This window comes from Bubalus bubalis, chromosome 3 (genome assembly GCF_019923935.1).
Source record: "Bubalus bubalis isolate 160015118507 breed Murrah chromosome 3, NDDB_SH_1, whole genome shotgun sequence".
NCBI classification, from domain to species: domain Eukaryota; kingdom Metazoa; phylum Chordata; class Mammalia; order Artiodactyla; family Bovidae; genus Bubalus; species Bubalus bubalis.
The window spans coordinates 135067577-135139665 of NC_059159.1; the positions used below are offsets into that span (position 1 = coordinate 135067577).

The 72089-nt window shown below is 43.5% G+C and overlaps 2 long non-coding RNA genes across 2 annotated transcripts; one reads left to right on the forward strand and one right to left on the reverse strand.

Annotated features, from left to right (window-relative positions):
• Window positions 1–13891: 13891 nt before the first annotated feature.
• Window positions 13892–18149, reverse strand: LOC102391423. Its single transcript, XR_003108252.3, has 2 exons — window positions 17653–18149; window positions 13892–14164 (listed from the first exon to the last, which is right to left on the reverse strand). It is a non-coding gene; the product is annotated as an uncharacterized LOC102391423 (long non-coding RNA).
• A 6870-nt stretch (window positions 18150–25019) lies between these two features.
• Window positions 25020–30786, forward strand: LOC123332899. Its single transcript, XR_006550066.2, has 3 exons — window positions 25020–25646; window positions 28996–29156; window positions 29236–30786. It is a non-coding gene; the product is annotated as an uncharacterized LOC123332899 (long non-coding RNA).
• The last annotated feature ends 41303 nt before the right edge of the window (window positions 30787–72089 follow it).

The following is a 72089-nucleotide window of genomic DNA, read 5'->3' on the forward strand; positions in this document are numbered from 1 at the left end:
TCAATTTGGGAGTTAGGCTCCAGGTGGACGGAATTCAGTGTTCTCAGGATCCAAGCCAGCTTGGCTCCCCATCCTGCTATTCAGGTCTTGTTGTGTCAAAATAGAGGGACAAGACCACCAGCTTCATCCCTCAGAGCAATGTACCTAGCTGGGAGAAAGGTTACAATGAATCATGAGTCCACAGGGGCAGGTAGGCAAAAAAACCCAGAATGAAGGCCAACCAAAGGGGAAGCAGAGTCAATTCTTCATGGGGTAAGGCCTTGATAACCAGCCCTGTGGGTCAGTAGTTTTAGTCGCTGACAGATTGGAGCACGACACACTACAAATAGCTGTGAGCACCCACAGAAGAGCTCTAATCTCTTGACAACCAGCCAGATTGCTCTTCTCTATTAGACCCCCTCCAGTTGCAGTCAGAGGACCTTTTTTTAATATTTATTTATTTGACTGTGTCTGGTCTTTCTTGTGTCATGTGACATTTTTGTTGCTCTTGGGCTTAGTTGCTCAGAAATTGAACCAGGGTCCCCTGCATTGGCTATTTCCCTGGTGGTTCGGTTGGTAAAGGGTCTACCTGCAATGCGGGAAACCTGGGTTCAATCCCTGGATCCAATCCCTGGTTCGGGAAGAGAGGAGGAAGTTCTTCCCTAGAAGAGGAAATGGCAACCTGCTCCAGTATTCTTGCCTGGAGAATTCCATGGACAGAGGAGCCTGGTAGGCTACAGTCCATGGGTCACAAAGAGTCCCTTGCATTGGAAGGTGGATTCTTTAACCACTGGACCAGCAGGGAAGTCCCAGAAGACCCAGAGGATTGTGAGGAAGGCAACTATCAGAATGTTCATGTTCTGATTGGTCTCTAGTGTTTCCTCTTGAAATGTTATTATTGTTCCTCCTGAAGTCATGGGATTACACGTTGCCAGTATAGATAAGAAAGTTTTTCAGACAGCTTCTAGAATTTCAAGCAGAAAATGCCCCCGGGGAGGAGATTGGTAAAGTTGAGCTACTCTTCTGAAGCCTATATGAAAATTGAGGTATGTACAAAGCATATCTCAAAGTGGGATCCAGCATTGTATTCATTTTTTCTAATAACTTATCTTTTTAGGCTGCACCTTGAGGCATATGGGATCTTAGTTCCCCAACCAGGGACTGAACCCATGTCCTCTGCATTTCAAGCACAGAGTCTTAACCACTGGACCACCAGGGAAGTCCCCACAATGGTTATTCTTTATCAAATAAATGACATTAGTGATAAATTAATAGAACACTGAGTACAGAGAAAAAAAACGCACCTACACTATTAACACTCCAAGTTGAATTGATTTTCATTTGTTCAAATTTCTTTTCTATTCATTTCATGGGCATGTATCATTTTTATGGAGCTGAAATCATAGTAGTGGGTATTCTTTTTATCACTTAAAATTAAATCATAAGCACATTTTTTATGTTGTTACAGAGTCTTCATAATTGTTATTGGCTCTGTATAACTCACAAGAGGTTACACTCTATCACTTATCCAATTATCCCTCTACTACTGTTTTTTCAGATTACTTTCAGCTTTTCACTATTATGCCTAATATTGTGTGTGTGCTCAGTCGTGTCAGACTCTTTGCAACCCCATGACTGTAACACACCAGGCTCCTCTGTCCATGGGATTTTTTTAAGGCAAGAATACTGGAGTGGGTTGCCATTTCTTCCTCCAGGGGATCTTACGGACCCAGGGATGGAAGCCGTGTTTCCCACATGTCCTGCACTGGCAGCAGGATTCTTTACCACTAGTGCTGCCTGGAAAGCCCAATACCTAATATTACAATGAATATGTAAGTGTTTTACTCAGAGCCTAAGGGAAGATTGTGGGTGAGGTGCAGGCACTTTTCAGGCAACTGTTAGCAAGAGATGACATGCAATGCAGAGCAGGCCTGCATTGGCCTAGAGGGGAGAGATGGAGAGTCAAGAAAATGGAAAATGAGTGTTTATTTTCCTCTTTTGAAAAGAGGAGGTGAAGAGAAAACTGTCTTTTATTTATTTTTTAATGTTTATTTATTTAATTGGCTGCACTGGGCCTAAAGCAAAGGGCCACCCTCCGTGGTCTGCAGGCTGAGGACTTCCGCAACAGGCATGAGCAGAACAGAAGCACATCTGGTCCTTAGCATGCTCGAGCCCCTTGCAGGGGACTCTGAGACCTGATTCACCGGCTCTAAGCCAAAGACTTAAGGTCACCCAGTTCTGCATGTGGGCCAGGATGCCAAGGACCACAGACATCCCTATGAATGGATCCCTGTCTGTACCCACAGGCCTGAGAGGCTGGGAAAAGTCAAGGGGTTTAGATATTTTTTCTTTTGGATTATTTTCCTAGGAGAGCTTTCTAGAAGTAGGATGACTGGGTCAAAGGGCACCAAAGCTTTTTTCCCTGTGGGATTCCCAGAGCCAGTTCCCAGGCCCAGCTGCCATGTTCTTCTTTTCCAACCCGCCTCAGTCCCAGGGACTCAGGGACTCATTTTTGCTTCGTGCCCCCACTCCACTCTACCCCATGGAGCTGCTCCTCGTCCAAGACCTCCCCACACCCCCACACCCCCCACACACATCTTCCTCCTTTCTCATTGCCTCTGAAGACAAACTCCTGGGGCCATCTCATTTTCATCTAGGGACTTCCCTAGTGGTCCTGTAGTTGAGACTTTGCCTTCCAACCCAGGGGGTGCAGGTTTGATCCCTGGTCAAGGAGCTAAGATCCCATATGCCTCATGGCCAAAAATAAAATAAAGTAGAAACAATATTGTAACAAATTCAATAAAGACCTAAAAAAAAATGGTCCACATCAAAAAAATTTTTAGGGACTTCCTGTTGGCCCAGTGGCTAAGACGTCACCCTTCCAATGCAGAAGGCCCCAGTTTGATCCCTGATGGAGGAACAAGATCCCACATGCCACAGATAAGAGCTCTCATAGCACAACTAGGACCCAGCACAGCCAGATAAATAAATAAAAATAATTTTTAAAAAATCTTTAAAAAAGAAAAAGCATCTAATGGAAGAATATGGTAAGGGAACAACCAAGACATTCAAACAGCCGAAAGGGTATAAAAACTTGTTTGGATAGTCATAAATTCTCACTTATAATCCTTGATTTTTTGTTAATTACTAGATATCTATTTAAGACATCAGATACTCTCTTTTTTGGTTTTTATTGAAGTAGAGTTGATTTATGATGTGTTAATTTTTGCTATACAACAGTGATTCAGTTTTACACATATTTCCATTCTTTTTCATTTTCTTTTCCATTATGGTTAATCACAGAATATTGAATATAGTTCCCTGTGCTATTACAGAAGGACCTTGTTGTTTGCTAAACTCAAACTCCCACTCCCACCCTATCCCACACCGCATCCCCCTTGGCAACCACCAGTCTTTTCTCTGTTTCTGATTTTGTTTGTTTCATGCTATGCTGTGCTTAGTCACTCAGTCATATCCGACTCTCTGCAACACCGTGGACGGTAGCCCACCAGGCTCCTCTGTCCATGGGGATTCTCCAGGCAAGAATACTGGAGTAGGTTGCCATGCCCTCTTCCAGGGGATCTTTCTAACCCAGGGGTTGAACCCAAGTCTCCTGCATTGCAGGAGGATTCTTTACTGTCTGAGCCACCAGGGAAGCCCTTCTATTTCATAGATAGGCTATTCTGTGTCATATTTTAGATTCCACATGTAAGTTTGTTTCCACCTTTCTTTGTCTTGGATGTGATTCTTATTCCAACACAAGCATGAAGGAAGGGTGTGATAGCAGCAGCGCTTGGACCCCAGCCTTCTTGGGTATAATGAGTTGGAACCCACGACTGCTTCTTTCCTGGTCCTCCACTGATAATAAGGAGGCTTACCTTTCCCATCCTTCCAGGACTCAATATGGGTCCAGGCACATCCACAAAGGGCTTCTTACTCCGTCATGCCCTATGTTTAGCTTGAAGCTCTGCTGGTGCCATCTTAAAGTTCTAAACAATTTTGAGCAATGTTCTAAGTCGCTTCAGTCATATCCAACTCTGCAACCCTATGAACTGTAGCCTGCTGGGCTCCTCTGTCCATGAGATTCTCCAGGCAAGAATACTGGAGTGGGTTGTCATGACCTCCTCCAGGAGATCTTCCCAACCCCTGAATTGAACCCATGTCTCTTACATCTCCTTCACTGGCAGGCACATCCTTTACCACTAGTGCCACCTGGGAAGCCCTTTTGAGCAAGGGCTCTTCCAGTTTTACCTGGCACTAAGGCCCAGAAGTGGTGTGGCCAGTCCTGTTCCCAAGAAATGTGCAGGCTGGTCTCTAGAGTTCCAAACATTTAGGGAATGACAGAGACTGTACCTTCATTTCTTACATGAATTGATCATTCATTTCTGCTATTTAATAAAATCCAAGCCTCCTCTATTGGCTTCTCCCAATAGTTCAAATAACAGTTTATTTTTCTATCCAAGGAAAGAAGAAACAGATGAAGGAAGCAGACTTTTATGTATATTCAAATATCCCTGGTCTCTTGACATCTTAAAAGTGTTAGTCACAAACCAGTCAATCCTAAAGGAAATCAACCATGAATATTCATTAAAGTACTGATGCTGAAGACTAAGCTCCAATACTTTGGCCACCTGATATGAAGAGCTGACTCAATGGAAAAGATCATGATGCTGGGAAAGACTGAAGGCAAGAGGAGAAGTGGACAGCAGAGGATGAGATGGTTAGATAGTACCACTGATTCAATGGACATGAATTTGAGCAAACTCCGGAAGATAATGAAGGACAGGGAAGCCTGGAGTGCCACAGTCCATTGCTTGTAAAGAGACTGACATGATATAGTAACTGAATAACAACTTGACATCTTCTAAATGAGAAAATAGATAAAGCATTTTTAAAAAGTGATATTTGATATCAATCCCAAGTGTATGGCAGATCAGAAAATTAAGACTTCTCTACAACCCCTACGTTGTCTGGGATTTGCTTGGCTTATTTTTTTTTTTTTTTTTTTACTAATTTATTTATTTATTTGGCTGCTCCAGGCCTTTGTTAGAGCAAGTGGGATCTAGTTCCCTGACCAGGGATGGAACCCGGACCCCCTGAATTGGGAGCGCAGAGTCTTAGCCATTGGATCAACAGGGGAGTTTTTGCTTGGCTTTCATTACCTTGTTTTTTCTAACATTTCTGATTGGAGGTGCTATCAAAGTCCCAGAAGCATTCTGGGTATTTATGGTTCTGTCCCTGAGTATATGGTTTAAAGACCTCAAATGTGCACTGTCCTTGGAAAGACCAGCCCCCAAGCCTGCAGCAGCCCGGGAAACTGAGTCCTTCCTTCCTGCATCTGAACTTGGGTGAAAGGACAGTGGAGAGATACCCAGAGAGAATCTTTAAAGCTTTAAAAAAAACAAACAGCCTTTGTATCAGTTCACTGGTTACTTCCACACATAAATGGATTGCCAGCTAAGGGATCAAGTAGCCAAGCAGCAGTACTTTCCTCCTTGTGAATCAGAGACTGGTTACCTAAAACTCATCACCGACTCAACAGCCATGAATTTGAGCAAACTCTGGGAGACAGTGAAGGACAGGGAAGCCTGGCGGGCTGCAGTCCATGGGGTCTCAAAGAGTCACTGAACGGATGAACAACAACAACCTATAACGCAGTTGTCAGACTTGGAGGTTGGGTAGAGTCATCCAGGAAATTCACGGGGCACTGAGGATTCCTCGGGCTGGACTCTGATGCTGTGAGTTTGTTTTTTTTTTTTTTCCTAACTTCCTGGACTTGTAGGCTCCTCACCTAATCACTCAAAATCAGATTTGGGGGAGCATGCTGGTGGCTAGAGGGTAAAGAAAGGTTTTCTCTAGTTGTGCTAAGTAGGGGCTTCTCATTGTGCTGGCTTCTCTTGTTGCAGAGCATGGGCTATAGGGCATCCAGGCTTTAGTAGTTGCAGCCCATGGCTCTAGATGCTCCTTGGCATGTGGGATCTTCTTGGACCAGGGATAGAACCTGTGTCCCTTGCATTGGCAGGATGATTTTTATCCACTGTGTCACCAGGGATATCAGTCCTTGTGTTTTGGGGTGTTCTAAATATTTCTCTGCTGGACCATGATCAATAAAGTTAGATAAACCCCACTGACCCTGGTGGATTAATTTCAAATGTGTTTAGTGTTCTTTATGTGAGACAGCCTGGAAGATTAGAAATGACATGGGCTTTGGAGTTGAACAGACCTGATTTGGAATCTTTTTTTTTTTTGGAATCTTTTTTTTTAAGGGCTTTATTTATTTATTCTAACTTACCGTGAAGGAAGATCCAGTGCAGCCAAAAATAAATTAATTATTTTAAAACAGAACACACATACACACACAAGAAATCCCACAGTACTAAGAGACTGGAAGTCCAAGGTCAAGGTGTCAGCAGGGTTATTTTCTTCTGAGGACCATGAAGGAAGGATCTGCTCCAGACCTCTTTCCCTGGTTGGTACCTGGTCATCTTCTTCCTGTGTCTTCTCATCACCTTCCCTATGTACCATGTCTCTGTCCAAATGTCCTCCTCCTCTGAAGACACCAGTCACACTGCTGCTGCTAAGTCACTTCAGTCGTGTCCGACTCTGTGTGACCCCATAGACCGCAGCCCACCAGGCTCCCCCGTCCGTGGGATTCTCCAGGCAAGAACACTGGAGTGGGCTGCCATTTCCTTCTCCAATGCATGAAAGTGAAAAGTGAAAGTGAAGTCGCTCAAGTCGTGTCCAACCCTCAGCGACCCCATGGACTGCAGCCCACCAGCCTCCTCCATCCATGGGATTTTTCCAGGCAGGAGTACTGGAATGGGGTGTGTTTTAACCTAATTGCCTCCTTAAAGATCCTATTTCCAAATGCAGTCCCATCATGAATCCCAGGAATTAGGATTTCAACATATGAATTTTGGGAGGACACGATTTGGCCTGGAACGAGTATCGGGGGAATGATGGGGCATTACATGAGCAATGTACTCTCAGATGGTTCAAGGAAAACAACTTCTCTGTATTTCCGACTCTTCTGTAAACTTGTTTTTGTTTAAAATAAAGGGGAAAGAAATGTACCTAAAGGCTGTTCTTATATTCGTTCTATAATATTTTATATGACAACATATTTTTAGCAGAACCCAGGATGTGGGTGTGCTCAGCTTCTCAGTCATGTCTGACTCTTTACAACCCTATGGACTGTAGCCCACCAGGTTTCTCTGCCCAAGGAATTTTCCAGTCAAGAAGACTGGAGTGGGTTGCCATTTCCTCCTCCAGGAGATCTTCCCGACCCAGGGATCGAACCCATGTCTTCTGCACTGGCAGGTGGATTCTTTACCACTGCACCAACAGTCTAACACAAAATGAAGATAAGAGAGTGATCATGTTTTATAAAGATTCTAATAAAAGAAAAATGTTAATTTTATCCCTGATATGATAACCTTCAGTTATTTTGAAAATGTGCTTCACTGGAAAACTTCATGCCTTGGAGACACCGGATATGTGACATATGGTAAAAACAGATCTACATTAATGCCAAACAACATAGTCACAATGGACACGTCTGTTTCGGGTCTCTGCTGGATCTCTTTTACAGAGTTAAGCTCAGGCATTTTGCAGGATCAATGTGTTTATTTCTGGAGTGGCTTCTTACATCATTTTATGGCTCCTTCCACAGGCTACCAGCTGTGTGAGCCTCCCACAGAACCGCAAAGACTATTAACTGGGAACAGAAGGAAAGGGAAGAGATGGGGCAGGGTAAAGGAGAGTTTAATTTCATTTTAACTGGCTTTTGCCAAATTATAACATCATGCCATATGGTGTGTGTGTGATGGTACTGGATCTGGAAAAAGCAGGTGGACTTAAAGGAAGAAGATGGGAAAGGACACAAATAGAAGACTGGCACAAAAAGCAATCAGGGAGAAATGCAGCCCATGGGGGAAACCAGGATGGGATGTACAGTTGGGATTTCTCTGATGGTACAGTGGTTAAGACTTCACATTCCAATGCAGGGGGTGTGGGTTCAATTCCCTAGTCGGGGAGTTAATATTCCACAAGCCTTGTAGTTCCCAAACCCCAAAACAGAAAAAAACAGAAGCAGCAGTATAACAAATTCAATAAAGGCAAAAGAGAAAGATGTAGAGCCATCAATCGCTCCACAGGCCTTGGTCTGCAGCCTCTCATCCCTGCTCCCCAAACACACATCCCTAGACAGAAATCCTCTTCAGTGCTCACTTACCCACTGTGATTCTGTGCTCCAACAAGGTTCCTTGGTCAAAAGCATGTTCCTTATAAGCACCTTGCTCAGATAAACTGTAAAAAAGCAATCCCAATAAGTAAATCATTGGGTTTTTAAAGTTTTTCCTTTCAAGATGTAGCTACACATTCGGCCCTCCAGGTCTGTGGGCTCCACAACGCAGGTTCAAACAAACTCATTTTTTTTTGAAGTTATGTATTCATTTTTGGCCGCGCTGGGTCCTCGTTGCTGTGAGCAGGATTCTCTAGTCGCGGGGAGGGTCGGGGGGCAGGGCGCGGCAGCTACTCTTTGCTATGGTGCGAGGGCTTCTCACTGCGGTGCCTTCTGTATTACAGAGCACAGGCGCTTCAATAGTTGTATTGCGTGGGCTCAGTAATTGCAGCGTGCAGGCAAGGGCTTAGCTGCTCCATGGCATGTGGAATCCTCCCGGCCCAGGGATTGAACCTGTGTCCCCTGTATTGGCAGGCAGATTCCTATCCCCTGGGAGAAGTCTCAGCCAAACTTACTTTGATCTGTGGTTGGTTGAATCCAAGGATGCAGAACCCAAGAATTCAGAAAGTTGGCTGTACCACACCCTTTACTACAAGAGAGTAGAGCATTCTCTGATTTTGGTATCCGAGGGAGGTCCTGGAACCAACTTCTCATGAACCGAGGGACCAGTGTATTTCAGGAAGAGCAGTGAATTAAGGCTTTCTCTTTCAAGTCTGCAGGGGAGTTGCCTGAAATCAATTAAGTCTAAGAGAAAATGGAAGGGAAGAGGAATCCCGTTTAATAAGAGCAGAGACTGGTTCAGGTGTCCATTCTTTCCCGTTCTCTCAGTGGCTATGGTCTCCCTCACACCAATGGTCAGGGAGGTGGGATTAGGCACCATTTCACCAGGATCCTCTGTGTTTTCCAAGTCTGAACTTATTCTCTTTTGTCCATCTGGATTTCCATCCTGCTCACAATCCCCAATTCAGCTAAGATTTTTATCTGCCCTTTAAAATCCAACTAAAATGTCATTTGATCTATGAAGTCCTCTGCCATCCTCCCAGGTTAACCTCCTTTCTTCTCTCCTCTGTCAGCACCTGATTCTGGCATTTATCTGTGTATTTGTCAGATTAGATAAGCAGATTGCAAACTCCTTTAGGGCAGACACCTCTTTCTCCTCTTCCATTTCTGACTCCTACTACACTGCCTGGATCACACCCCTTTAACAAACATTTGCTGGATTAAATAGACACAGAGTTAATGAGACTTTTGATTTTCCAGGGGCCTATTTACACATTCTCTTCACACTTCCATGTAGGAAGGCATCGAACCAAAAATGCATGGGAACAAACCTCTTCGTGCAGTAAAATAAGTCCCCAAAGTATGAATTAAAAAGCACTTCCCATTAAAAGGAAAGCACAGATTTAAGAGTAGTAGCTCCAGCCTCACATACCTAGTTAAAATGCCTCCGCCTTTGTGCCCTGGATTTGAAAGTCATGAACTTGAAAATCAGTTCCCCTTTGCTTTGTGAGCTCTGAATTGTGTTTCCTTCCCATTTGATTAACATCAGTGACACCCAGAACAAAGGCAGGAAGGGCTCTGGAGGTGCCCGTGATGTTATCAGTGGCAGCAGGGGGGCCAACTTGGGAGCCTGAGCTGGGGCCTGACCAGAAAAGAAAGCACAGTTCGGAGGACTGACTGTATCATTCTTATTTGTCATTTGAATCCAGCTCTGAAAGGTTTGTTTCTGTACTGAAGAGATTTTCAAATCCATACAGTAGAATTTACAAATCCAAATGAGCCCTCTCCCCCGCTATAGCACAGATAATTAGGAATATGCCCACAATGCAGAAGACCGGGGTTCGATCCCTGGGTTCGGAAGATTTCCTGAAGAAGCGAATGACTACCCACTCCAGTATTCTATTCTTGCCTGGAGAATTCCATGGACAGAGGAGACTGGTGGGCTACAGTCCATGGGGTCACAAAGAGTCAGACACAACTGAGTGACTACCACTCTGCTCCCTGAGATCCATAGGCTTATTTCCCTGACGTTGTCTTTGTTGATAATGTATTTGGAATTTCTCCCTGGGAATCACCTCTGATTTGAGCCGTTTAAGACTTGCTTTTGAATCTAAAATGGCATTCTCAAGTTGGGTCACTTACTTCCTTTTATCAGACTTCACTCCACATGATTTGGAGCTGGTTTCAAAAATGAAATCTGGGGATTCCCCTGGTGGTCCAGTGAAGAATCCACCCTGCGATGCAGAGGACTCGGGCTCAAGTCCTGTTCGGGGAACTAAGATCCCACAGGCCTCAAGGCCAGTGAGGCGGCGCACCACCACGGCTGAGCTTCCACGCCACAGCTAGAACGTCCATGAGCCTCAGCGACACAAGAAGATCCTGCGAGCCACAACTAAGACCGACACAGCCAAATAAATAATTTAAAAAAAACCTGAAATCTGCTCTAAAATGACAGTGTTATGACCACTGAGGATGTACAAGGAACGCACCTCTGACACTGACGCCCACAAACAGGCGCCTTTGGAACGAGCCTGGAGAGTGCCACGCTGATGCCGCAAGAGGATGCTCATTCAGACACATCAAATCCGGCAGGTTTATTTAAAGGGCAGGTTCCTCGCCTTTATCCGTGATGATGAGCCTATCTGTAGGAAAAAAAAACAATGATTTGCAGGGGGGAAACAGTAATTATGTGAGATGATGGAGGTGATAACTAATCTTATTGCAGTCATCATTTCACAATATATAGGTGTATCATATCATCAGGTGTACACCTTAAATTTATACACTGCTATGTACCAATTATATCTCAGTAAAGTTAGGGGAAAAGCAATGTAGGCTATTTTTAAAAAACAAAAGGAAGAATGGAAGAGAGAGAGGGAAATTTGGGTTCAAGTCATAAGAAAAATTTTAGCTATGAACGTATGACCAAAGAAAAAGAAAGATCTTTTTTTTTTAACAATATATGAATGGACCCAAGAGCAGGCAACTGAGCCACTCTTGCAACATTAGAAAGATATATTGATTATCAACGTTTCCTATGGAAAGATTTTCACTTAAGAGGGGAAAATGATGGAAGAAAATTTCACATACTGAGGTATGGGGAAGTCATTCTGGGTTATACAGGATTTAATTTGAAGTTTAGGGTAACCAAAACAATTTACAATTGCCAAGATGTGGAAAGAAACCTAAATGTTCATTAACAGGTGATTGGAATAAGAAGATGAGGTATTCATATACAATGGCATATTACTCAGCCATAAAAAGGAATGAAATTGGCCATTTGCAGCAACATGGATGGACTTATAGAGTATTATGCTAACTGAAATAAGTCAAACAGTGAAAGGCAAATGTTGTATGATATCACTTATACATGGAATCTAAAAACTACAACAAACTAGTGAATATAACAAAAAGAAGACTCACAGACAGAGAACAAACTAGTGGTTGCCAGTGGGGAGGGGGACACAGAGGTAGGGGATTAGGAGTTACAACCTGTTATATATAAAATAAACTACAAGTCTTTGTCATACAAAGCAGGGAATATAGCCAATATTATATGATAACTATAAACAGAATATAACCTTTAACATTGTAAACCACTATGTTGTATGCCTCTAACTTATATAATATTGTACACCAACTCTACTTCAATAAATTAAAAAAAAAAAACAGATGCTAAAAGATGACCAAGCATAGGCATAGGAAAGTTTATTGAAAGATTAAAAGTAAAATAAGATATGTTTTGGCACAAATATTTACTATTGAAATTCTGTTTACAGTCATCACTAAGACTTTTAATCACTTGTCCAATAGATATTTTTAAGTTTATAAGAAAGAAGTTGCATCATCATTATTCTTTAATTTCACAGCATTATAAGAAAAGTTCACAAAATACAATTCTGAAAATCAGATGTATAAGTAATCATTGCCTATTTTAAAAAAGCGGGGAAGCATGCACAGAGGAGCCATGGGAGCTCATAGGAAGGACGCTGACCCTGGAAGTGTCCTCTTATGTGTGGGGGATGGGCCAAGAGGAGCAGAATGAAGCATGTGGAGAAAGGAAAACTCATTTTGTAAATATGACAGGTAGCTTGCTTTAAGGCAGATCACACTGCAACATCCTCATCCAAGGTAAAATATATTCTAACACTCCAGAAAGACCATATAGCTTCCCAGGTGGCGCAGGTGGTAAAGAACCTGCCTGCCAATGCAGGAGACGTAAGAGATATGGGTTTGATCCCTGGGTCTGGAAGATCCCCTGGAAGAGGAAATGGCAACCCACTCCAGTATTCTGGCCTGGGAAATCCCATGAACAGAGGAGCCTCGAGGGCTATGGTCTGTGGGGTTGCAAAGAGTCAGACACGACTGCATGCACATGCACACACTAAGTCTATACATTTTTAAAGACCTTTCCGGAAAATGAATCCACGATGTTTCTTCGTGGCCTACACTGACACAGCAGAGAGAACCTGTAAAGCTAGTTAACTGAATCAATTTAGTCAGTACAAACTGAACTACCTTTGCATTTCCTCAGTGAGGACTAAGCAAAATCAAAGCCAGAGCTGCAAAGCGCTATTTGCACAGACCCTTCTTTTTCCCACATGGCTGTCATTGAGTTCACATCGCTGTTAATTCCTGGTCATTTATTTCTCCCTGAGCACTTCGACTTGGATTCATTTTCATAAACTTAAAGCTGCCATTTGGGGGACTTGCTTATGTTAATCCAAATGGATGCAGTTCGCAGTGGACTACACTTGGCTGCATCTTTCTAAAAGGAGAGTGCCCATTTATCTTGACTGAGCCTAAGTGCAGTACTCTCTGAGTGGAGGGGGTTGGGCTGCAGAGTTTAAGGAGGCTCTTCAAAGCCCAAATTCTGTGATTCCTTTCTCTAATTTTACATCCCATTCCTCATGTATTTCCAATGCGTTCAGAGACCTATGTGTTCAGTTGCTCAGTTGTGTCCGACTCTTTATGACCGCACGGACCATAGTCCACCAGGCTCCTCTGTCCATTGGATTTCCCAGGCAAGAATACTGGAGTGGGTTGCCATTTCATCCTCCAGGGGATCTCCTCCACCCAAGAACTGAACCTGAGTGTCCTGCGTGCGCCACCCGGAAAGCCCTCAAAGGCACAGAGAATAAATGTCTGTGCGCTTAGTCGCTCAGTCGTGTCTGACTCTCTGTAACCCTGTGGACTCTAGCCTGTCCATGGAATTCTCCAGGCAAGAATACTAAGAAAGAAAGAAAGAGAGGGAGGGAGAGAGGAAAAGGGAGGGAGGAAAAGGAAGAAAAAGGAAAAGAGAGTTTAAAAAAAAAAGAAAGAAACCTCTGATTTTTCTTCTATCTCATTCCTCACTACTTCCTATCCCTTATTCATTAAAAAAAAAAAAAAAAAAAGATGGAGGTGGGGAGATTGAAGTTGTGAGGCCAGGAGGTCCTGGCAGCAAAATGAGAATCCTGTTTTCAGGCTTATGAGGCTAGATTCTATTCAAATTTGCCCCTAATGGACAAGTCACAACAATTTGGTCTGTTCTCCCAGCTATAAAATGGGATAATAATGTCTGTAAACCTTTTCTTCCATTCTTAGATTGCCCCAAAGATGAATTTTAATCCTATAAAAATCTACTTTGAACACCAAAGTGGAAAGAGCTGCACAGACAAAATGACATAATTACAGAGCTGCTTGGTGAAACAGCTCTTGCCTTCTGACTACTGTGAACCCAGACGACAAATTTTATTGGATTTTCCCGCTTTGTTTCACCACCACTTAATATATGATGCATCCGGTTTCCCACTGAAAGGACCTCGAACTCCTTGGAGAAGTCTGATGTCCTATCTGGGGCTTCCCTGGTGGTCCAGCAGCTGAGACTCTGCGTTCCCAATGCAGGAGGCCTGGGTTCCATCCTTGGTTGGGGAACTAGATCCCACAGGCCAAAACTAAGACCTGGTAAAACCAAATAAGTGAATAAATAAAAATGTAAATATTCTTTTAAAAGACAGCAAAGAAATTAACAAAGACAATAAGGACATTTCAAAAGGACCACAGGAGCTTCAAATAAGCTCCCATTGTTAAAAAATGGGACCGTCTTAGCTTCAAAAAGAATATTAATGAAAACAGTCAAAAATATCAACATTTAAATTTATCAGCTTATAAAATACTTTAAAAGCCTGATTCATGAGTAATATGTTCATTTTCATAATTCTGACAGTTTCACAGGTATATACATTTGTGAAAACCCATCAAGGTAAACACTTTAATATATGTAGTTTATGTCAATTATTTTGTTTGTTGCTGTTATTTAGTCACCAAGTTGTGTCTGCTCTTTGGTGACCCCATGGACTGTAGCCCACCAGTCTCCTCTGTCCATGGGATTTCCCAGACAAGAATACTAGAGTGAGTTGCCATTTCCTTCTCCAGGGGATCTTCCTGATCCAGGTAGCAAACCCACATCTCCTGCATTGCATGTGGGCTCCTTACACCTCAATATTAATATATTAAATAATCAAATTGTGTACTGTTGGATGATGCTAAAAACCAACTCATTATTTTGAAAATTAGTAAACAAAGGGGGAAAATCAGCATTTTTCTTTCCAATGCAAACTGTACTGAGAATAACCAAATAGTGGATGAAGTTCCTCCCTATACATTCCCATTAATAAATAATGAAGGGATCCCTAATACACTAATGACTGTAGACATAAATCATCAACAACTGCTAACATCACAAAAGACAACCAGACATTATCTGTCTTTTGATGGGTGAAAACATCATCACCTTTAAACTTGTGAAGTCGAATCCAGTTCTGATGTAGGCCTCTAGGTCCAACTATCAATTTATAGGAAGGACAGAAGAAAAGAGAAGAGACAGTGGGAATTCCACAGGACAAAGCCTGATTTCTTTACACGTGTTTATAATCTTATCTATTTATCTTTTATATTTATTTTTGGCTGTGCTGGGTCTTCCTTGATGTGCAGGCTTCTCTCTAGTTGTGGTGAGCGGGGCTCCTCTGCAGTTGCAATGCACAGGCTTCTCACTGCAGTGAGCACTCTTGTGGAGCACAGGCTCTAGGGTTTGGGGGCTTCAGCAGTTGCGCTCCTGGGCTCTGGAGCACAGGCTCAATAGTTGTGGCTTATGGGCTCAGTTGCTTCGAGGCATATGGGGTCTTCCCAGATCAGTGATCAAACCCATATCTCCTGCATTGGCAGGTGGATTCTACACCATTGAGCCACCAGGGAAGCTCCAAAGTCTGATTTCTTTACCAAATAAATGACAAGAGAGAAGAACCTGTACATTTAAAAGAAATGTAAAAGACATACCAGGGACTTCTCTGGTCTTCCAGTGATTAAGTCTCTGTGCTTCCAGTGCAGTGGGTATGGGTTCAGTCCCTGGTGGGAGAACTAAGGTCCCACATGCCACATGTCAAGTGGTACGGCAAAAAGCAAATAAATTAACAACAAAATAGAGGCATATCACCCAACATAGTATGTGAGCCATTTTTAGATCTTAACTCAAAGTCACAAAATTTATGAAATTTATAGAACAATTGAAAATTAAAAATGGATTGGGAATTCCCTGGTGGTCCAGAGGTTAGGAGTCCGCACTTCCACTGCAGGGGGCGTGAGTTCAATCCCTGGTCAGGGAACTAAGATCCCACATGCCATGTGGTAAGGCCAAAAATATAATAAAAAATAAAAATTTTAAAAGTGGATTAAATACTTGGTAGTTGGAAATTATTGTTTATTGTCTATGGTGTAATACTGTTATCATGGTTATGGGTTTGTTTTTTTTGCACAATCCTTATCTTTTGGAGATGAAATATTTATGATGAAAATGTATGATACCTGAAGTTTGCATCAATATGACATGGGAAAGTAGAAATGGGTAAGGTTGGCCATCAATTCATGGTTAAATAGTATGTACATTGACATTCATTGTAGTATTCTCCTTATTTCTCTGTTCAAAATATTCTATAATAAAAATATTTTTGAAAAAAAGTAATCATCTCTACATCTTCTTGCCATGTTAGCTAACTCTCCATCATACCATCACCCAGCAGAGAAATGGACCTAGTAACATTAACCCCCTGGGGCAATTCACACCTGTTAATATTTAGAAAATACTTTGAAGCTTAAAGATGAAAGATACCACATAATTGTAAGGTATTATTACTGTATTAAAATTAAATAAAAGACTCTGTAAATTTGAAAACCCAAATATGATCACTACCTACCTTAAGGTTTGGCTCACATGGAGAATGAGCTTCCTGAGAAATGCCCATAAAAAGCCAATGATCAAAGGTTGCTTCTAAAAGCATTCTTTTCCAGAGGCAACACTCCCCCTAGGCAGAGCAAATCTGAAGCAAAATTACTAAGGAAATTGAGTTCCCCTCAGTGTTCCCCCATCTTCCTGTTCAACATACATCTTCTGCTACTCCTATTCCCTCCTCTCTGCCTCTAATGAACCCATGCTACATCTGAGCCCTCAAAAGTACCCTGCCAATCAAAACTTCATCCATGTTATTGAACAAACATTGATTGTCTATTCTGTGCTGGCAACACAGATATGAATTAAGTTCATATGGTATGGACAAAGTGCCAGCAGAAGAGAGGGAATAACTAACTCTCTATGGGAGGATCTGTAAGAGTGTCACCAGGCCAGTGACATTTATCCTGCCTTATGAAGGATACGGAGCCTTCAGGTGGAGTCAAAGGAGAAAGGTACTCACGGTGTATGAGCTAGGTTCTCCAGAATCTGAACCAGTAGGATGTAGAGAGATAGGTGTGTGCATGCTCAGTCATGTCTGACTCTTTATGACCCCATGACTGTAGCCCACCAGGCTCCTCTGTCCTTGGGATTTCCCAGGCAAGAATACTGGAGTAGGTTGCCATCTCCTCCTCCAGGGGATCTTCCCAATCTGGGGATTGAACCCACATCTCCTGCATCGACAGAAGGCTTCTTTACCGGTGAGCCACCTGGAAAGCCCATAGAGATACATGGAAAAGGAAACTGATTCTAGGAATTGGCTCATGTGGTTATGGAAGCCCAGAAGTCCCACCATCTGCCCTCTGCAAGCTGGAGGCCCAGGAGAGCCAGGGGTGTAACTCAGGCCAAGTCCTGAAGCTCCAGAACAGGTACAGGAGGATATGGAGGTCCCAGCTCATCAGGGAGAATGAATTTGCCTCATTTTGCTCTGTTTGAGCTCTCAGCAGATTAGAGGCTGCCACCCACCTTGGGGAGGGCACCTGCTTCACTTAGTCTCCTAATTCAGATACTAGTCTCTTCCAGAAACATCTCACAGACATGCCCAGAAATAATATTTTACCACCTTTCGAGGCATCCCTTAGCCTGGTCAAATTGGTACCTAAAATAAACCATCGCACAAAGCAAAGACAGTAACACAAAAACATCATAAGATGTGGAGACAGCTTACTTGCAGATGGAGGAGATGCTTTTGGAAAGCTGGGTGGATCAGGTCTTGAAAAACCGTACAGGGACTTCCCCGGCGGTCCATTGGTATGGACTCCAAGCTTCCACTGCAGGGTTTGATCCCTGGTCGGAGAACTAATATCCAATAAGCCATGTAGTGTAGCCAAACAAAGCAAAAGAAAAGAAAGAAAAAGAAAAGTTCCATACACTGTGCTGGAAACTTTATCCTGAGGGCCCCTGGAAGCTTTTTAAGGGAAAAAAAAATGCTTTGTTGGAATCTGTGTTAGGCTGAACATTTGGCTGAACATTTACTCGTCTTTGGTACCTGTGAGATTATAAATTTCTTGCCTGGGCTTGTTCTCTCTTGTAACCCCAGTTCCCAGGACAAAGTCTGACTCTTACAAGGGTCAGACTTAAAGTCAGTCATTTCCCTTTTTTTTTTTTAAAGACACAATAGCTACAAACAATGCTTTGGAAAGGAGCCTGAGGGAGAAAACAATAAAAGAGGCCTCTTTCCCTTAAAATAATTCTAACCTAGCAACAGGAGTTAGTGTGACATTCATTCCCACTTTAGGATGCTAGGATGTCTCTTCTCTAAAGTGTCCCTTAGAAGAAACTGAAAAGGGACTTAGAGGTCAGAGGTCACATCACCACACATAAGTATTAAGGTTCTTGTACAAAGGGGAAGAGAAAAATGTAGAGACTTTCCCAGTGATTCAGTGGTTAAGGCCCTCCCATTGCAGGGGACCCAGGTTCCATCCCTGGTCAGGGTACTAGACCCTACATACCAGCAGAGCCAAGTAAATGAAAACTCTTTAAAAGAAGAAGAACCTGCGTCCTCCCTGGGAAATTAGGTCAGAGGAGGTGCATCACTGGTGCAGCTCAGAGCAGTATTTTCCAAGGAAGTTAGTTTCAGTCTGTGGCAAACTGGGGTGGTTAGACATCTGAAAGGGCTTTCCTGGTGGCTCAGTGGTAAAGAATCTGCCTGCAGTGCAGGAGACACAGGAGACGAAGGTTCAATCCCTGGGTTGGAAAGATCCCCTGGAGGAGGGTATGGCAAGCCACTCCAGTATTCTTGTCTAGAAAATTCCATGGACAGAGGAGCCTGGTGGGCTACCATCCATGGGGTCACAGAGTCAGACATGACTGAAGCAACTGACCACAGCACACAGTGCACAAACATCTGAAACATCAAGAGTACCACTGGGAATTTGCAAAGAGTTGTTAACTCTCAGAGAGCTCAGGGGTTTCGACTGTCCATAGACCACAGGGAGGAAGTCTCGGTTGGAGGTCCCAAGTTTTGTTTCTCCAAGATAATCTACTTAGGTCCCTTGACGTAACTTGATTCCTATTTTCTGCATTTTTATCCTCCTTATTCACAGACATTTTGAGAACTTTTGTGATGTTATTAATTTATTAGAAATTACTAGCCATGGATAATTCTTTTTTTTTCCCTATTGTTCCACCATTGACAGCCTGTCATCTGCAGCAACTATAGTTTAGTGACTATGGTGTGTTTGACCAACTTGGACTTTTTCATTGGTTGAATCTGTTTGTGGTTCAGTTGATCTAAACATCGATCATGATGCACAATTGGCATGGTAATCTCTCATAAGTTACAGTCACGCTGCACAAAGCTTATAGCACCTTTACTAATTCTGTTGCAAATATACTGGAGTATCTATTGTATTTGTCTGTGCTTGTTTTTTAAATTTTTAATTTAGAAGTCCAGGACTTCCATGGTGGGCCAGTGGTTGAGAGTCTGCCTGCCAATGCAAGGGACGTGGATTTGATCCCTGGTCCGGGAAGATCCCATATGTCACAGGGCAACTAAGCCCACAGGCCACAACTACTGAGCCCACGCACCCTAGAGAGCCTGTGCTCTGCAACCAGAGAAGCCACCACAATGAGAAGCCCACACAACACAAGAAAGAGTTGCCCCCGCTCACTGCAACTAGAGAAAGCCTGCGTGCAGCAACAAAGACTCAGTGCAGCCAAAAATAAAATAAATAAATAACTTTAAAAAAATAATAAAATAAAAGTCAAAAGTACTGCTCAAATAGTAAAGCAATGGTTTGTTTTTCCTCCTCATTTGAGGAGGAGGAAAATGAAATAGGAGAAGCCTCCACTTGCCTGCCAGCATCCCCCCCAAACTTGCCCAGATATCAGCCTATATCAAGCTTTGGCCCCATGACATCTGATCCCCGCCTCTCAGCCAGTCAGGTTACTCTCCTGCCTTCCCTCCCCACACACCTCGTTTACCTCTGTTTCCACGCTGCTCCAGTCCCCAGCTCCAGGGCCACTACAGCTCCAGAGCCCATCCTGACAGAGCCAAAAGGGGCAAAGAAGACTTTAGTGGCTGCAGCAGCACAAAGAATACCTCCTATTGTGTGGGTTGGTAGTGTTTCAGGGCTAAGGAAAAGTGAAAGTGAAAATCGATCAGTTATGTTTGACTCTTTGCAACCCTGTGGACTACACAGTGCATGGAATTCTCCAGGCCAGAATATAAAGCCCCGGCTAAGGAAGATCCAAATCATACCTTCTGGTGATGGTTTTCATCCTGCATCTGAATTCTCATGATGCTGTGCTCCCCACTTCCACCCCTGGTTCCTACCTAAGCACCCTGACCTATTAGATCAAGCAACGCTTTGCTGCTCCAGGTCTCCAGCCAGGGCGTGGACTCTTGCTGAGCGTCCTGGAGGGAGACGTGCTAGACCCCCCTGTACTGCCCACCTGCTTAATTTTCAAGTGGAGTCTGCTTCCTGAATCCCCCAGGGCAGCTTAGAACAGCTTGCTTGGGACTTCCTATGTCCACTGCTGGGCCACACTGCCTACTGCTGTCCCTGGACAGACGTCCTCAGGTTCCTTATCTAACCCTCTGCCAAGCCTTCCAACATGGGCCCCCAAAGAATCACAGATGAAGACTGTTCCCTCCCCAGGACTTCCCTGGTGGTCCAGTGGTTAAGAATCTGCCTTGCAATGCAGAGGATGCGGGTTCAATCCTAGGTTGGGGAACTAAGATTCTGCATGCTGTGGGGCAAACCACAGCTGGAGTCTGGGCAGTTCACAACAGAAGATGCCAGGTGCCACAACTAAGACCCAAGGCAGTCAAGTAAATAACTATTAAAAAAATAAAGTAAAAAGACTGTGTCCTTCCCTTGGTGGGAATGTAAAATAGTGCAGCCATAGAGAAAACAATATGGAGGTTCCTCCCAAAATTAAAAATAGAACTGCTTTCTGATTCAACAATCTCACTTCTGGGGATATATTCAAAAGAAACTATGCCAGTATCTCAAAGAGATATCTGAACTCTCATGTTCATGGCAATATTGTTTACAATAGCCAAGGCATAGAAACAACCTAAGTGTTCATCACTGGATGAATGGACAAAGAAAATGTGGTCTAGACACGAAAAGCTTCCCTGATGGCTCAGTGGTAAAGGATCAGCCTGCCAATGCAAGGAGATGCAAGTCCGATCCTGGGTCAGGAAGATCCCCTGGAGAAGAAAATAGCAACCCACTCCAGTATTCTTGCCTGGGAAATCCCATGGGCAGAGAAGCCTGGTTGGCTACAGTCCATAAAGTTGCAAAGAGTCCGACACAACTGAGCATACAGCGCATACACACAATAGAATATTGTTCTGCCTTTAAAAAGATGGAAATCCTACCATTTGTGACAACATGGATCCTGGGGGACGTATGTTAATTAAACAAAATTAAGAAAAATACTGCATGAACTAGAGGGTAGACAGGAAGTTTTCTCATCACTCACACGTAAATAACTATGTGAAGTGATGGATATGTTAATTAACTTAAGTGTGGCAATTATTTTACAATGTATAGGTATTTCAAAACATCCAGGGAATTACCCAGCAACCCAGTGGTTAGGACTCCATGCCCTCACTGCCAAGAGCCTGGTTTCCATCCCTGGTTGGGAAACTAAAGTCCCACAAGCTGCACAATGCAGAAAAAAAAAAAATCCAATTATATGCCTTAAATATATACAATTTTTTATCAATTGTACCTCAATAAAGCCAGGGGGAAAATAAAATTTTCTTGTTCTAATTGCTTTCCTCCCTTCTAGTCCAAACCTACCCATCTTCCCTTGACTGTCCCCTACCATGAAAATCTCTCCTTCCCTCAAGTCCTCCTACGCTGAAAAACAGAACTACAGTTTAGTACATAATTATGTCCTTCCTTTATTTGCTCCCTGCCTTGTGTGTGTCACCTCTCACCAGCTAATTTGTAAACGCATTAAGTGCAGAGACCAAGCCTCTCTATGATGTCTCGTTCCTATTAGGCTGACTTATTCATTAATTCATCAGATATCTTAGGGGTTACTCGGTCCCAGGCATTGTTGTTCTAGATACTGAGATGCAGGAGGCAAGGTGGCAAAATATACAGGATTCCTGCTCTCAGGATGAGAAGACAGACAACCAAATACTTACACAAATCAATGTAAAATTACGCCAGAGAGCCACTGTGAAAAACAGTATGGCAGTTCCTCAAAATATTAATAAGCGAATTATCAGATGACCCAGCAATTGCACCCCTGGGTGCTTTGTCAGAAGAACTGAAAGCGGGGCTCAAAAACATATTTGTACACCCATGTTCACAGCAGCATTATTCACAGTGACCTAAAGGTGGAAGTGATCCAGGTATCTGTCAACAGACGAATGCATAAACAAAACGTGGTCTGTCTATACAATGCAATATCGTTATTCAACCTCAAAAAGGAAGGAAATTCTGACACATGCAACAACATGGATGAATCCTGAGGACATTGTACTAAGTGAAATAAGCTGGTTGGACCATAACGAATGCTGAGCATCGAAGAATTGATGCTTTTGAACTGAGGTGTTGGAGAAGACTCTTGAGAGTCCCTTGGACTGCAAGGAGATCCAACCAGTCCATCCTAAAGGAAATCAGCCCTGAATATTCATTGGAAGGACTGATGGTGAAGCTGAAACTCCAATACTTTGTCTACCTGATGCAAAGACCTGACTCATTGGAAAAGACCCTGATGCTGGGAAAGATTGAGGGCAGGAGGAGAAGGGGATGACAGAGGATGAGATGGTTGGATGGCATCACTGACTCAATGGACATGAGTTTGAGCAAGCTCTGGGAGTTGGTGATGGACAGGGAAGTCTGTCGTACTGCAGTCCATGGGGTCGCAAAGAGTCAGACACGACTGAGCGACTGAACAACAGTTGTCAAACTCACAAAGACAATGTAGAAGGGTGGTTGCCAAGAGCTGAGGGGAGATGAAGTGGAGATCTGCTTTGTGAATGAAAGATTTGAGATGAAAAGAATTCTGGAGCTGGATGGAGGTGACGGTTGCACAACCACGTGAATGTACTAACACTACTGAATCCTGCACTTGAAACTGGTTCAGACAGTCAATTGTATGTTATGTATATTTTGGCACAATTAAAAATAAATTTTTAAATGACCAAACCAAAAACCTTACAATCAGACACGAGAGCAACAAAAGCAAGACCAGGATGCCCTGAGGAAGTGATGCCAGAACTGAGTTATATGTGGAATCTAAAAACAGGATACAAATGAACTTATACACTAAACAGAAATAGAGTTACAGATATAACAAACAAGCTTATGGTTACCAAGGTGTCAGGGGGGTGGGGAGGAGGAAGATTGGGATTGACATACATACATTGTGTGCTCAGTCTCTCAGTCATGTCCCACTCTTTTCGACCCCATGAACTGCAGCTCTGCCAGGCTCCTCTGTCCATGGGATTTTCCAGGCAAGAATACTAGAGTGGGTTGCCATTTGCTACTTCAGGGGACCTTCCCAACCCAAGGATCGAACCGGAGTCTCCTACAAGTCACCTGCAGTGGCAGGCGGATACTTTACCACTGCGCCACCTAGGAAGCATGTCATGTACACACTGCTACTGCTGCTGCTGCTGCTAAGTTGCTTCAGTCGTGTCTGACTCTGTGTGACCCCATAGACGGCAGCTCACCAGGCTCCCCCGTCCCTGGGATTCTCCAGGCAAGAACACTGGAGTGGGTTGCCATTTCCTTCTCGAATGCAGGAAAGTGAAAAGTGAAAGTGAAGTCGCTCAGTCGTGTCCGACTCTTAGTGACCCCATGGACTGCAGCCTACCAGGCTCCTGCGTCCATGGGATTTTCCAGGCAAGAGTACTGTATATGAAATAAAAATCAATAAGGGCCTACTGTATAACACAGAAAATTCTCTACCCAATACCCTATAGTGACCTATGTGGGAAAAGAATATAAAAAAGAGTGGATATATGTAAATGTATGGGCTTCCCAGGTGGTGCTAGTGGTAAAGAACCCGTTTGCCAGTGCAGGAGATGTAATAGACACAGGTTTGATCCCAGGTTGGGAAGATCCCCTGGAAGAGGGCATGTCAACCCATTCCAATATTCTTGCCTTGAGAATCTCATGGACAGAGGGGCCTGGCGGGCTACAGTTCATGGGGTTGCAAAGAGTCGGAAACGACTGAAGCGATTTAGCATGTATGCATGTAAATATATAACTGATTCACTTAGCTGCACACCTGAAACTAACACAACATTGTAAATCAACTCTACTCCAATAAAATTTTAAAAAATAAATTAATAATAATAATAAATTAAAACAACAACAGCAAAGTGCAGCGCCTCTGCTGAGATGGGAGATACGGTTAGCTCGGTAAGATGGCCAAAGTGAGACCTGGCTTTTAGCTTGTCAAGGCTATGGTTTTTCCTGTGGTCATGTATGGATGTGAGAGTTGGACTGTGAAGAAAGCTGAGCACTGAAGAATTGATGTTTTTGAACTGTGGTGTTGGAGAAGACTCTTGAGAGTCCCTTGGACTGCAAGGAGATCCAACCAGTCCATTCTGAAGGAGATCAGCCCTGGGATTTCTTTGGAAGGAATGATGCTAAAGCTGAAACTCCAGTACTTTGGCCACCTCATTCGAAGAGTTGACTCATTGGAAAAGACTCTGATGCTGGGAGGGATTGGGGGCAGGAGGAGACAGAGGATGAGATGGCTGGATGGCATCACTGACTCGATGGAGGTGAGTCTGAGTGAACTCCGGGAGTTGGTGATGGACAGGGAGGCCTGGCTGCTGCGATTCATGAGGTCGCAAAGAGTAGGACACGACTGAGGGACTGAACTGAACTGAACTAACTGCCCAAAGGGTTCCTTGGTGGCTCAGAGGTTAAAGCGTCTGCCTCCAATTCAGGAGGCCCAGGTTCGATCCCTGGGTCGGGAAGATCCCCTGGAGAAGGAAATGGCAACCCACTCCAGTATTCTTGCCTGGAGAATCCCATGGACGGAGGAGCCTGGTAGGCTACAGTCCACGGGTTCAGAAAGAGTCGGACACGACTGAGATACTTCACTTTCACTTTCACTGCCCAAGGGGAGAGGAAGCCTTTGTTATGGTAATGAACGGGGAGTCCTCTGCAGGAATCCGAACTCCACCCGACGCTGGGCACCCCGGCCATAGGAAAGGGCAGGGCGGGAGGCTGAGTTCCCTCCCTAGCTCTGTAGGTGGCAGTGCGCTTGCATCCTTGAGGCGGGATGCAGGCGTGGCCACCCTGGCGCCTTGCTCCAGCCGAGACCACATCTACCCCCGTCCGCGCTCCAGGAGAAAACGGATCTCTGCAACCATCTCGTACGCTTTCCAGCCGCCCATCCACCGGCCTCTCCTCCTTCAGTCAGCCTGCAAACCTAGAGGCCCGTTTGCAAAAAAAAAAAAAAAAAAATACAGCGTGGAAAAGCCTCCACCGAGTTCGTACAAAGCCCTAGCTCTCTGAATGGATTCTTTGGTTTGTTTTTACTTTAACTGATATCAGCCTTTGGTCCTGCGCAAACCGCTCTGCTGCTGAGAGATTTAAAGGAAAGGTTCTGCGCCTTTAAGAACTCAATTCAGCTGCTCCACGGACTGCAGCACGCCAAGCCTCCCTGTCCTTCACCATCTCCCGGAGCTTGCTCGGACTCCTGTCCATTGAACCTTAAGGACTCCAGGTCAGGCTAATTCTTCCTCAGCATGTTTGTCATTCAAGCTGAAGTCTCTTTTTGGCTCATGTCACCTGACCCCATTCCTCCCAACCAGATGATTTGAGGCTTAGTGGTGACTTGTGCTCTCAGGGTCACTCCATGAGTTATCTCCAGTTGTTCAGTCTCTCAGTCATGTCCCACTCTTTGAGACCCCATAGACTGCAGCACGCCAGGCTTCCCTGTCCTTCACTATCATCGGGAGTTTGTTCAAACTCATCTCCATTAAATTCGTGATGCCATCCACCCATCTCATACTTTGTCGCCCCCTTCTCTTGCCTTCAATCTTTCCCAGAGTCAGGGTCTTTTCTGATGAGTCAGCGCTTTGCATCAGGTGGCCAAAGTATTGGAGCTTCAGCATCAGTCCCCTTCCAATGAATATTCAGGGTTGATTTCCTTTGGGATTGACTGGTTTGATCTCCTTGCTGCCTGGCCCTTCTGAAAAGGAGTTAGTTCAGAGGCTTAGGGTCCCAGCTGCCTTTGAAGAAGGTAGAGTGTCCTGCTCCTCAATTAGACACTGGTTCCACAAAACCAAGCAGTTGCCTGAAGTCTTATGAAAAGAAGCACAGAGAGTTGGGGTTCTGGGCTCAAGTTCCCTCTCAACCATTTACCAGAATAAATGCTGGGCTCTTTTGAGTTACAGTCTGCAATGTGGCCCTTCCCCAGGGGTATAATGAGAGGATAGCAGTGCCAGACCCAAACCAAAGAAAAAAATCACTAACACGGATATCTTGTCTTTATTTAAAATCTTGATATTTTCTCTTTATGCACCACCCCCGCCCCCTTTTTTTTAAAGATTTTTTTGGCCACTCTATAGCATGTGAGATCTAGTTCCCTGACCAGGGATCAAACCCAAACCATCTGCATTGGGCGCTCAGAGTCTTAGGCACTAGACCACCAGGGAGGTCCCCTCAGAGGGTGATTTTTATTTGTTTTTTATTTGTTTTAATTGAATGAAAAATTCTTTAAAGTTTATAGTGCTTTACAATTTTCAATAGTTGCACACACATGATGTCATCTAATCCCATAGTAACCCTATTTTTTTTTTGGCCCCTGCCCCAAGGTTGTGCCTCCTCCTACCCTCTCCCCACTGACAACCACTAATTTGTTCTCCATATCTATGAGTCTGCTTATTGTTAGTTTTATTCACTAGTTTGTTGTATTTGTTAGATTCCACATATAAGTGATATCAAACAGTACTTGTCTTCCTCTGTCTGACTTTATTTCACTTAGCCTTATGCCCAAAGAGCAGTTTTAACATGAGTTCTGTGCATATAGATGGTGGAAGAAAGAAAGAGAATGAAACAACATGTGAGAAGAGCATGAGCGTGTAGGTGGAAGAATGATCCCATTTCTTCTTTCCTTTTGGCCCAGGATGAAGCACAGTAGCATCATCACTTCTGTTTCCCTCAGTTATTAATGACAGTTTCTGTGTAGGGTGGGAGAAACACAGAAGGGAAAAACAGCTAGCTATGTGTCTTCTCCAGAATGAAAGAGATGAGAGCAATGGCAGTTTGCCCCCCTTAAACCTCCCACCTCCCTTTCCACCTTTGTGTTAGAATTCTAGTTTTTAGCTGAGCACATACTGCCCACCCTAGAGGCTTCATTTTCCAGATTGTCTTACAGAGGCGTGGCTGTGTGTCTAATTTCCCACTGAAGAAATGTGGGACTTTTTAAAAGGGAGAGGATGTTCTTATCTTCTCCCTATTCTTCCATCTTGCTGCCTGGAATATGGATGTGATGACTGGAGCATTAGCAGCCACTGTGGAGCAAGAGGCCACCCTACAGGTAGAGATGGAAGGGGCATGAGTCTCTGATGGTTTTGTGAAGCTGTCCTAGAAGTCCTAGAATGCCTAACTCTATTCTTTTACATGAAAAATAAATGTTATCTTATTGAAGACTAAATTAGAGGAGGGGGGTGAGGAGTCTTTCTACTTTATGCAAGTGAACCTAATCCTAACTGATAAGATAATTTATGTCAAAACAACATAATCCATTTTGCTGGGAACTTTCTTTTCTCAATGTACAGCAAGAGACCATGGCCGGAACTAGAAAAGTTCTAGGATGTATCTAACCTTTCCTGCATTATTAAAATGTCACATTCATTCCAGAGACCAAAGCAACTGATAATGTGCCAGGCCTGGAAAAGACCCCACCCAGGGAAGTCTTCCTCTTCCTGTTTCACAGTAACTGAATGAACCAAGTTGTGGTATCAACATTTGAGAAGCTCCCCCATTGCCTCCCCAGCACTGCAACAGAGAAGTAAAATAATCAACTGTCACAGTGCTGACTGGGGGGTGGGGGAGCGTGTTAAGTGACATTAGTATGTGCCAAGTTTTCATGTCCTCACCCTCTTTTAACTTTATGTCAACCTGGTAACAGGTGTTATTGTCCTCTGTTGATACACGTGTAAACTGAAATGCACAGAGATGGACCTGCTGACCCTTAGACAGTGAATACTTGGGATCCTGCTCCACAAATTCATGTTGAAAGAATGAATGAAAGCCCATGATTTATTCACTACCTTGCCGAGCATAGATACAAAAGACAGATGTAAAAAAAAAATCTGATGAATAACATCCTCCTTCCTAATATATCTTTGAATGCCTGAATGAGAATGACTGTGGGTGACATCCCTATCCCTGGGTCAGGAAGATGCCCTGGAGAAGGAAATGGCAACCCACTCCAGTATTCTTGCCTGGAGAATCCCATGGACAGATGGGCCTGGCAGGCTACAGTGCATGGGGTCTCAGAATCAGACAACTCTGAAGCGATTTAGTATGTACAGTGGTGTGGTGAATGTATAGCATGCTGTCCAGTCCCTGGAGTCCCAGATTTGGAGACGTGAAAGCACTCCAGCCTGGATCACCACCCATCAGCACCACCTTCCTGTTGGATTTCTGTTCATCTATCAGCTTCTGAATCTCCTGGTGTCACAGGGCGGTACCTTCTCCAAGTGCCCTCCTGCTCTTGAAAGTTAGTGGTATCCCCAGAGTGACTCCTTTCCAGGTCCCTGGCACTTCCTAGACCATGAGAGCTCAGGAAGAGGGGATGCAACTCCCCCTCAGAGCTAGAGTCCCCTTTTCTTGTCCAGCTCCCGCAAACTATCATGGTTTCTATGCATGAGACGGTTGGATGGCATCACCAACTCAATGGACATGAGTTCGAGGAAACTCTGGGAGATAGTGACAGTCAGGGAAGCCTGGCATGTTGCAGTCCATCAGATCATAAAGAGTCGGACACGACTGAGCGACTGAATAACAACAGCCAGTCCTCACTCCCCAAAAGCCTAATTTTACTTCTGTTTTTCAAATGATAGGTTTCCATGGCCTATAGCAGAAGACGTTAGGACAGAATCCAAACCCTCAGTAACACGACATGGAAAATACAGATTTGAGAAACAGATGGTCTTACTTCCCAATAAGGGGGAAAAAAATGATTTTACGCAGGTTGGAGTGGAACCAGCGAAGACTTGCCACTGTAGGTAACATTCCAACAAAACTTTGAGGCTATGAGTTATTCTCAGATAAGAAGCAACTTCTAACATTTTTATTTTTAGCAATTCCAGCAGTATGTGCCAGTCACATACTTTACAGTGAAGCGCTTGAACCCTCCCTCCAACAACCCTACCATGGAATCTATTATTAACTGCACTTGATAGATTTGAAAACAGTCACGTGGGCTTTCTGGGGGCTCAGTGGTAAAGAATCCACCTGCCAATGCAGGAGACACGGGTTCAATCCCTGGTCCAGGAAGATCCCACATGCCATGGGACAGCTAAGCCAGTGTGCTACGGCTACTGAGCCTGAGCTCTGGAGCCAGCAAGCCACAGCTGCTGAGCCCGCAGGCCCTAGAGCCTGTGTGCCACGAGAAAAGCCACTGAGATGAGAAGCCTGAGCACTGCAACTATAGAGTAACCGCCCCGCTCGCTGCGACTAGAGAAAAGCCTGCTTGCAGCAACGAAGACCCAGCACAGCCATAAACAAATAAATAAAATTGTATTTTTAAAAAAGAAAACCGAGTCAAGTAACTTTCCCAAGATTGAGTCCCACTGTTTTGACTCCAGGGCCCACACTTCTAACCATTATTGTAGATTAGATTATGAAACTTTTATCTGTTGCTATGAGGATTCAACCAGATGCTCTTTCCTCTATTTATTTATTTTTTCCCTCTGTTTACAATGCCCTCCAGCAACCCAGTGGTCTAACCAGCCCCTACTTACTCAGGGGCCCAGGGCTCAGGGTTAGTCTACTTTGGCTGCTGTAACAAAATACCATAGACTCAGTGGGCTGAACAGCAGAGAGCTATGTTCTCACAGTTCTGGAGGCTGGAAGTTCATGATCAAGGTGCTGGCAGGGTTGGCTCTCCTTGGCTTCGGGAAAGCTGCCTTCCCACTATGTCCTCACGTGGGCTTTCCTCTATGTCCACATTCCCCTGGAGCTTCACTGGTGTCTCAAACAGTAAAGAATCTGCCTGCAATGCAGGAAACTCAGGTTTGATCCCTGGGTCAGGAAGATCCCCTGGAGAAGGGAATGGCAACCCACTCCAATATTCTTGCCTGGAAAATCCCATGGACAGAGGAGCCTGGCGGGCTACAGTCCATGGGGTCACAAACAGCTGGACAGGACTGAGTGACTATCACTTTCATTTTCACTTTCTTAACATCACCCTCAACTAAAAACACTTGCCTTCCCAAACTCCCTGGTGCCTGGGAGTTGGGTTCTCTGCTGCTTGCAGCCTAGAGGCATTTCTAAGTGCTTTATCTAAACAATCACTACGGGAAACTGAAAGCCACTGCTTCTGGGGATAGCAGATAAGCACTAGGGAAGGAGAAAACATTCACAAAGAAGTGAACCTGGATGCCCACAAGTCATCTTAACTGCGTGTTAAAATCTCAGTTTTCAGGAATCAGAAAAACTGTAAAAACCAGAAATGTGGGACTTCCCTGGTGATCCATTGGTTAAGATTTTGCCTTCCAGTGAAGGATATGTGGGTTCAACTCCTGGTTGAGAAGCTAAGATCCAACATTGCCTCAAGGCCAAAAAAACCAAAGCATAAAACAAAAGCAAAGTTGTAACAAATTCAATAAAGACTTAAAAAATGGCTGACTTCAAATTAAAAAAAAAAAAACCTTTATATAAAGGGTGAGATAGAAGTTGGAATTTGCAATATTAAACTAAGGGAAATAAATTTTTTATGCCTCATACTATTATATAGCCAAGGCAAATGTATACACTGAGTCCAAACCAAAATACAAAACCAATTTATTCAGTGGCTCAGTCATGTCTGACTCTGCAACCCCATGGACTGCAACATTAGTCTTCCCTGTCCTTCACCATCTCCCAGAGTTTGCCCAAGTTCATGCCCATTGAGTAGGTAATGCCATCCAACCATCTCACCCTCTGTTCCCATTTTCCTCCTGCCTTCCATCTTTCTCAGAATCAGGGTCTTTTCTAATGAGTCAGCTCTTCGCATCAGGTTGCCAAAGTATTGGAGCTTCAGTTTGAGCATCAGTCCTTGCAATGAATATTCAGGACTAATTTCCTTTAGGATTGACTGGTTTGATCTCCTTGTTGTCCAAGGGACTCTCGAGAGTCTTCTCCAGCACCATAATTCAAATGCATCAAGTCTTTGGCACTCAGCCTTCTTTGGGGTCAAACTCTCACATCCATACATGCCTACTGGAAAAACCATAGTTTTGACTATACAGACCTTGGTCTGCAAAGTGATGTCTCTGCTTTTTATTATGCTGTCTAGGTTTTAGTACTTAAATTAACACCATCATTTTAATATGCTAGATTGTGTTTTACAAGATTAACTCACACATGTTAATATTAAGGCCCCGTAGCCTCAGGTCCTGCTCTGTATTTCAAATATTCTGTATTTTGTCTTTGGTGAGGCAGAGAACATCTATTTGTGTAATAGGTTGCATGAAATGGCATTAATAATTTCCAAGCTTTGTTGCAAGAGAATCTGACTCCATGGCTTCACACTCAAAACTCTGCCAGTGGGCAACCTTCACTGCCAGTTTAATGTAGTGTCATTTGATGGCTACAAAGCAGTTTTGTCCCTTTGAACAGGAAGTTAATATTGTGACTTTATTGAAATATGCACTAAATAAGTATCTAATCCAATTATGACTGGAATTGGTTACAGAAAATTTCTTCATGGTGCATTTACAATTACACATATAGCCAATGATCTCTCACCAAGCTGGCATGGCCTGCCTGACACAGGCCGCACACAGAACATGTGACCACTCTGCCGATACACGACTGATATCCAAGCCCCTGGCTTTTGGAGGGCACAGGCAATGGTTTAGGCTACTCACTTTCCCTGATTGAACTCCCCAAAGATGTTCAGTTATGTCCTATACTGTGACATTAGTTGAGGCAGTCCAGAGAGCATTGAACAACACAGGTCTAAACTGCACAAGTCCACTAATTCAGGAGTTTCTTCTACTAAACACAGTACCTGCGTTTTCATTTTACAGATTTTATTTATTTATTTTTTAAACATCTGCTTTCTTTATATGTATTTCTTTTTGGCTGTGCTGGTCTTCGTTGCTGCACGGGCTTTTTTCTAGCTGTGGTGAGCGGGGTCTACTCTCCAGTCGTGGTGCTCAGGCCTCTCATTATGGCGGCTTCTCTTGTTGCAGAGCACAGGCTCCTGATGTGTGGGTTTCAGTCATTGTAGCACATGGGCTCTAGAGCACAGGCTCAATAGTTGCTGTGCACGGGCTTAGTTGCTCCTTGGCTGGTGAAATCTCTCCAGACCAGGGATCAAACCTGTGTCTCCTGCATTGCAGGCAGATTCTTTACCACTTGTGCCACCAGGGAAGCCTGTTTGGCCTTTACTTGACCTGAATTCAGTCTCAAACACAGATTCAAACGTGGACAATTCTGATGATTGCAGTCCAATGCCAGCATCTTCCTGGGCCTTTCCTTATATATTCACTCCTGTATTGCATAGAATCAACCACTATCCTCTGCGTCCAACTGTGCCCTGTGCCACCTTCTATTACTGAAGAGGTAAAGGTTGAAAGCTTTCTTCCATCGCTCTCCATCAGCTAAACCACAGGTTCCTACTGTCACCGGTGAATCCTGGTTAGTCTTTGTATCCTAGGATCTGGTACAATGTGCAGGAGGGTTGTTGTGGAAAGTTTCTGAAAGAGAAGAAAGAAAGAGGAATAGAAGGTGAAAGAAGGAGAAGGAAGAAGGGGAGGAAGAAGAGGAGAACATACTCCCAGCTTTTTCAGAGAGACTTATATTTTGAAGGGAGTTCTAGTCTTATAAATAAGACCCTGATCATGGACTCAGAGCTGCATCTGGCAGGAAGGGGTGTCTGGGGGTGGAGTGGGCGCAGCAGGTGGCGTGTCCTGGAGCCTGTCCACAGTCTGGCTCCCAAGAGGCCATTGTACACAACTCTTCCCAACTCATTTCCCTTTGGGAAACTTGAAAATCTTCCATTTATGCTGCTGAAACTTTCTCAAGAGCCAACTTTCCCAGCACACCATGGGCAACAAGATTTCTCTGTGACTGAAAGCAATGAAATTTTATATCCCGAGGGACAGAAGACTGTGTGGGGTGCAGAGGGACTCTGGAAGCGGAGCCATGGTCAACCCACCAGGTTCAGGCCAGCCCTGGGTGGGTACCACCCATCTGCACATGCTCAGCATCGCAGCCCTGGCCCCAGGATGCCTCTGGAGACACATCTTTACCACCTTTTATTAAAGTCATCATGGAAGCATTCAGGGAAATTTTTGTCTTCTTTTTTGTTGACTGTTTCTAATCTGTTAGAAGCAGGCTGATAATAAAATTCACCATGTTAATGACTTACCAGTCCTAACAGCAAACAATCGAACAGGCTCTTTGCTTAATATTTTCATGAGAGAATGTGCACGTGACCTTGAGCTTGGCGCCAGTTACATTTCTATTTACGCGGAGACTGGGGACAATTAGGACATTTATCTCACTTCATCACTAGTCACCCTTTCTCCCAGATTTCCCCTCCCTCTTCCCCAAAGAAATGAAAAAACGTTTTCATTATAAACTGCTATCTGTTGGTGAAAGCAGCTATTTTTAAAAAATGATGTCATAGCATCTAGAATGCTACATTGTTCTGGTTTCAGAAAACGCTCAATGGATTCTTTAGTGCTAGCTGTTTTCACATGTTAAGTGAACACCAAGTAACCTCCCTTCCTTATCTCCTATCTTCATTTATTCGTTTTCAGAACTGTCATCTGGGGCCTAGAGAAACTTCTGTAAGTTTATGTATTTTCCTACCCTTAAAATAATATCCATTTTCGTATATTGTAAGGATATAACCATTCTTTGTAGGATTTTAAATTACCATCTTTATAATTCCAATTTAGAAGAACTTTCCTGTTACATCAGCATATATTTAGGCAGCTTTCACTTGTTTTACAAAACCTAAATAAGTCCCACTGAATTATTTTCTATAGGAAATCTTCAGGAATAGAAAGTGCATTTTAAAAAAATTTTTACGAAAAGAAATAGAATAACCTCTCCAACCAAAAAAAAACCCAACCACATAGCCACAAATGTTTATTATCTATCTGTACAGAATTGGAGCATTGTCTTTAGAGATCTGTTTTCTAGCTATATTCTTTCCAAAAACATGAGGAATCAATTGCACTTTTGCAGGAACAATATTTTATGTGTGAAAAATAAAGAAACTTCAAGCTTAATTTTAACTCAGAAAATAATCTTAGGGTCTTCAATGAGTGTGACCCAAATGCCATGTTTAACATACAGAGTCTCTGTGTTTGTGAGACTGCAGCTACGCACATATGATAGGCATGAACTAGTGATAAATTGAATTAGTGCTGTGACAAGCACTGGAGGGAGAGCCTGGAAAACTCATGAGCCAGGCAATTAACCTTGGCTGAATCCTCCTTCGTGGGCTTCAGGTTTAATTCACCACACTTCCTCCCCAGTCCTCCAGCATGCGTGCACACACTCATGCTAGCACACACCCCTCTACTCCCTTTCTTTCCAAAGCGTTTACTGTACCTCTCAGCATCCACACGCCATGGTTAACATACTTTCCTACATTTATGCTCTTAGCCTCTTGCTTGAGTTGATCCCCAATTCTTCTTGGCTTTAGGTATTGGGTTGGCTAAAAAGTTCGTTAGGGCTTTCCATAAGAGCTTATGGAAAACTCAAATGAACTTTTTGGCCAACCCAATATCACCTAGCTATCTCTGAATCTTTCCTAAGTGCAGGGCTCACACTGTCACACCACAAGGACCTGAAATCCAGAGAAAGTCTAGAATTCTCCTCACTAGCTTGTGTTGCTTTCAGATCATGAATCCCCCACTTTTGTGTAAAGATTCCTGCTCATGCCATCTGCCCCTACTCACTGACAGCAACTTCCCTCATCCCTTGCTCATTCAAGAGCTGTCCTGTGCTACATGGTTGTTTTTTATTAATTTTTCTTTCTCTCCGTCTCTCTCTCTCGTTTTTTTTGCTTTTTTTGGGGGGGGGGGACATACCACACAGCATGTGGGACCTTAGTTCCCCGACCAGGGATCGAACCTGTGCTCCCTGCAGTGGAAGCATGACGTCTTAACCACTAGACCCACCAGGTTACTCCCATAGTACTAGTCTTTAAATTGAATTCGGCTTTTATTTGGATAATTTCAGTACCTATTTAGATAACCTGGCCAACACCTCAGTTTCTTGGAATTCTCAGCCTTAGTGTCCACCCTTTTCATCCCCTCAGACATCCATTGCCATGAACCCCCAACTGTTCCATCTCTGAAGTCTGACATGCAAGCATACTATTATCCTTATTCTGCTCCTAGTTGTGAGTGACTATATCTATGGCAGCAAAACCAATTACCTGAAAATGAGTAGCTTAAAACAACACAAATTTATTACTGTATCAGTTTCTAAGAGTCAGGAACCCAGGAGCAGCTTAGCGGGGTGGTCCTGGCTTAAAGTCTCTCTGGAGGCTATAGCCAAGATTCTCAGCAGAACTGGAGGCATCTACCTCCTAGGTAAATCACTTCCTTACCAGGCAGGCTCATTCATGTGGGTGGTTGGCAGGGACCTCTGTTCCTAACCACGTGGCCCTCTCCATAGGAATTCTTTATTCTTTTTCCTTTTTTAAAACATTTTGGTCAGCCAAGCGGCATGTGGACTCTTAGTTCTCCAACCAGGGATGGAACCCACAATCCCTGCAGTGGAAGCTCGGAGTGTTAACCACCGAACCTCCAAGGGAAGTCCCTCTTTTTGTTTTTGTTTTTCAGTAGGGTTCTTGAGTGTCCTTAGGACATGGCAACTCAGTTGCACAAAGCAAGCTTGCTAAGAGAGGGCAAAACACAAGAAAGATACAGCACCTTTTGTAATTTAGTATCTTCTGCTTTTTTTCTATCTGTTAGAAGAGAAACATTAGGTCCAGCCCATGCTTAAGGAAAGGAGTCCCTGGTGGTTCAGACAGTAAAGCCTCTGCCCACAATGCGGGAGACCCGGGTTCGATCCCTGGGTTGGGAAGATCCCCTGCAGAAGGAAATGGCAACCCACTCCAGTGCTCTTGCCTAGAAAATTCCATGGATGGAGGAGCCTGGTGGGCTATAGTCCATGGGGTTGCAAAGAGTCGGACACGACTACTCTTGCCTGGAAAATCCCATGGATGGAGGAGCCTGGTAGGCTGCAGTCCATGGGGTCGCTAAGAGTTGGACACAACTGAGTGACTTCCCTTTCACTTTTCACTTTCATGCATTGGAGAAGGAAATGGCAACCCACTCCAGTGTTCTTGCCTGGAGAATCCCAGGGACGGGGGAGCCTGGTGGGCTGCCATCTATGGGGTCGCACAGAGTCGGACATGACTGAAGCGACTTAGCAGCAGCAACCATCCACCTGACCATCACTCAGGCAGCCAAGTGTTGCTGACGATTACCACCAAACAGGAGCAACCTGGTGTTCTGACATGGCCCCTCGGCACATCCAGCTTTCCTTCTGCTTTCCAGTCACCACAGAGGCTGTTTCGACCCTTACCTGGTTCCCTCACACCTCCTTCAACACTAGGGATCAGTCATTCTCAGTTCCTCCCTTCCCACGCCTTACATGGTGCCTTCATCCTCCTCCCCATTCAGTCACAGTGGAAGAAGTGAAGAGGTATGTTATCCAAGACCTCCCCACGCAGTCACAGTGGAAGAAGTGAAGAGGTACGTTATCCAACACCCAGCCCTCCATGGGGGCTTCCCTGGTGGCTCAGACATTAAAGAATCCACCTGCAACGCAGGAGACCTGGATTCAATCCCTGGGTTGGGAAGATCCCCTAGAGGAGAGCATGGCAATCCACTCCAGTATTCTGGCCTGACGAATTCCATGGAGAGAGGAGACTGACAGGCTACAGTCCATGGGATCACAAAGAGTCGGACATGACTGAGTGACTAAACACACACACAACTCTCCATGGAGTAGACACTCAAGGAATATGTCTCTCCAAAAAGGACCTGACTTTCCCTGGTGATCCAGTGGTCCAGTGGAAGACTTCACCTTCCAAAGCAGGTGATCCCTGGTCAGGGAGCTAAGATCCCATATGGCGGTCAGCCCAGAAACCAAAACAAAAGCAATATTGTAACAAATTCAATAAAGACTTTTAAAATGTCCACATTTTTAAAAATCTTAAACTTTTTATACAAAATTAAAAAGGACCTGAACCCTGGATCAGACCTGCCCATCTCTCAAGCATCTTTCTTCCCTGTCTTCATCTGCCCTTTAACTCCTTCCCAACAGCTTTCCCACAGGCTCAAATCTCCTCTCCCAGAAAAAGCCACCTCTTCCAGCCCACATCCTCCTCAGGTGAACAAGCTGCCACTCTTCATACTGAGAGTTCTAGAACTAGTGACAGAGGTCTCTGCCCTCCCCTCCTCACTCCCCTTCACTTCCGGAGCCCTCTCAGCACCGCTGACTCCCCTCTTGCCAAGGTCACCTCCACACTGCCGGTCATCTCCTCATCTTCCTCAAGGTCCTCCCAGCATGGACACCGGAGGCCACTCACACGTAAGAAGTCTCCCCTCCTCAGCTTTCCATGCCCAGCCCCTGCTGCAGCCAGGCTCTTGGTCCACCAGTCTGTGGATGTTTGGGCTTCCTCAGAGTTCTGCCCTCAGCCCTCTTTTTTTCTTAGTCTGCATGGCTTAGTCACCTTTGTGGCTTTAAATATCATCCCTAAGCTGAGACATCAGTGTTTGTATTTCCAGCTCCTATTTCTCACCTGAGCTTCGATCTTAGACACACTGTCTTAGGACCTCATAGGTCCTGAATCTTTAACATGGAGGCAGTCTAGTCAGTGAATCAAAGCAAGGGCTCTGCCATAGTTCTAGTGTTAACTATGCTGCTGCTGAACGGTGGGACTTGGGTATGTTATTTAATCTCTCTGTAAGTCAGTCTCCTCAGGGGTAAAGTGGGGGATAATAACAACCCAACTGTTAAGGTAACTGTGAGTAAGTCAGTTCATGCAAAGCCCTTGGCATGGTGCCTGGTGTATGGTACCAGGGCTCAGAAATGGGAGTTATTGGGACTTCCCTCATGGTCTCATGGTTAAGACTCTGCAGGGGGCCTGTGTCAGAGAAATAAGATCCCACATGCCACAAGGACCTACTGTACAGCACCAGAAACTGCACTCAATATGTTGTAATAACCTATAATAGATGAGAGTGTAAAAAAATAATATATATATATTTTACTGTGTATCTGAAAGTAACAAAACATTGTAAATCAACTATATGTCAATAAAAAATTTTTCTTTTAAATTAGGACCAACCACAACTTAAGTATCTATGCCCTGACAAAATAATAAATATACATTAAGAGAAAATAATTTTAATTTTTTTAATTAAAAAATATGAGTTATTACTGTGACGATTAAATGAGACAATACAGGTACAGCCTGTGGCTCACAGAAGTGCTAAAGAAAGACTACCTGGTATTATTACAGGCGATGGCACCCCACTCCAGTACTCTTGCCTGGAAAATACCACGGGAGGAGCCTGGTAGGCTGCAGTCCATGGGTTGGCGAAGAGTTGGACACGACTGAGCGACTTCACTTTCACTTTTCACTTTCATGCATTGGAGAAGGAAATGGCAACCCACTCCAGTGTTCTTGCCTGGAGAATCCCAGGGACGGGGGAGCCTCGTGGGCTGCCGTCTATGGGGTCGCACAGAGTCAGACACGACTGAAGCGACTTAGCAGCAGCAGCTGAATGTCTCTCTCCCGCCCTTTATGTCTCACTCTGACAAACCTGCCCCTCCTCTAGCGTTTCCTCCTTCAGTCAACAGGCCTTAATCTCCATTTCTCTCTCCTCCATCCAAGCAATCACCAAGTTCTATCTGTTGCACCGTATTACTCGCTAAGTGCTCTCTAATCAGTGCACTTCTTCCACCCTGTCCCATCCCATCAGTGTCTCTTCCCCAGATGACTGCAAAGCCTCCCCACCTAGTCTTCTGGCCTCTGGCCCTGCCCCTAGCCAATCCATTCTCCACACTGCAGTCAGAGCCATCAGTCCAAGATGCACGTCCAATCAGGTAATTTCCCTGAGGGCTTTGCATTGCCCTCAGGCTAAAGTCCAACACTCTTAATTAGATTACAAAGTCATTTAGGGTATGAACAGAGTCAATTCCCAAGCTTGGTGACTTTTAGTTTCTCTGCTTTCTCTAGCCTCTGTGTCCTGTACATTCCTCTAAAACCATCTCACCTGGCCAATCCTCTCACCCTTGTCCTTTAGTTCTTAACTTGGATCACACCTCCTCCAGGAAGTGTACCCAACTGTCCCCAAGCTAGATTAGGTATTTGCTCCAATTTGCTCTCTCAGAACCATAGTCTCTTCATGTTACAATGATCCTACTGTTAGAATTGCCTGTTTATTTCCTCCCCACCTTTAGCCCACACAGATCACCACATAATGGTTGAATGTAATTTTGAGCAACAAACGAACAGCTGTCCTTCACCCTGAATGGCCTGTGACATTGTAGATGACTCTCACCACAATGTGGGTGGCCCTTTTCCAACCTCTCCCTGACAGCATCTGTGCAATGCATTGGACAGTACAGGAGGGAAGTTGGAAGACTTGAGTGTATGTCCTTTCTGCCATTGACTAGCTGTGCAATCTTGGGTATCAGTTTCCTCATTTAAAAAAAAATGGAATTGGAGGCTTCCCTGGTGGCTCAGTGGTGGAGAGTTCCTCTGCCCATGCCAGAAGACACAGGTTTAATCTCTGGTCTGGGGATAAGATCTCACATGCCTCGGGCAGCTGGGCATATTGCTCCTCAACTACTGAGACTGTGCTCTGGAGCCTGGGAGCCATGGCTGCTGAGCCAACTTGACATGACTACAGAAGGCTGAGCACCCTAGAGCCCATGCTCCACGACAAGAGAAGCTCATGCAATGCGAGTAGAGAGTGGCCCCCGGCTCACTGTAACAGGGGGGAAGCCCTTAAAGCAGCAAAGACCCAGCACAGCCAAAAATAGAAATAAAAACAGATAAATAATGGAGTGGGAGATGGGAGGGCCGATTCAGGAGGGAGGGGACATATGTATACCTATGGCCAATTCATGTTGCTGTGTGGCAGAGGCTGACACCACACTTGTCCTCCAATAATCGTATTTTGTTCTATACTTCTCAATATAGTACAATTATAATCTTTGATAATTATTCATTACTCAAAAAAAAATAAACATTGAAAAAAAATTTTTTTACGTGAGATCACAACTTCTCTGGTGGTCTAGTGGTTAAGACTCCATGCTTTTGCTGCAAGGGCGCTGGTTCCATCCCTGGTCAGGGAACTGGTATCCCATATTCAGTGCCGCAGCTCAGGCCCCCATCCCCCGCCCCAAACAAAAACAAAAACCCTAAAGATGATAATCTTTAAAAATAAATGAAAGAAACTACCCTGATGGTCCAGTGGTTAAGAACCCGCCTTGCAATGCAAGGGACGTGGATTCAGTCCCTGGTTGGGGAACTAAGATCCCACGTGCCACAAAGCAACTAAGCCCATGTGCCACTAATAAATAAATAACTATGTATAAAAACCTAAAAATGAAAATGATTTATCCGTTCAAGGTTATCCTTCATCATCTATGCCTCTTGTCTGGAGAAATACAGCCCTCCTGCTCCAAGCCTGGCATGGCCTCAGATGTTCTGCTGGGGTTGTGTGAACCAAATCCAGCATGCCCAATTACTAGATCTAATCAGTTCAGCGGCAGGCAGATTCTGCAGGATGGAACCATTCAGTGTGCAAGCCCAAGTGAGTTTTAAGAATGACAGATTGATTTTTGCTTCCTGAAAACAAATTTAAATTGATGAGACCTTAATGAATTCTTTCTCCCATTCCTGGGGGGGTTCCCATAATGCTTTAATCACACTGTGAATAAGAACTGTGTGCCAAGTTCTCTAATACTGAGAAGGCACTGGCTTTCCCCTGCTGAAGAATTGTGCACTTGCTAACAGAGAACAATTTCAGGGTCTAATGGAAACTGTCTGTTTCCACTTTAATCATCAAGGACTCTCTCTCCAACTTCTCGGAAGTCAACTGACCAATAAGAATTTATTTAGTCCGAGTTATCTGTATCATCCTAGGTTCTTGGTGGGGAGTAAGAGGGTATAACCCACTGCTTCTCATTCATTCCTTCATTCAACAAGTATGTATTGAGCCCTGCTGCTGCTGCTGCTGCTGCTAAGTCACTTCCTTCGTGTCCGACTCTGTGAGACCCCATAGACGACAGCCCACCAGGCTCCCCCGTCCCTGGGATTCTCCAGGCAAGATCACTGGAGTGGGTTGCCACCTACCTCTGTTCAAAGCACCATTCAAAGCTTTTGGGGTACATTATAAAGAAAATAGAAAAAAAAATCCTATCTTTCTGGGGGCATTCTATTTGAGAGAGACAGAGAAAAAACAATAAATCGAATGAGTAAATTATATGATATAAATAAGAAAGTTTTAAGTGTTGTGGAACAACTGTGGAGCAAGGGAGTTCAGAATGAGGCATCAACTATGAATGTATGTGTGTGTGTGTTCAGTCGTGTCTAACTCTTTGCAACCCCATGGACTGTACCCCACTGGGCTCCTCTGTCCATGGGATTCTCCAGGCAAGAATACTGAAGTGAATTGCCATGTCCTTCTCCAGGGGACCTTCCTGACCCAGGGATCGAAAATGCATCTCTTGCTTCTCCTGCGTTGGCAAGCAGATTCTTTACCACTAGCATCCGCTAGGAAGCCCAGACTATAAATATCAGTTTCAAATAGGGTACCTGACTTGATTAGGCATCTTGTCAACCTCAGCTGATTAAAACCATGCAGCCCACATTGGGTCAGTGGAGCAGCTGAGATGAAGAAAGCAGCTGTGAGTTCAAGAGATGAGCTGCTGCCGCCAAGTCGCTTCAGTCGTGTCCGACTCTGTGCGACCCCATAGACGGAAGCCCACCAGGCTCCCCTGTCCCTGGGATTCTTCAGGCAAGAACACTGGAGTGGGTTGCCATTGCCTTCTCCAATGCATGAAAGTGAAAAGTGAAAGTGAAGTCAGCGACCCCAAGGACTGCAGCCTTCCAGGCTCCTCCATCCATGGGATTTTCCAGGCAAGAGTACTGGAGTGGGGTGCCATTGCCTTCTCCATGAGAGAAGCCAAGAAAATCTAAAGTGGCACAAAATGTATCCCTAATACACCACTGATATGCTGGAGCCAACCAGTACCAGCTCACTAGAGCCAATAATGCATGTTCTTTCCCAGTTTGGTGTTGTCATGTTGGTATCTTGCAATCGGCCATGATAAGCATATTTACACCACAGAAGTTGGCAAAGGCTTACAAATCAGGGCTTTATTTATTTTAAAAAAGTTTTTAAATTTTATTTATTTATCTTTGGCTGCACTTGGTCTTTGTTGCTGTTGTGGCAAGCGGGGGCTGCCTTCTCATTATGGTGACTTCTCTTGTTGCAGAGCTCAAATTCTAGGGTGCACAGGCTCAGTAGTTGTGGCACATGGGGCTTAGTTGCCCCTCAGGCTTAGTAGCTGCTCAGCCAGCATGTAGGATCTTAATTCCCAGACCAGGGTGTGAACCTCTGTCCCTCACACCAGCATGCAGATTCTTAACTACTAGACCACCAATAAAGTCCCCAAATCAGGGTTTAAAAAAATAAAAAAATCAGTACTTGTTGTTAGACATTTCTCAGCATACCCTTTGAGTGGGTCCCACCCTCCAACCACACCCAAAAGGAATGTGAATGTTTGCCCTTTGTAATAAGCACAGAAGGCAATTAAGGTAATACTTACAAGGAGAGAACACTGTAGCTAAGTTTCAGGGGAAGGCCTTTTGGAAGAGCATCTCTTGAAGGAGGAGCAGGTAGAATTTGCCTAATGGAAAGGAGAGGACACAGTGGTTAAAAGCAGATTGCCTGGAGAATTGGGCTGACACGGTGGAGAACTGGGCTGATGAGCAGACACCAAACTGACACTGAATTCAGCTTCTAACAAGGTGGGATGGTGCTTTCTAAAATGGAATTAAAATTATCTTGTCTCTCACGCCCCCACCAAAATCATTCCTAGCTCTCTGAAAGCTTTGCAAACCTTGATGAACAGGGTCCACATGTATCTTTAGGAATAGAATGTGGGCTCAGCATCTGTTTGATTGGCACTCTGAATTTTTCTCCATGGAAACATGAGCTGGTAAATAGAAACTAGAAAGCTGAATATCTGGGTTCTTTTCCCATCTCTCTAACTTCTTGGCTTAGTAACATCAGGCAAGTTAACTCACTGCTCGATTTCCCCCACTTTAAATTTATAAATTCACATTCCTCACTCATTGATAGATAAAGATGTACAATATCATCTTTGGGAAATATTCCAAGCTCTTTTAAGAAAGACATAAACAGTGACAAGCTTATGAGAAGTGGGATCATTTTCTTTTTATTCCAAATATGAATAGAAACATCCTCGAAAAGCTCAAAAAGGGAGAAAAATCTTTATTAAATGTTTCCATTGCCAGGAGAGCCTTTTTCTTCCATCCTTTCCCCCTTCAGACCTTAAATTTGCAAAAAGAATGCCCACGTCAGGCTGTGATTAAACTGGGCTCCAATCTCCTGTTCAGAATATCATGCTATACAGTATTAGAAATAATATGGCATGAAGGGGGTGCCCTGCTCAGGCACCATGATTCAGCGTGACATTCATTCTCTCTCAAATTCTCTAACTTAGCGTCATTCCTCTTCTGTGACACCCCAACCTAGATGACCCCAAACTAAGCAATTTGCTTAGTTTCAACTTATACTTGTGCCTCAAGCATGGCGGGAGAAAAAGACCACACCACTTGGCAGATTGATTACCTTTAAATTCTTCATCAGCAACATCAGATTGGCATTCAAGGCCCACTCAACAAGGCTACTATGCTTTTCTGATGTGATTTTTGATCCTTCTCCCCACAAAAACAACTGTGTAACTTCACATCTCCCTTTACCCTCAGCTAATAGCTGTCTTAGTCAATATGGGCTGCTACAACAAAAAATACCATAGGGTGGATGACTTATATAGTAAATATCTATTTCTCACAGTTCCAGAGGCTGGGAAGTCCAAGATCACTCTCCTTGGGCACAGAATTTACATGGGCACGAAGAAATCATGTCCAACTCTTTGTGACCCCATGGACTGTAACCCCCAGGCTCCTCTGTCCATGGGGATTCTCCAGGCAAGAATACTGGAGTGGGTTGCCATGCCCTCCTCCAGAGGATCTTCCCAACCCAGGGATCGAACCCAAGTCTCCCAAATTGCAGGCGGATTCTTTATTCATCTGAGCCATCAGGGAAGCTCCAGTGTTTTAATATAATATGTTAAACAGACAAAAACAATACCAAAAAAGTGATGAACAAAAAATCACATTTTTTTTTTAGTTTTACCTTGCAGCATGTGGGATCTTAGTCCCCTGACCAGGGATCAAACCTGTGCTCCCTGCAGTGGAAGCTTGGCATCTTAACCAAAGGACGACCAGGCAAGTCAACACAATTTTAAGTAAAGATTCAAACCTTTACTTTCACGGCACTGTCTTACTCACCTTACCCTAATCCTGATGTTGTTTCCAATAAAACTTTATAAAACCAGGCAGCTGACCTATGGACCATAATTTGCCATTATTTTTTTAAAAAATATGAATCTCAGAGATTCCCTGGCAGTCCAGTGGTTAAGACTCCATGCTTCCATGGTAGGGGATGAGGGTTCAATTACTGGTCAGGAAACTAATATCCTGCAGCCAAAAATATTTTTTTTAATTAAAAAAAAATATGAATCTCAATTTCTGAAGCTTTTGGTGAACTGTTGAGATTTGCCTCACCCTCCTCCCAGCCCTGTGGGGGACCCTTCTATCACTATCACGAAGATCTGCTAAGAAGCCTCCAAGAACTGAGTGGGGGTGCCCTTTTGCCTGAAGGTAGTGGGCCAACCCTGGAAGGGAGGAAGGATTCTGAACTCAGTACAGAGTCTGTCAATTAGATGGTTGTTTCACCAGGTTGGTTCAAGCACCCCTCCCTTATGGTCCCCCAGCAGCCAATGAACACTTTGCAAGCTGCATATGTATTTATTACATTTCATTGCAGCATTTATTTGTAGGCTACGCACTCCTTGAAAACCAGATTGCGTCTTGATCCTTGACTCTGGTGCCCGAGGTATTGTAGATGCCTGGGGTGCCTGGGAATTCAGAACTTCACATTTTTATCCATGTTTTGGGCTGTCAACTCATGGTCTGAGTTCTACTGACTACCCCCTCAGTCTGCAGAGCTGTTTGGTGGTTGTTCTTGTCTCAGTTCAGTTCAGTCACTCAGTCGTGTCTGATTCTTTGCGACCCCATGAATTGCAGCACGCCAGGCCTCCCTGTCCATCACCAACTCCCGGAGTTCACTCAGACTCACGTCCATCGAGTCAGTGATGCCATCCAGCCATCTCATCCTCTGTCATCCCCTTCTCCTCCTGCCCCCAATCCCTCCCAGCATCAGAGTCTTTTCCAATGAGTCAACTCTTCGCATGAGGTGGCCAAAGTACTGGAGTTTCAGCTTGAGCATCATTCCCCCCAAAGAAATCCCAGGGCTGATCTCCTTCAGAATGGACTGGTTGGATCTCCTTGCAGTCCAAGGGACTCTCAAGAGTCTTCTCCAACACCACAGTTCAAAAGCATCAATTCTTTGGCACTCATCCTTCTTCACAGTCCAACTCTCACATCCATACATGACCACAGGAAAAACCATAGCCTTAACTAGATGGACCTTTGTTGGCAAAGTAATGTCTCTGCTTTTGAATATGCTATCTAGGTTGGTTATAACTTTCCTTCCAAGGAGTAAGCGTCTTTTAATTTCATGGCTGCAATCAACATCTGCAGTGATTTTGGAGACCTAAAAAATAAAGTCTGACACTGTTTTCCACTGTTTCCGCATTTATTTTCCATGAAGTGATGGGACCAGATGCCATGATCTTCGTTTTCTGAATGTTGAGCTTTAAGCCAACTTTTTCACTCTCCTCTTTCACTTTCATCAAGAGGCTTTTGAGTCCCTCTTCACTTTCTGCCATAAGGGTGGTGTCATCTGCATATCTGAGGTTATTGATATTTCTCCCGGCAATCTTGATTCCAGCTTGTGTTTATTCCAGTCCAGTGCTTCTCATGATGTATTCTGCATATAAGTTAAATAAGCAGGGTGACAATATACAGCCTTGACGAACTCCTTTTCCTATTTGGAACCAGTCTGTTGTTCCATGTCCAGTTCTAACTGTTGCTTCCTGACCTGCATACAGATTTCTCAAGAGGCAGGTCAGGTGGTCTGGTATTCCCATCTCTTTCAGAATTTTCCACTGTTTCTTGTGATCCACACAGTCAAAGGCTTTGTCATAGTCAATAAAGCAGAAATAGATGTTTTTCTGGAACTCTCTTGCTTTTTCCATGATCCAGCAGATGTTGGCAGTTTGATCTCTGGTTCCTCTGCCTTTTCTAAAACCAGCTTGAACATCAGGAAGTTCACGGTTCACGTATTGCTGAAGCCTGGCTTGGAGAATTTTGAGCATTACTTTACTAGCATGTGAGATGAGTGCAATTGTGTGGTAGTTTGAGCATTCTTTGACATTGCCTTTCTTTGGGATTGGAATGAAAACTGCCTTTTTCCAGTCCTGTGGCCACTGTTGAGTTTTCCAAATTTCCTGGCATAGTAAGTGCAGCACTTTCACAGCATCATCTTTCAGGATTTGAAATAGCTCAACTGTTCTTGTTTGGAGGGTGGCAATTAATAGCTCCAGAAAGAATGAAGAGGCTGAGCCAAAGTGAAAACAATGCCCAGTTGTGGATGGGACTGGTGATAAAAGTAAAGTCCAATGCTTTAAGAACAATATTGCACAGGAACCTGGAATGTTAGGTCCATGAATCAAGGTCCAAAAACTCAAGAATCCCTTAGAAGAAATGGAATAACCCTCATAGTCAGCAAAAGAGTCTGAAATTGCAGTACTTGGGTGCAATCTCAAAAATGACAGAATGATCTCTGTTCGTTTTCAAGGCAACCATTCAATATCACAGTAATCTGTCTATGTCCCAACCACTAATGCCGAAGAAGCTAAAGTTGAACAGTTCTTTTTTTTTCCTTTTATTTTTTATTTTATTTTTTTCTTTATAATATTGTATTGGTTTTGCCATACATCAACATGAATCCGCCACGGGTGTACACATGTTCCCCATACTGAACCCCCTCCCACCTCCCTCCCCATACCATCCCTCTGGGTCATCCCAGTGCACCAGCTCCAAGCATCCTGTATCATGCATTGAACCTGGACTGGCTATTCATTTCACATATGATATTATACATGTTTGAATGCCATTGTCCCAAATCATCCCACCCTCACCCTCTCCCACAGAGTCCATAAGACTGTTGTATACATCTGTGTCTCTTTTGCTGTCTCACATACAGGGTTATCATTACCATCTTTCTAAATTCCATATATATGCGTTAGTATACTGTATTGGTGTTTTTCTTTCTGGCTTACTTCACTCTGTATAACAGGCTCCAGTTTCATCCACCTCATTAGAACTGATTCAAATGTATTCTTTTTAATGGCTGAGTAATAGTCCATTGTGTATATGTACCACAGCTTTCTTATCCATTCGTCTGCTGATGGACATCTAGGTCGCTTCCATGTCCTGGCTATTATAAACAGTGCTGCGATGAACATTGGGGTACACGTGTCTCTTTCCCTTCTGGTTTCCTCGGTGTGTATGCCCAGCAGTGAGATTGCTGGGTTGTATGGCAGTTCTATTTCCAGTTTTTTAAGGAATCTCCACACTGTTCTCCATAGTGGCTGTACTAGTTTGCATTCCCACCAACAGTGTAAGAGGGTTCCCTTTTCTCCACACCCTCTCCAGCATTTATTGCTTATAGACTTTTGGATAGCAGCCATTCTGACTGGCATGAAATGGTACCTCATTGTGGTTTTGATTTGCATTTCTCTGATAATGAGTGATGTTGAGCATCTTTTCATATGTTTGTTAGCCATCTGCATGTCTTTGGAGAAATGTCTGTTTAGTTCTTTGGCCCATTTTTTCATTGGGTCGTTTATTTTTCTGAAATTGAGCTGCAGGAGTTGCTTGTATATTTTTGAGATTAGTTGTTTGTCAGTTGCTTCATTTGCTATTATTTTCTCCCATTCTGAAGGCTGTCTTTTCACCTTGCTTATAGTTTCCTTTGTTGTGCAGAAGCTTTTAATTTTAATTAGGTCCCATTTGTTTATTTTTGCTTTTATTTCCAATATTCTGGGATGCGGGTCATAGAGGATCCTGCTGTGAGTTATGTCAGAGAGTGTTTTGCCTATGTTCTCCTCTAGGAGTTTTATAGTTTCTGGTCTTACTTTTAGATCTTTAATCCATTTTGAGTTTATTTTTGTGTATGTGTTAGGAAGTGTTCTAGTTTCATTCTTTTACAAGTGGTTGACCAGTTTTCCCAGCACCACTTGTTAAAGAGAGTGTCTTTTCTCCATTGTATATTCTTGCCTCCTTTGTCAAAGATAAAGTGTCCATAGGTATGTGGATTTATCTCTGGGCTTTCTATTTTGTTCCATTGATCTATATTTCTGTCTTTGTGCCAGTACCATACTGTCTTGATGACCATGGCTTTGTAGTAGAGCCTGAAGTCAGGCAGATTGATTCCTCCAGTTCCATTCTTCTTTCTCAAGATTGCTTTGGCTGAAGTTAAACAGTTCTATGATGACCTACAAGACCTTCTAGAACTAACACCAAGAAAGACGTCCTTTTCATCATGGGGGACTGCAATGCAAAAGTAGAAAGTCAAGAGATACCTGGAGTAACAGGCAAGTTTGGCCTTGGAGTACAAAATGAAGCAGGGCAAAGGCTAACAGAGTTTTGCCAAGAGATTGTACTGGTCATAGCAAACACCTTCTTCCAACAACACAAGAGACGACTCTACACTTGGGCCTCACCAGATGGTCAATACCAAAATCAGACTGATTATATTCTTTGCAGCCAAAGATGGAGAAGCTCTATACAGTCAGCAAGACTGGGAGCTGATGGTGGCTCAGATAATAAACTCTTTATTGCAAAATTCAGACTTAAATTGAAGAAAATAGGAAAAACCACTAGACCTTTCAGGTATGGCTTAAATCAAATCCCTTACGATTATATAGTGAAAGTTTCAAATAGATTCAAGGGATTATATCTGATAGAGTGTCTGAAGAACTATGGATGGAGGTTTGTGACATTGTACAGGAGGTAGTGATCAAAAGCATCCCCAAGAAAAAGAAATGCAAAAAGGCAAAATCATTGTCTGAGGTGGCCTTACAAATAGCTCAGAAAAGAGGAGAAGCAAAAGGCAAAGGAGAAAAGGAAAGATATATCCATCTGAATGCAGAGTTCCAAAGAACAGCAAGGAGAGATAAGAAAGCCTTCCTCAGTGATCAGTGCAAAAGAAATAGAGGAAAACAACAGAATGGGAAAGACTAGAGACCTCTTCAAGAAAATTAGAGATACCAAGGGAGCATTTCATGTAAAGATGGGCACAATAAAGGACAGAAATGATATGGACCTAACAGAAGCAGAAGATACTAAGAAGAGGCGGCAAGAATACATAGAAGAACTGTACAAAAAAGATCTTCATGACCCAGATAACCACGATGCTGTGATCACTCACCTAGAGCCAGACCTCCTGGAGTGCGAAGTCAAGTGGGCCTTAGGAAGCATCGCTAGGAACAATTCCAGTTGAGCTATTTCAAATTCTAACAGATGATGCTGTGAAAGTGCTGCACTCAATATGCCAGCAAATTTGGAAAACTCAGCAGTGGCCACAGGACTGGCAAGAGTCAGTTTTCATTCCAATCCCTAAGAAAGGCAATGCCAAAGAATGTTCAAACTACTGCACAATTGCACTTATCTCACACACTAGCAAAGTAATGCTCAAAATTCTCTAAGTGAGGCTTCAACAGTATGTGAACCATGAACTTCCAGATGTTCAAGCTGGATTTAGAAAAGTCAGAGGAACCAGAGATCAAATTGCCAACATCTGTTGGGTCATAGAAAAAGCGAGAGAATTCCAGAAAAACAGCTATCTCTGCTTCATTGACTAAGCTAAATCCTTTGACTGCATGGATCACAACAAACTGTGTAAAATTCTTCAAGAGATGGGGATACCAGAGCACCTGATCTGCCTCCTGAGAAATCTGTATGCAGGTCAAGAAGCAACAGTTAGAACCAGACATGGAACAATGGACTGGTTCCAAATTGGGAAAGGAGTATGTCAAGGCTGTATATTGTCACCCTGCTTATCTAACTTATATGCAGAGTACATCATGTGAAATACCAGGCTGGATGAAGCACAAGCTGGAATCAAGATTGCTGGGAGAAATATCAATAACCTCAGATACACAGATGACACCACCCTTATGGCAGAAAGCGAAGAGGAACTAAAAAGCCTCTTGATGAAAGTGAAAGAGGAGAGTGAAAAATCTGGCTTAAAACTGAACTTTCAAAAAACTAAGATCATGGAATCCAGTTCTATCACTTCGTGGCAAATAGATGGGGAAACAATGGAAACAGTGAGAAACTTTCTTTTCTTGGGCTCCAGAGTTACTGCAGATGGTGACTGCAGCCTGAAATTAAAAGATGCTTGCTCCTTGGAAGAAAAGCTATAACCAATCTAGACAGCATATTAAAAAGCAGAGACCTTACTTTGCTGACAAAAGTCAGTCTAGTCAAAGCTATGGTTTTTCCAATTGTCATGTATGGATGTGAGAGTTGGCCTATAAAGAAAGCTGAGTGCTGGGGGATTGATGCTTTTGAACAGCGGTGTTGACAAAGATTCCTGAGAGTCCCTTGGACTACAAGGAGATCAAACCAGTCAATCCTAAAGGGATTCAGTCCTGAATGTTCACTGGAAAGACTGATGCTGAAGCTGAAGCTCCAATAGTTTGGCCACCTGATGTGAAGAATTGACTCATTGGAAAAGACCCTGATGCTAGGGTAAAGATTGAAGTCAGGAGGAGAAGCGGACAACAGAGGATGAGATGGTAGGATGGCATCACCAACTCAATGGACATGAGTTTGAGCAAGCTTCGGGAGTTGGTGATGAACAAGGAAGCCTGGCGTACTGCAGTCCATGGGGTCGCAGAGTTGGATACAACTGTGTTGGAACTGAACTGAATTCGTACCTGACCATGTAGGTATGAATTAAAAGAGCTCTAAAGTTAGAGTCCATTGTTGAGGCACCACCACCACTAATGGGGAGCTTCAAGAAGCAACACAGCATCAACATAATGTAAGAGCATCCACAGTTGTGAATGGGACCAATTTTTAGAACAAGAGTGAGGCTATGGAGGAAGCAAGATCGGCCATTCTCTCTGCCTGACAGAACCAGGACTAGCCTAGCATTTGGAGCTGAATGGGTATCTGATGCTCTCAGACAAATCAGAGATGCCTCCAGAGGGAGGTGTATTTCCTGCTAAGTTGGGCATGTGGGATCTTGAATGCTTAATTGGCAAAATAGAAAAGAGTTGATCATGTTCCCACACCCAAGTCGCTGACCCAGGTCATGCTAGTTTCAGTAGATATTCCTTGGAAGTTGGATGAATGAATGCATGTTGTCATCTTTTCTGTCTCATTGTCTGGATTGACCTTTTAACCTAGAGCAGGGGTCCCCAATCTCTGGGATGATCTAAGGTGGAACTGATGTAATAATAAGAGAAGTAAAGTGCACAATTAATATAATGAGCTTGAATCATCTCGAAACCATCCCCACCGCCCCCCACCGCAATCTGTGGAAAAATTGTCTTCCATGAACACAGTCCCTGGTGCCAAAAAAGTTGGGAACCGCTGCCCTAGAGTAGGTACCGGCTATCAGAATAGAGGGGCTGGGCGATGAGAAGGAAGAGCTTCTCTTGGAACCATAATGATTATATCCACTAGCTACTGACCTCCATTCAATGAAAGAATTTCCTATCTTTTTCAGTAGGGACTAAGTATTTACACATCTTTTTTGCTCAAATCAGCAAATATTTATTGTACACTTATGCAAAGTGTACCTTTGCTCCAAAAAGAAATTGCCTATTAAAGCATTTGGAATTCATTCTCAGTCATGTTTTATTACTATGCAGGATGAATCATAGATCTGCATCTCTGTGGTATCGAGTAAAGAGGTTACAGTAGAATACAGCCCACGTATTTGAATATCCAGATTTTCTTCTTTGTTTAGACACACAAAGGTTCTTTCACAACCAATAATATTCCTGCTACCATAAAGATGTAAGGATCTAAGAGGGGCAGAACCGGGTTTTATGGAGTCTCAAGCTTATATAATTTAGGGCATTCAGAACCTCACATATTTATGCATGTGATAGAGAAGAAGTATAGAATTTAAATTAGGTATGGAAATGAACATTTAATCCAAATAAGAAAAGTCACAACAAATAGCAATCTTTTAAAGCCGATACACCCAGGAAAGTAAATCCCCCAAATCCAGAAAAGGTAATACAGTATTTTTAACAATTTGCTACCTAACAACCCACTATAACACATTTTCCCTACATTTTTTACTTCATTATCTTTGGTCACACCTTTACCTGACAGTGATTTTGTAATATAATTTATAGAGAGACTAGAAAGATAAACCCCTGTTTTTTTCCTAACATGAGTTTTTGAAAATTTTTTTTATCATTGATCATTCCAGTTTCTTAATCTGTTACTGAATTTTAAAAGTCTTTTATGACATTTCTTTCATACAAGTGATAGAATTTAGAAAAATTTTCTAGACTTAACCCTACATATCAAGGCTTGTTTCTCTTCCACCCTCCTCATGCTTTGGGGCTGGGTGTGGTGAGACCCACTTGTGTTGCCAGTCTGTCCACACACCTCTATGTGACCACACCTGGATGACCATCAGGAACTTCAGTAGGCGTGAAAGTGACTGTGAGCCAGATAAATATATCCCACTAAACCCAGGTTGATCCCATTAAACCTGAAAATCAGTTTCCCTTTAACTGGATCCCAAGAATACCCATGGTCATTCCAATACCACCAACATGAGCAGACCTGTGACAGAGGGCAATTTCTTAATCAACCTTATCTTTCCCACATTCTTGGTCCAATTTCTGCAAATTTCCTGCTTTTTCTGTTGTCTCTCTACTCTTTTTTTTTATGTTTATTTTATTTATTTATCTATTTGTCTGTCCCAGCTCTGAGTTGCAGCATGTGTGGTTTTTAGTTGTGGCATGTGAACTCTTAGTGGGATCTAGTTCCCTGATCAAGGATTGAACCTGGGCCTCCTGTTTTGGGAGCATGGAATTTTAGCCACTGGACCACCAGGGAAGTCCCTGTCTATGACAGTTATTTTTTCCCTGGCATTCTCACCGTGTACCCTAGCATGGTGTGTGCATGCATGCTAAATCGCTTCAGCCATGTCCGACTCTTTGCAACCCCGTGGGCTGTAGCCCGCCAGGCCCCTCTGTCCATAAAATTCTCCAGGCAAGAATACTGGAGTGGGTTGTCATGCCCTCCTCTAGGGGATCAACCAACCCAGGGACTGAACTCACATCTCTTATGTCTCCTGCATTGGTAGCAGGTTCTTTACCACTAGAGCCACCCAGGAAGGCCCCTAGCATGGTGGTAGGTTCACTTTCTTATGGAAAGCCCTGTCCATCCGGAATGATCATAACCCACTTGAAGTCCAGGGCCCAACATTCTCCCCTCAATTATACTTGACTTACTGGTTTATAACCTGGTTACCTCCTTTTAGAAATACTTTCAACTACTGTTTACAGACCCATTATCTCAAAAATTTCCTAATCATGACACTCAACATGTTAATTAATGACATTCAACTCATTGCATCTCAAATTTTCTGCAATTTACAAATTATTCACCATCCCTTCTATTTTTCTTTCTCTCTTTCTATTTTGGCCACATTTCAAAGCATGTGGAACTTTCTCAACCAAGGATCAAACCCATGCCCTCTGCAATGGAAGCACAGAGACTCAACCACTGGACCACCAGGGAAATCATACCATCCCTTCTTAAAACTCTTCATTTACGTTCCATACTGCCTGCGTCCTATTTCTCCTATTTACCTCCCTATTTCTCAGTTTTCTTCCCTAGTTTCTTTCCCTAATAATGCCTTAAATTTAGGTCATGTTGGTCCTTCTCTTCCAAACAACCTCCCTTAGCTTTGACTACAACGCTTCAGTCTACAACTGGGGCTCCGATACTCCTCCCAGTCTCTCGCAGGAATGTTCAGCCTGGTATCAGACTCCACGTATCAAAGCTGAACTCCCGATCTGTACCCACCAAATGCTCTGCCTCATGTGCTCACCTTTTTCCATTAAGAGCCTAATCACTCACCTTGGGCTAGACAGCTCTAATTTTCTCCCTCCATCCTTCAGCAAGGGCTTCCCTTGTGGTTCAGCTGGTAAAGAATCCTCCTGCAATGCGGGAGACCTGGATTCGATCCCTGGGTTGGTAAGACCTTCCTGGACAAGGAAAGGCTACCCATTCCAGTATTCTGGCCTGGAGAATTCCATGGACTGTATAGTCCATGGGGTCGCAAAGAGTCAGACAGGACTGGGTGACTTTCACTTTTCATCCTTCAGCAAACTTGTTAGATCTGATCATGTCAAACCCAACTCTGCAACATCCCTACAACATTGCCGCCCATCCAGTTTCCATGGCCATCTCCCCAGTCCAAACCATCCGTGGACTTTCACAGTGGTCCCCTCATTGATTTCCCTGCCTCCCAGAGTTCCTCATTCTAATTTTTCTTGCATACTGTTGACTTTCATTTGTCTACAATACAGATTAGCTCTTGTCATTTTTGTTTTGTTTTGTTTAAAAAACTTTTATAGTTAGCAAGGAAAATCTCCACAATATGCCTCAATTAACTTCCCTGTCGCCTTAAACCCCCAGGTACATCAAGAACCACTCAGTGGTTAAAAATCTGCCTGCCAATTCAGGAGACACAGGAGACATGGGTTCTATCCTTGGGTTGGAAAGATCCCCTGGAGGAGGGCATGGCAGCCCACTCCAGTATTCTTGCCTGGAGAATCCCCAAGGACAGAGGAGCCTGGCGGACTACAGTCCATGAAGTAACAAAGAGTCGGACACAACTTAACAACTAAACTACAACAACAAACAAACAAAGATCCAGCCACCTAACCACGCTGGCCCTCCTCAGGCCTTGCCCATGCTGTCCCAGCAGTTCCAGCCTCCTGTGTCCTCCCAAACCACCTTTGCATCCTTCAAACCAACCCACGCTGGCCCTCCTCAGGCCTTGGCCACACTGTCCCATCAGTTCCAGCCTCCCCTGTCCTCCTGAACTACCTTTGCATCCTTCAAACCAACCAATCTTCTTTCTTCCCCCCAATATTATTGAGATATAATTGACATACAGCCCTGTATAAGTTTAAGGTAGGCAGCATAATGATTTGATTTACAAACATCATAAAATGATGAGCACAGTAAGATCAATGAACATCTATCATCTCATACAAATACAAAACAAAGGGAAAAAAATATGTTGTGATGATAACTCAAGATTTAAGAGTTCTTTTAACAACTTCCATGTGTAACATACAGTGGTGTTAATTACATTCAACATATTCTACGTGACATCTCTAGGACTTCTTTATCCTCTAACAGGAAGTTCGTACCTTTTGACCACTTTCGTCCAATTCCCCTTCCCTCTAGTCCCCTCAAACCAACCAATCTTCTTAACTTGAGAAATCATACTCTTCTCAGGCTACAGTGTTGGTCTGGAAGAATGTCAATGTTGTTCATGTCATATATATTTAGATAGAGACCTTTCTCCCCATGAAGCAGTGATTTTTTTCAAAACCAAGTCATGGGTATCCCTCTTACTTGTTTTTCTTCATTCCTGGCACTGTGCCTCTGCCTGGTAAACTTAAGATCACTGTGGAGTCTGTGATTCAGACTCTTTGGGGACAGTGTGACTCACTGTGGCATAGCCGAATTGCTCAGGAGAAAGGGGCCTGGGTTCGCCATTGAAGAGGCTCAAGTTTAAACCCAAAGGACACCATTCTTTAATGGGGCAAATTCCTAAACGTACTTCATACTCATTTTCCTCATCAGTAAAATCAGAATAATTGTAACTTTCAGTTTAGTTTAGTCAGTCGTGTCCGACTCTTTGCAACCCCATGAATCGCAGCACGCCAGGCCTCCCTGTCCATCACCAACTCCCGGAGTTCACTCAAACTCATGTCCATCAAGTTGGCGATGCCATCCAGCCATCTCATCCTCTGTCATCCCCTTCTCCTCCTGCCCCCAATCCATCCCAGCATCAGGGTTTTTCAAATGAGTCAACTCTTCTCATGAGGTAGCCAAAGTATTGGAGTTTCAGCCTCAGCATAAGTCCCTCCAATGAACACCCAGGACCGATCTCCTTCGGGGTAGACTGGTTGGATCTCCTTGCAGTCCAAGGGACTCTCAACAGTCTTCTCCAACACCACAGTTCAAAAGCATCAATTCTTCGACACTCAGCTCTCTTCACCGTCCAACTCTCACATCCATACACGACCACTGGAAAAACCATAGCCTTGACTAGATGAACCTTTGTTGGCAAAGTAATGTCTCTGCTTTTCAATATGCTCTCTAGGTTGGTCATAACTTTCCTTCCAAGGAGTAAGCGTCTTTTAATTTCATGGCTGCAATCACCATCCGCAGTGATTTTGGAGCCCTAAAAAATAAAGTCTGACACTGTTTCCACCGTTTCCCCATCTATTTCCCATGAAGTGATGGGACCAGATGCCATGATCTTAGTTTTCTGAATGTTGAGCTCTAAGCCAACTTTTTCACTCTCCTCTTTCACTTTCACCAAGAGGCTTTTTAGTTCCTCTTTACTTTCTGCCATAGGGTGGTGTCATCTGCATATCTGAGGTTATTGATATTTCTCCTGGCAATCTTGATTTCAGCTTGTGCTTCTTCCAGCCCAGCGTTGACCACAAGCCCAAGGTCAGGGGAGGTGGCCGAGAGGAGCAACCCCACGTCCAAGGAGTGGTGGCTACATGGGTGCAGAAGGGCCGAGGAGCTACTCCATGTTCAGGGTCAGGAGGGGCGACCTCATCCAAGGTAAGGAGCAGTAACTGCGCTTTGCTGGAGCGGCCATGAAGAGAGACCCCACCTCCAAGGTAAGAGAAACCCGAGTAAGACAGTAGGTGTTGCGAGAGGGCATCAGAGGGCAGACACACTGAAACCATAATTACAGGAAACTAGCCAATCTGATCACATGGACCACAGCCTGATCTAACTCAATGAAACTAAGCCATGCCGTGTGAGGCCACCCAGGATGGGCGGGTTATGGTGGAGAGGTCTGACAGAATGTGGTCCACTGGAGAAGGGAATGGCAAACCACTTCAGTATTCTTGCCTTGAGAACCCCATGAACAGTATGAAAAGGCAAAATGATAGGATACTGAAAGAGGAACTCCCCGGGTCTGTAGGTGCCCAATATGCTACTGGAGATCAGTGGAGAAATTGTAACTTTACAAAGCTTAAATGACATAACAGGCACAGGAGTGTTTGGACCTGGAAGCTTCTCAAATGTATTTTTTAATATTCCTTTATTTGGCTGCACTGAGTCTTAGTTGTGGCATGTGGGATCTAGTTCCCTGACCAGTGATTGAACACAGGGCCCCGTGCATTGGGAGGGTGAAGTCTTGGCCACTGGACCACAAGGGAAGTCCCTGGAAGCTTCTCAGATATTGATTGGACTGCCTCATGCTGTCACCACCAAGCCCAAAAGCTCGACTTTTGTTTTTAGCCTTGGAAATATAGTCTAAAAAATTACTTTGGAATGAAAAACACTCCAAAAATCTTTAAAGAAATCACAGTGAGGGAATAAAACTAGTAGCTAACACAGTGAAGTATAACAAGTGTTACAAACCCTTATTATAATGCTTACCATGTTGTTTAGTCACTCAGTTGTGTCAGACTCGCTTGCGAATCCAGGGACTGTAGCCCGCAAGGGTCTTCTATCCATGGGACTTTCCCAGCAAAAATACTGGAGTTGTTTGCCATTTCCTTCTCCAGGGAATCTTCCTCGGGAACCAGGAATTGAATCCACATCTCCTGCTACGAAGGCAGATTCTTTACTACTGAGCCACCTGGCTGTGTCTCTACCATAAGATTCTTAAGGAAAAGACCATGACATTTTGTTCTTAGCAGCCAGCTCAGTGCTTGGCATGGGGAACACTTTCAGTATATGTTTACTATCTATCTGAAGGACAATTTCACAATCTTTTGCAAATAAATTACACATACCCGTTGACCTGAATATTTCACTTCTAGGAATTTATCTTACGGATATGTTGCACAAGTACAAACAGAGAAGTCCAAGAAAATGTGGTTTGTGGTATTGTTCATAGTTGCAAACCAAAAGGAAAAAAGCAAACATGAGATACCTCAAATATCCAAAATTAGAGGTTCAGTTAAATAAATAAATGCATGCACACCAAGAAACATTTTGTAACGTTAATAACTGTGAAGTGGACCTCTAGGTACTGTTGTGAAAGGGTATCTAATACACATTGTTAAATTAAAAAAAAAAAGATACAAACACACATACACAAGTGTATGAGCTTGCATGTGCAAGAACATATAAAGAAACTCTTTTTAGTGGTAACTTCTACAGAGTGGGGCCAAAGAATCAGAAGAAAGAGGAAGAATTTCCTTGCTTACTGATACCTTCCAAAACAATTTAAACTTTTATCATGAGTAGGAACTAAGTTTAGAAATTTTTTTGTGTGTTTGTTTGTTTGTTTGTTTTGGCTGTGACATGTGGCTTGAAGGATCTTACCTCCCCGACCAGGGACTGAACCTGGGCTCCAGCAGTGAAAGCACCAAGTCCTAACCACTGGACTGCCAGGAAATTCCCGAAATTTTTAAATAATAAAGTAAACCAATAAATATTTGCCAGACAACTCTACTGTGAGATTGTCTGGGTAACATGTGTTTGATTATTCATTTCCATCAGCGAGATAAAGCAAGTGAGGTGCTGAAGCACCTTTCTTTTCCCTTGATGTGAGTTCAAAGACCACAGGAACTTTCTGGAACAGTCAGTTGCACAATAGGCGTTTCCAGTGGTTTATCAATGTCACTAAGGGATCTAGATGCATTTATAATCCCACCCAGAAGAGTCTGTTGTGGTTTGTTCTTTGTGATCAATTACCAGCCCCATCTTCCAACCTGTTAGCAAGAAAGCACATCCTCTCCAGAACAAAAGGGGAAAGTGGCTTTGCCGATTGTCTCCGCAGACTTCTTACTCTTGGAAGCCATGTGGCTGCCTTAACAGTTGTCCCACAGCTGGCACTGCATGAAGGAGAGGGATCTACAGCACCAAGTGATGGCGATTAATTTTAAGCTGTCATGGAAAATGTTTTTGCACTTTAATGTCAGAGAACTGTGTTATTACTATAGGTCTGATGCTCCCTTGCCAAAGTGCTGTATTTGTTCTCAGGATGCAAAATGAACACAGAAAGCTCTCTGGTTGGCTCCCAGGAGCATCTTTTGGATAAAGGACAAAGGCAAAACCACCAAGCCAGCCAGGTCCCCCACAGCCCTCTCCCACATGCCTGTCTCCCTGCCTTGGGCTGGAGGAAACCCTAGTTGTTCCCTATGCCCTTACGATTATCCACAAGGGTCTCAGTCTGCCCTCTTGGGCCATTTGGAAACCCCAAATAGTGATGGGCACTCCAGAGAACAAAAGGATACAGGAGATCAAGATTCACTATAAAGAAACAAAGTTGCTGACAGTGTAGAAACAGGTGGAAGAGAGCATGGGGACCAAAATCAAGCAGTACACAGACCATGTGGGTCTGAGTCAGAGACAAAAATTCACTCTCTCATTTAGTCACTAGGTTATGCCTGACTTTTTTTGACCCCATGGACTATAGTCCACCAGGCTCCTCTGTCCACGGGATTTCCCATGTAAGAATACTGGAGTGGATTGCCATTTCCTGACCCAGGGATTGAACCCACATCTCTTACATGTCCTGCATTGGAAGGTGGATCCTTTACCATCGAGCTACCTGGGAAGCCAGCCACTGCCATGCCCAAATACCCCAGGGGAAGAAGGGTGGGGAGAAAGAGAGGCAAAACACTGACTAGCTTTTGCATTTCAATAAAATATTTATTTCTTGCATAAGCTGTCAGCAAATTAGATCAAAGAGCTGTCAGTTTATAAAATCGTGCCACTTATGAAGAGAACAAACTTAAAATATCCTTAGTTTAAAATAACAGTCACCAAGAGGCAGGATGGATTTTGGTAGTTAGAACACATCTAGGAACTACAAGAGAGCACAAAACCCAGACACTCTGAACATTTCCTTTACCGCACTTTATCAAGCCCCCTTTTAAAAATGTAAGGAAGAAAATCAGAGTAATAATAATAAACTTCTATTTATTGAGATCTTACCCTGTGCCAACTTTGCAAAATTTTTATATTTAGTCCTACCACATGGGAAATACAGTTATTCTCATTTTTTCAGATGAGACATCTGAGAATCAGGGAACTTGCTAAGAATATACTAGAAGGAAGCAGTGAGGACCGCCCTGTTCACTAGACCAGGCTACCTCCTGGGATACACTATCTAGAGGGATACACGTCATGGTTAAACAAACAGCCTACATTCTAAATGAGTTTCAGATTCAAATATTTCTTTTAATTGTGGCCTTATTCAAGTCTGGGCATAATCTCTGGTGGTTCAGATGGTAAAGAATCTGCCAGCAATGCAGGAGACCAGGGTTCAATCCCTGGGTTGGGAAGATCCCCTATAGGAGGGCATGACTATTCACTTCAGTATTCTTGCTTAGAGAATCCCATGGACAGAGGAGCCTGGCGGGCTACAGATAATGGGGTTGCACGAAGTTGGACACGACTCAGCGAATACCACTTTCACTTTCAAGCCCTGGCAGAACACAGGTCCTAATTTGTGCCATAAAAAGTACAGTCCTCTACTGTATAGCACAGAGAACTCTGCTCAATATTATCTAACAACCTAAATGGGAAAAGAATTTGAAGAAGAATAGATACATGTACGAGTATAACTGAATCACTTTGCTGTACACCTGAAACTAACACGTCATTACTCAACTACAGTTCAGTTCAGTCGCTCAGTCGTGTCCAACTCTTTGCAGCCCCATGAACTGCAGCACACCAGGCTTCCCTGTCCATCACCAACTCCCAAAGCTTGCGCAAACTCATGTCCATTGAGTCGGTGATGCCATCCTACCATCTCATCCTGTCGTCCCCTTTTCCTCCTGACTTCAATCTTTCCCAGCATCAGGGTCAAGAATGAGTCAATTCTTCACATCAGGTGGCCAAACTATTGGAGCTTCAGCTTCATCAGTCCTTCCAATGAATATTCAGGATTGATTCCCTTTAGGATTGACTGTTTGATCTCCTTGCAGTCCAAGGGACTCTCAAGAGTCTTCTCCAACACCACAGTTCAAAAGCATCAATTCTTCGGCACTCAGCTTTCTTCATAGTCCAACTCTCACATCCATACATGACTACTGGAAAATCTGTAGCTTTGACTAGATGGACCTTTGTCAGCAAAGTAAGGTCTCTGCTTTTTAATATGCTGTCTAGATTGGTCATAGCTTTTCTTCCAAGGAGCAAGCATCTTTTCATTTCATGGCTGCAGTCACCATCTGCAGTGATTTTGGAGCCCAAGAAAAGAAAGTTTCTCACCGTTTCCATTGTTTCTCCATCTATTTGCCATAAAGTGATAGGACTGGATGCCATGATCTTAGTTTTTTGAAAGTTCAGTTTTAAGCCAGCTTTTTCACTCTCTTCTTTTCACTTTCATCAAAAGGCTCTAGTTCCTCTTCACTTTCTGCCATAAGGGTGGTGTCATCTGCATATCTGAGGTTATTGATATTTCTCCCAGCAATCTTCATTCCACCTTGTGCTTCATCCAGCCTAGCATTTCACATGATGTACTCTGCATATAAGTTAGATAAGCAGGGTGACAATATACAGCCTTGACATACTCCTTTCCCAATTTGGAACCAGTCCATTGTTCCATGTCTGGTTCTAACTGTTGCTTCTTGACCTGCATACAGATTTCTAAGGAGGCAGGTAAGGTGGTCTGGTATTTCCATCTTTTGAAGAATTTTCCACAGTTTGTTGTGATCTACACAGTCAAAGGCTTTGAGCATAATCAATAAAGCTATACATTGCATATCAGATCAGATCAGATCAGTTGCTCAGTCATGTCTGACTCTTTGAGACCCCATGAATCGCAGCACGCCAGGCCTCCCTGTCCGACACCAACTCCAGGAGTTCACTCAGACTCACGTCCATCGAGTCAGTGATGCCATCCAGCCATCTCATTCTCTGTCATCCCCTTCTCCTCTTGCCCCCAATCCTTCCCAGCATCAGAGTCTTTTCCAATGAGTCAACTCTTCGCATGAGGTAGCCAAAGTACTAGAGTTTCAGCTTTAGCATCATTCCTTCCAAAGAAATCCCAGGGCTGATCTTCAGAATGGACTGGTTGGATCTCCTTGCAGTCCAAGGGACTCTCAGGAGTCTTCTCCAACACCACAGTTCAAAAGCATCAATTCTTCAGTGCTCAGCCTTCTTCACAGTCCAACTCTCACATCCATACCTGACCACAGGAAAAACCATAGCCTTGAGTAGATGGACCTTTGTTGGCAAAGTAATGTCTCTGCTTTTGAATATGCTATCTAGGTTGGTCATAACTTTCCTTCCAAGGAGTAAGCATCTTTTAATTTCATGGCTGCAGTCACCATCTGCAGCCCCCAAAAATAAAGTCTGACACTGTTGCCACTGTTTCCCCATCTATTTCCCATGAAGTGATGGGACCGGATGCCATGATCTTCGTTTTCTGAATGTTGAGTTTTAAGCCAACTTTTTCACTCTCCACTTTCACTTTTATCAAGAGGCTTTTTTAGTTCCTCTTCACTTTCTGTCATAAGGGTGGTGTCATCTGCATATCTGAGGTTATTGATATTTCTCCCAGCAATCTTGATTCCAGCTTGTGTTTCTTCCAGTCCAGCGTTTCTCATGATGTACTCTGCATATAAGTTAAATAAGCAGGGTGACAATATACAGCCTTGACGAACTCCTTTTCCTATTTGGAACCAGTCTGTTGTTCCATGTCCAGTTCTAACTGTTGCTTCCTGACCTGCATACAGATTTCTCAAGAGGCAGGTCAGGTGGTCTGGTATTCCCATCTCTTTCAGAATTTTCCACTGTTTCTTGTGATCCACACAGTCAAAGGCTTTGTCATAGTCAATAAAGCAGAAATAGATGTTTTTCTGGAACTCTCTTGCTTTTTCCATGATCCAGCGGATGTTGGCAGTTTGATCTCTGGTTCCTCTGCCTTTTCTAAAACCAGCTTGAACATCAGGAAGTTCACAGTTCACATATTGCTGAAGCCTGCCTGGAGAATTTTGAGCATTACTTTACTAGCGTGTGAGATGAGTGCAATTGTGCAGTAGTCTGAGCATTCTTTGGCATTGCCTTTCTTTGGGATTGGAATGAAAATTGACCTTTTCCAGTCCTGTGACCACTGCTGAGTTTTCCAAATTTGTTGGCATATTGAGTGCAGCACTTTCACAGCATCATCTTTCAGGATTTGGAATAGCTCAACTGGAATTCTATCACCACCACTAGCTTTATTCATAGTGATGCTTTCTAAGGCCCACTTGACTTCACATTCCAGGATGTCTGGCTCTAGGTCAGTGATCACACCATCGTGATTATCTGGGTCGTGAAGATCTTTTTTATACAGTTCTTCTGTGTATTCTTGCCATCTCTTCTTAATATCTTCTGCTTCTGTTAGGCCCATATCATTTCTGTCCTTTATTGAGCCCATCTTTGCATGAAATGTTCCTTTGGTATCTCTGATTTTCTTGAAGAGATCTCTGGTGCTGCTGCTGCCAAGTCGCTTCAGTCGTGTCCGACTCTGTGCGACCCCATAGACGGCAGCCCACCAGGCTCCCCTATCCCTGGGATTCTCCAGGCAAGAACACTGGAGTGGGTTGCCATTTCCTTCTCCAATGCATGAAAGTGAAAAGTGAAAGGGAAGTCTCTCAGTCGTGTCCGACTCTTAGCGACCCCATGGACTACAGCCTACCAGGCTCCTCTGTCCATGGGATTTTCCAGGCAAGAGTACTGGAGTGGGGTGCCATTGCCTTCTGCGGAAGAGATCTCTAGTCTTTCCCATTCTGTTGTTTTCCTCTATTTCTTTGCATTGATCGCTGAAGAAGGCTTTCTTATCTCTTTTTGCTATTCTTTGGAACTGTGCATTCAGATGTTTATATCTTTCCTTTTCTCCTTTGCTTTTCACTTCTCTTCTTTTCACAGCTATTTGTAAGGCCTCCCCAGACAGCCATTTTGCTTTTTTGCATTTCTTTTCCATGGGGATGGTCTTGATCCCTGTCTCCTGTACAATGTCACATTGCAACATAAAATTAAAAGTTTAAAAAAATGAAATTAAATTTTAAAAATAATAGTCCTTGAAGCTATTCAAATGCTGGCTACAGTAAATCAATAGGAGAAGCTGAACCTGTGCCCTGAGTCAAAAGCATTGCTACATCTCATGTTACAGTTTGATGGAAGGAGGGTGAGAGCCAATTCTGTATATTTTGCCCGCTGTAGTGGAGGTGGTTGGGTGGTTTAGTTGCTAAGTCATGTCCAACTCTTGCAACCCCACAGACTGTAGCCCACCAGGTTCCTCTGTCTGTGGGATTTCCCAGGCAAGAATACTGGAGTGAATTGCCATTTCCTTCTCCAGGGAATCTTGCCGACCCAGAGATCGAACCTGCATCTCCTGCCACTGACTGAACCACCAGAGAAGCCTGCCTGCTACAGTATCCATAGCTATTTTCTTATCCAGGGGCTTAAGCTCCCTCATAAGGTGGTAAGAGAGTAATATGACATGTTGTGCACCATCTCTTGACTAGCTCTCTCCTCTGGGCTCCAGAATCGTAACCAGTGCCTTTGGATGCCCCAGATCACCCTATCCAGAACTGAACTCACCACTTCCCCGCAGATACCTGTTGCTTTCCCATCTGTGTGAATAGCCTTTCCTGCTTCCCAAGGGCCTGAGTCGGTAACTGGGGTAAGATCCTTAACTTCCCATTCCCCACATCTGACACTCACTAGATCATGTCAGTTTTATTCCTTAATGTCTCAGACGTGTCCATTCTGCCTTGCCTACTCTATGTCTCTCCCACTGCTACACTCACCCACTAACCAACCTCACATTTTTTCCTTTGCCCTGTCCTAACCATCCTGTGCATTGATTCCAGAGAAAAAGTTCTAAAGAGGAAGTCTAGGGAATTCCCTGCCAGTCCAGTCATTAAGACTTGGTGCTTTCCCTCCAGGGGCCCAGGTTTGACCTCTGGTCAGGGAACTAAGATTCTGCAAGCAGTGCGGCAGGCCCCCTGGCAAACCACCCCCTCTAGAGCCCCACCGCTCCCCACCCAAACAGCAAATCTAACCATGGCATTCTTCTTAAAACCAAATGATCTTCCTATTGCCTGTTCCCAGTATTTTTTAAACAGCTTCATTGGGATATAATTCACATCTCATACCCATTTAAAGGACACAGATCCAAGGTTTTAGTATATTAACAGAGTTGTATAACCATCAATATGATCCATCTTAAACATTGTCATCACCCATGAAGAAATTCAAGGGACTTCCCTCATGGTCCAGTGTCTAAGACTCTGAGTGCCCAATGCAAGGGGCCCGGGTTCAGTTGCTGGTCGGGGAACTAGGTCCCACATGCTTTTACTAAGAGCTGAAATACTGCAATAAATATCCTGGGTGCCACAACTCAGACCCAATGCAGCCAAATAAGTAATCAAATATATATTTAAAAAGCAATTCCGTACCCATTGGCAATCACTTCCCATTTTTCCTCAAGACTTGGAAATCAACAGTCCACTTTCTGCCTCTATGAATTTGTCTGTTGTTTTGACATTTTGTATAAATAAAATCATACAAGATGTGGTCCTTTAGGACTGACTACTTAACAATATGTTCAAGCTTCACCCATGTTGTAGCAGGTATCAGAATGTCATCCCTCTTTTAAGGCTGGAATAATATTTTATCCTATGGATAGATGACGTTTTGTTTAGCTGTTCATAAGGTGATAGGCCTTGGGTAGTTTCTACCTTGGGTCATTAGGAATGATGCTGCTGTGAACATTCACATACTGGTCTTTGTATGGATGTATCCTTTTGTTTCTCTTGGCTAGATATGAGAGAAATAGCTGAGTCAAATGGTTACCTTTATGTTTAACTTCTTAAGAAACTGTGAAACTGTTTTCCTGTTTTCTAAAGTAGCTGGGAATCTTAACCACTAGAGTGCCAGGAAAGTCCCACTGGTCTTGACCCTTTACTAACATGGAAGCTTACTGAAGGTAAGGATTATGCCTTTCTTCCCCAACCTGAAACTGGCATCTTGGAGGTTCCCAATAAATATTTGATAAGTATATAAAGTCCCTGGTGGTCACGCCTCTTCTTTATGAGATTAAAGCTGTGGTGCAATGGTCTAGAACTCTGTTCTCCTTAAGAAGATCATTCCCAAACCATCTTGGAAAAGCACAATCTGATTTTAAAAATAAAACATTTGTAGTTCCTTCCCTAATTCTGTTTTGCTCAGGCTAATAATAAAATGAGCTGGCATTTCTTGGGTATATATCAACTGACAGTAGAGGGAGCCAAGCCAAGAACGTGTTAGGTGACGGCTAGGAATCTCGACGCGATTAAAAATAGACCATGTGTAATAATAAGAATTGAAAATTACTCAAATGACCAACAATTAGGAAATAGTTAAATTCTGGGATTAGCTAGACAGGTAAGTAGTTAGATGAATAATACTCCCATTAAAATTATAAATAGGGAAAGGGCTATTCGAAATAATCCTAAAAATAAGACTAGAACACCAGCTAGAATCAACACATGGATTACAACTATGCAATGTTGTGTATGTACAATGACAATGACCAAAACATGCTGTGTCATAGAATCTAATGAATAGTGGGTGTTTTACAATGAAACTTAGAATTCTGTTTTTTCGATGTTTTTCAGCTTTTGCTCTAAAAATCGATAATTGTGAGGCATTGTATCCGAAGTGTGTGTCATAAATTGAAACTATTAAGCTTTTCTAAGGTACCTAAGGGCATGTTTTGTAATTTGTTGGATATACGTGATGCATTGCATTCCTTTAATTTAAAAATATATATGTACAAAATGTGTGTGTGTGTTAAGTTGTTGCAGTCGTGTCTGACTCTTTGTGACCCCATGGACTGTAGCCCACCAGGCTCCTCTGTCCATGGGATTCTCCAGGCAAGAATACTGGAGTGGGTTGCCATTTCCTTCTTCAGAGGATCTTCCCAACCCAGGGATCAAACCTGCATCTCTTATGTCTCCTGCACTGGCAGGTGGATTTTTTACCACCTGCACCACTTGAGAAGCCCAAATATATATATATGTGTGTCTTTCAAATGCTCTCAGAGAAGACAAAATGTTTTCACTTCATTATTGCACTTTGCCTCCATATTTCTAGGAGTCAGGTAAATCAGCGCTATGGTGTTATCTTCTTTTATCATTTTAACTTTAAACATGAGATAAAACAGATTTATAAGGCCATTGGCTCAAGGTGATAAGTTAGCAAGGATCAGAAGCAAGACCAGAACCCAGGTGTATCAGCCCATGCACAAATCCTTAATTCTGCCCAGAAACCCAAGCCTAGGATGACCAGGATGAGAGCAGCAAAGGCTCACTTCACAGACTTGGAATCTAGAATGTTCTTTCCTGAAGGACTTTGCACAGCATCCTTCAAAAGGAGATGCTCAGATAATGGGTTTTTCAAGGGATCAATGCATTGGTGGGTCCATCAATGAGCAGGAACTTAACAGGTGGACACTGATGAGCAGAAACGCTTCAGTACACTTGATGGTGTCAGTCTTCACCAGACTTTTTTTTTTCACCAGACTTTGGCTACTAATTAATATTTTTCCTCTGTGAATATTACATCCATTCATTTATTTGTTCAGGAATTGATTATTAGGCAACTGCTATGTGTAGGAAAGGGGCTTCCCTGATAGCTCAGTTGGTGAAGAGTCCACCTGCAATGCTGGAGACCCTGCTTCGATTTCTGGGTCAGGAAGATCTGCTGGAGAAGGGATAGGCTGGCCGCTCCAGTATTCTTGGGTTTCCCTTATGGCTCAGCTGGTAAAGAATCCACCTGCAGTGTGGGAGACCTATGTTAGATCCCTGGGTTGGGAAGATCCCCTGGAGAAGGGAAAGACTACCCACTCCAGTATTCTGGCCTGGAGAATTCCATGGACTGTATAGTCCATGGGGTTACAAAGAGTCGGACACGACTGAGCGACTTTCACTTTCAGACTTTCATGTGTAGGACGCTGTGTCAATACCTCACCAAGTTATAGAAATAGATACTATTTTTACCTTCAATATATTTATCATCTAATAGGAGAATAGAATTTGTATTTCAAAAATCACTATAATTCTTGGCAGAATATGAGATGAGAGAGGACAGACAGTGTTCAAAGAGCCCAGAGGAGAGAGAAATGGTATTTAGTTAAAGAATAGAGGCAAGCTTCACAGAAACATGGCGTTTTGACAGGACCCTGAATGACAAGAAACATTTCACAAAAAGACGCGGGGGAGGACATTTCAGGAGACGCAAAGTATTTTAACAAAGGCACGAGGTGAACATTTTCGAAAAAGTGAGGCTAAGAAACACTCGGCGGGACTTCCCTGGCAGTCCTGTGAGTAAGACTTCACCTTCCATAAAATGGAAACAATATGATTATCTTTGTTAGATGCCTGGTCAGGGAGCTATGATCCCACATGCCTCGAGGACAAAAACCTAAAACATAAAACAAAGCAATATTGTAACATTCAATAAAAACTTCTTTTGAGAAAAAAAAAAAATGGCCGTCATTAAAAAAAAAAAAATCTTAAAAAGCAAAAACCACTCATTTTCCCTAGAGAAGCACATTTTGGCTAGAAGGTGCTCTTTTTTTCCAGGGTCATTTTTTCCGATCTCTTCGTCTAAGAGCAACGCTTTGGTCCCCTCATCTGACTCAAGCAGGTGCTAGGACTCAAGCCCCAGCTCCACAGGAATGTAGTGTGAGGGCTTGTCTGTTAATTTCCTCTCTTTTATGAACAAGGTAGAAAGTATTATTAGCCCTGCTTTCCAGCCAGTGCAAAACAAAGGTGCAGAGACACTGGGAGCTTTCTCAAGGTCACAGGATGAGTCAGCTGGAGAGAAACCCTAGAACAAGGGCTGCTCGTCTCTAAAGGAGGCTGCACCAGGGACAGCATGTTCCCACCCAGAACTCCGGCATCTGCAGTGCCTTTTCCTAGCAAATCAGCACGCAAGGCAGACAGGATTTCGTTTCCCCAGTGCCCACTGAAGTCCTGCGAAGGCATGTTTACACTCTTTTCTCAGACAAACTAAAAGCCCCCAGGGTATCCTAAGCAATTCACCTAGAGCAAGTGACGTGTCAAAAGTCACATTGAGGATTGACCCAAGCACTGTGTGCTTTCGACTCTTGTTTTGGGAAGAGATGGTGGGGTGAAGGTTGAAAAGTGGCATCTTGAGACGTCAGTCTCGGCATCTGATCCCGACTCTATCGCTTGCCTACTGTTGGGTTTTGCAATCACTCAATCCCATTGAACCTCAGTTTCCTCATCCATAAAATGGAAACAATATGATGTCTGTGTATCTGTTCTCCAGGAGAATTTGTTTTTCATTTCGTGGGGCTTGCATTCTAATGCCTCAACATGCATCTTTTTAAAATGTTTATTAACTTATTTGGTTGCACCAGTTCTTTGTTGTGGCAGTGAATTCTTAGTTGCAGTATGTGGAATCTAGTTCCCTGACCAGGGGTTGAACCTGGGTCACCGCATTGGGAGCACAGAGTTTTAACCACTGGACCACAAGGGAAGTCCTTCAACATGTATTTTTAAATGCTAAGAAAAAAACATCTGGAAAACAATTCACAAATCCATTAAAAATTTAAGAGGAGGAGAATGGAACTGATTGGCTTCTATTTGTACCCAATGTACTTCTATTTCATTTGGAATTGCTTAAAATGACCTAGGCAAACACATAAAAGGATAAAAATAATAGCAACCTCATAAATTACTGTATAAAAAGTCCTGACTAGCACAGTCATGGCTAAATACCTCCTTCTCAATAAAAGTTAGTTTTACATATAAAAGCTAACCATTATGTCCTCTGGTGAAAGAGATGAAATCAAGAAACAAGACAAGAATAACACAAAGTTTCTCGTAAGAGCTAAATTCCTTGGGAGACAATGAATGGAGAATAACCAGGACCCTGGCTTTGAAAAAAAGACCTGGTTTTGCAATCACAGCCACATACGCATTCTGAGCCCTGGAAGAGCCTCCCTAGACCTCGGTTTTCTTATCTGTCATTGGAGATAAGAATTTTCATCTCATAGATTACAGTGAGGATTATATGAGACAAACACAAGAGCTGCTTGAGAGGGCACTGAATGTTACGTGTGGTGTGAGCCGCAGAAACAAAAACATTGCACACACCCAGAGAGCTCCTGTTTTACCTGCTTCCAGAAAGTAAGGGGTTCCTGTAGGTTATTTTTTTTTTAATTTATTTATTTTTGGCTGAGCTGAGTTTTTGTTACTGCACTCAGGCTTTCTCTAGTTGCAATGCTCAGGCTGCTCATTGCTAGAGGCTTCCTTTATTGCAGAGCCTAGACTCTACAGCTAGCAGGCTTCAGTAGTTGCAGCAAATGGGCTTAATCGCCCTAAGGCATGTGGAATCTTCCCAGACCAGGGATCGAACCCATGTCCCCTGTATTGGCAGGTGGATTCCTAGCCATTGGACACCAGGGAAGTCCCCTATCTTTTTTTATTATTATTTTCTGTTTTTATCTTTTGGTTGAACTGCCCAGCATGTGGGATCTCAGTTTCCCAACCAGGAATTGAACCCATGCCCCCTGTGCTGGAAGCATGGAGTCTTAACCACTGGACCACCATGGATGTCCTTGTAGGTTATTACAGAACCATATCATGTGAGATCCTTTTAAAAATATTTTCTGTTGTATCCTTGAAAGCTCCTAAAGGATAGGGCTTTAATTTTCTCACCATAACAACCACAAAATGGTAATCATGTAAGGTAAATGGCTTCCTCAGTGGCTTAGCAGGTAAAGAATCCTCTTGTAATGCAGGAGACACGGGAGATGCGGGTTCTATCCCAGGGTCAGAAAGATACCCTGGGGGAAGAAAATGGCAACCCATTCCAGTGTTCTTGCCTGGGAAATCCCGTGGACAGAGGAGCCTGTTGGGCTATAGTCCAAAGGGTTGCAAAGAATTGAACGTGACTGAGCGACTACACACACACACACACACACACACATGGGGGAAAGGGTGTGTAAACTAGCCTGGGCATGGTAACCAATATATATACGTATTATACATATATATTCACAATATATATGTGTATTGTACACTTTAAACTTAAGCAATAGTATCTGTCAATTATACTTCAATAAATCCGGAAAGAAAGGTTCTAACGGAGATAAAGCCAAGAAAACACCTTGAAAACCAGCCAAAATGATCTACCTTTCCATCTTTCTCATGTAGACAGGCTTTTCAGGCCCGCATACTTGTGGTCAAATGCTGACCTCAGTGATCCCCTGGTGCTTCCTGGAGAGACTGTTTACTCTCCCGCAGCCTCTATGTTTAAAGAGCCATAAACTCAGCAACGATTGACAGAAACATACATACTCTCCTCGGGGTTTCTTGTTCTGAGTCAAAGAATTTTTCCTGCTTGAGAATCTGACCTGCGTGCCCTGTCGAGTGTCCCTGAGGTCTGTTT